General features: G+C 36.8%; 3 protein-coding genes across 3 annotated transcripts; 2 read left to right on the forward strand and 1 right to left on the reverse strand.

Annotated features, from left to right (window-relative positions):
* Positions 1 to 328: 328 nt before the first annotated feature.
* LOC131158135 (nuclear pore complex protein NUP96) lies at positions 329 to 50,817 on the forward strand. The gene is made up of 6 exons (XM_058112772.1): positions 329 to 557; positions 1,610 to 4,227; positions 6,967 to 7,090; positions 26,592 to 26,740; positions 35,524 to 35,621; positions 50,374 to 50,817. Exons 1-6 carry the CDS (start codon positions 527 to 529, stop codon positions 50,567 to 50,569), a joined length of 3,216 nt encoding a protein of 1,071 aa, XP_057968755.1. The 5' UTR covers positions 329 to 526; the 3' UTR covers positions 50,570 to 50,817.
* LOC131158136 (uncharacterized) lies at positions 40,380 to 43,294 on the forward strand. Its single transcript, XM_058112773.1, has 4 exons — positions 40,380 to 41,385; positions 41,475 to 42,284; positions 42,376 to 42,494; positions 42,598 to 43,294. Exons 1-4 carry the CDS (start codon positions 40,887 to 40,889, stop codon positions 43,099 to 43,101), a joined length of 1,932 nt encoding a protein of 643 aa, XP_057968756.1. The 5' UTR covers positions 40,380 to 40,886; the 3' UTR covers positions 43,102 to 43,294.
* Positions 50,818 to 70,676: 19,859 nt separating the features above from the next.
* Positions 70,677 to 71,438, reverse strand: LOC131158547 (uncharacterized). The gene is made up of 2 exons (XM_058113416.1): positions 71,058 to 71,438; positions 70,677 to 70,928 (listed from the first exon to the last, which is right to left on the reverse strand). The coding sequence occupies exons 1-2, from the start codon at positions 71,436 to 71,438 to the stop codon at positions 70,677 to 70,679; spliced, it is 633 nt and encodes a 210-aa protein (XP_057969399.1).
* Positions 71,439 to 72,089: the final 651 nt, after the last annotated feature.

Consider the following 72,089-nt stretch of genomic DNA (forward strand, 5'->3'; position numbering starts at 1 on the left):
TTAATAAATTCCCTAATTATTAATAATATAATGATTGAATTAATAACTTTTTAAATTATGATTGAAATACTTTATGAAATAATAAATAAAATAATTAATACCGTAAAATATTTGAAATATATAAGAATATGATACATTTTTTTTAAACTTTAATCTATATGATTAAGTTTTATGATTTAATATTCGGTATATTATTTATAATCTTATAATTTAATGATATTATTTAATAATAATTTCTGAAAGCATAGCCTGTGCTGTTTCCACTAGAACCAATTCACTAATCTTAACAAAATTGAATTTATAATAAATTTAAAATATTAACTGAACAATGGACTCAATGCTCCTTTAGTCCTTTCGCTTTCTGCGGACTCTTGTCCTTGTCTCTCTCTCTCTCTCTCACATCGACGCGCGCGCAATGGATTGGCACTGAATCCTCAAGATTTGAAGAGAAGTTGATTCTCGGTCAAAGCGAAAAACCCTAAACCTTTCACTCTCATTACCTCTTGTTGTAGTCAGCTCTTCCACTATGGTATCTCCTCCTCCCTGTCTAGTTCCAGGTAACTATTATAGCTCTCACGAACATTCTCAATGAACTGTGCTTTGTCATTTTTTTTTTTGGAATTATGTCTATAATGTTCTCTTTATCGTTTTTGGATTTTGGATATCGAATTCCATACCTTTGCGGGAATTGCTGCTCCCTTAGGGTTCAGTGGCTGTTTGCTTGTGAAAACTGAAAAATGCTTTTCTTGGTCTGAAGAGCCGAAAATCAAGCATTTTAAGCTACTGAAAGGCAAAATGTAGCTAGCTGAAAGATGTATGAATTTCCGTGTGTTTATTGCCTGGGTTTTTGGTTTTGACTTTTAGTTGATTTATAGCGTTTGGAACTCTATCACGGGGGTGTACAAGCATTTAGCTTCAAGGATTTGAACTTTAGTTGTTTCTTGGAGAAAGGTAATTGAAAGTATATGGGTTCATCTGGGCTATGAAATTTTAAACTGGTATAATTTGAATTATTTTAAGTTAAGATAGGACAAAAAAGGAAGTACTCGTGAATGGTGACCAACAAATATGAAAAAAATGCTATAGCACCGATTTTTTTTAAAAACAAAATAATAAATAGTTTAGAATTGGTTTTCTAGAAATATGGGGAGTGTCTTCATTTTTAAATGCTGTTTAATAGAAGGTGGCTGGGAACAAGTCTACAGAAAAATTACAACTCATTCTCTGAAGTGTTGAAATTTCCAGAATTATGAAATATGACCTGACAAATAGGTTTTGATTTCATCACCTGAACCAAACATGCTTTAGTCTTTCTTTTATGTGTCTTGTGGCCTGGGAAATGCCCTTTTTTGGTGACCAAAATATTTGTTGGGGTGGGTTGTGGCAATGGTAGGATAAAAGTGATTTTTGAGGTAATAGGGAATGAAATATGCAGGTTCTCAAATGCATTGATTTTCTTGAGTTGGTGAGTAAACATTTTCTTTGTTTACTAGGATGATAGGGTCAGAGGGGAAGTAATTGTTTGTCTGAGGAATTTGCATTCCTGTGTTTTCTTTTCATTTGATTTGAGTATTTTGATGAGAATCCATGCTACATTTTCTGTTATCAGGAACTTTCCCTGAACTTCGCAGTGCAATGAATGACATTTCATCTTGTAGTGCTTGTGGATTGGAATCTGATGCAAGAACTTATGGCTTGTTGAATACACCTCAATTCAAGAAGAGAAGGATTTCTGTGAATTCAGATCCTTCTTCTTCTCAGCTTTTGAGAGAGATTGAAGCTTCCTTGCCTACTTTACAATCACATGATTATTTTATGGAACCTTCTCTGAAGGACTTAACTGCTCTGGAACTGATGGATCCTGGTTATTGCAGCCGAGTTAAGGATTTAATGGTTGGAAGGTTTGGCTATGGATGTGTTAAGTTTCTTGGGGAGACTGATGTTAGATGGCTTGATTTGGATGGAATTGTCAAGTTTGGTAGGCATGAGGTAGTTGTATATCAAGAAGAAAGTGCCAAGCCTGTGGTTGGTCAGGGCCTTAACAAGGCTGCTGTGGTGACTCTATTACTACAAATAAAGTCATCAGATTTTAAAGAGCAGCAAGTAAATAATATTGTGAAGAAATTGAGGCTCAGCACCATGAGACAGGGAGCACGCTTCATATCATATGACCCATTGAGTGGTGAATGGAAATTCTCAGTTAACCATTTCAGCAGGTTTGGATTGAGTGAGGATGAAGAAGAAGATATTGCAATGGATGACATGAATGCTGTTCAACAGCCTTTGGAGGTGAATGGTTCTGGTGAGGTTTCTGATATTGATGAAGAAACCTCAGGCAATCCAAATGGACCTGTGCTTGCTCATTCTCTTCCTGCTCATCTTGGCCTTGATCCCATTAAGATGAGGGAAATGAGAATGTTGATGTTTCCTGTAGAGGAAGAAGAATCTGAGGATATCAATGGCATACCTCTGCAGCAAAAACTTTCCTCAGGTAAGGAACACATTAGACCTTTGCAATATTTTACTAAGAGGATGAACCATAGATCCAGTCCACCAGTTGTGAGAAAAACTCCACTAGCTCTGATTGAGTACAATCCTAGTAGTTTTGATTCTAGCTTGCCTGGAACTATTTTATTGACCCAACAAAATAAAGGAATGCCTCTAAAAGCAACCAAAGTTGAAGGTTTCAAGCTGGACCTGAAACATCAGACACCAATTACTGGAAGCCATTCTCGCAACATAGTAGATGCAGCTTTGTTCATGGGCAGGTCATTTCGTGTAGGGTGGGGACCAAATGGCATGCTTGTTCACACTGGTACTTGTGTAGGTAGTAACGATCCTCAGAAGATATTATCTTCTGTAATCAATTTGGAGAAGGTTGCGATCGATAATGTTGTGAGAGATGAAAATAACAAGGTGAGGGAGGAACTTGTTGATTTGTGTTTTGATTCTCCATTAAATCGTCACAAGGCTATAAATTATGAAACAAAAGAAGTTGAGGTTGGTTCCTTCAAACTCAGGCTTCAAAAACTTGTCACTGATCGTCTAATGCTCTCGGAGATTTGCCGAAGTTATATAGGAATTATTGAGAAGCAACTTGAGATTCCTGGTTTATCTTCCTCTGCTCGTGTGATTTTGATGCACCAGGTAATGGTCTGGGAATTAATTAAAGTTCTTTTTTCTGTTAGGGAGATCAGCGGGCATTCAAAATCTGTGGCAGCCGACAATGAAGAAGACATGATGCATGATAGGAAGGAATATTCTCCAGAAGTTGATATGGAAGCACTCCCCTTTATTCGGAGGGCAGAGTTCAGTTATTGGTTGCAAGAGAGTGTGTGCCACCGGGTACAGGATGAAGTAAGCTTATTAAATGAGTCTGGTGATTTAGAGCACATATTCTTACTCCTTACTGGACGACAGTTGGATGCTGCTGTTGAACTGGCTGCTTCTAGAGGAGATGTGAGATTGGCTTGTTTGTTGGGTCAGACTGGCGGGTCCACAGTTAATCGATCTGACGTTGCACAGCAACTTGATCTTTGGAAAACTAAAGGGCTGGACTTCAGTTTCATTGAGAAAGACAGGTTAAGAATTTATGAGTTGCTTGCTGGTAATATTCATGCAGCTTTGCATGATGTCAAAATTGACTGGAAAAGGTTTCTAGGGTCATTAATGTGGTATCAGCTGCCACCAGACACTTCATTGCCGGCTGTTTTCTGCACTTATCAACACCTGCTCGATGATGGGAAGGCCCCGTATCCTGTTCCGATCTATATTGATGAAGGCCTGGTGGAAGAGACCATGAATTGTAGTGCAGAAGAACGATTCGATCTTGCTTATTATCTTATGCTTCTCCATTCCAGTGAAGAGAGAGAAAATTTTAGCCTTTTAAAGACCATGTTCAGTGCCTTCGCGTCAACACATGATCCACTTGACTACCATATGATTTGGCATCAGCGTGCAGTGTTGGAAGCAATAGGTGCTTTCACTTCTAACGATCTTCATGTGCTTGACATGGGAATTATTTCCCAGCTGCTGTGTCTGGGCCAGTGCCATTGGGCCATCTATGTGGTTCTTCACATGCCCCTCCATGATGATTTTCCATACCTCCACACTTCTCTTATTAGGGAGATCTTGTTCCAGTATTGTGAATCTTGGAGTTTGCAAGATGTGCAGCGTCAGTTTATTGAGGATTTGGGTATTCCATTGGCATGGTTGCATGAGGCTATGGTAAGTCATTGGTTATTGTTTTAGATTAACTTTACATATTGTTATTCGTGTTAGTCAGATGCTGCAAAATAAGGATCTTATCAGTGCTGGCTGAGACACTTTTATCCTATTTCAATGGGGTAACCTGATCTTCCAGTTAGTGGTTGTAATTTTTTATATGACAAAAAGAAATTTCAATAAAGAAAAGGGGAGAGAATACAAGCTAAAGGAGGACCAGAACTCCAAATTTAAAAAGAAAATAAATTGAGCAGGAGAAATAAACTAGAACAACGTATCCAGGAAGCCCTTCTTCAAAGTTTTTCCATTATAATTTATAGAGCACTTTTGGCTATCTAACTCCTGCTCAAACTTTTATCTTCTCACTCATTGTGCCATCCAATCTAACTTAGCATAGTCTTACCAAAAGAATTTGTGCTGTGATATCTGTTGCACTAACCTCCTTCTGTGGATAAACATGAGTGGGTAAAATGCCATTGCCTTTGAGATCATCCTGACCATTAGGTGCGTTAAAAATGACGGTGCCCCTTCCGAATCAACTGTAGGAAGCTCTGATGCATGAAAATATCATGATTATTGTCTACATAATTTGAAGAATCTAAGTTGCGCCTTATTGTTTGCAATTTTGTTGAATAATAAATAGCCATCACATCTCAAACTCACTTTCAAACTCGTCGCTCTCATCTGACTCTATCACCACATTCCTTCTCCCCCCCATTAAAGATCTGTCTTCTCAACGCTTCTGCTCAGAGCCACTATATGTATCCATTGGTCTTTGAACAAGGGAAAATCTTTCAGCACTTTTCTTTTAAGAGGTCCAGTATTTTAGAAAGTAACTCAGGGTGAAGATGTTGCTCTGCATCCAGATGAAAATCCGAACCTTGAAAGGACCCTTTAGCCTTCCAAATGATGTGGCTCCAAGGGAAAAAGTGGGGGAATGAGATTTAAGGAGGTGAAGGAAGAAAGATTTAGCAGAATAGAGGCCTGAAGAATCATCCTCCTGAGCCCTCTCATCTCCCCTGTTGATCGGAACAAACTGGTCCAAGGGATAGTAAGATGGAAAGCACTTTGTGCTGCTGCCTGGCGTGGTTAGGGATTGGAAGACAGCATTATTGTAATTCTTGGTTTGTTTCTTTTGTCTACTTTTGTTCTTTGGAGGATATCTTGTTCTCCCCACCTATTGTACCCTTTTGGACAGCTGTTAATACATTTTTCCTTGTAAAAAATATAAGAGAGATCTCATGGCTCAACCCCAGACTGCATCTCTCCCATTTGAGAGGTTGCCTTGTGTGATCCCGCTGGCAACAACTGCTTGTCAGTGCTCATGCGAACATCTCTTGCATCTGATTTTCCTGATCCTTCCTATTTGTACCAGTTTAAGATTTAACCAACATATTGGGAAGGTCAGCCCCCCTTACCTGAGAAGACCATTGACATGAAGAGATCTGTAGCACATCTTCTTTCAGCTTGGAAGGTAGCTTCTGTGTTTCATGCCTCAGGTGATTAGTATTGTCACCTGCTCTTTGCTAATGAGAGTTTAGAGGGAACCTGCAGCACATTAAGATGATCAGTGACCCTTGCCGGAGTAGTAGCCTTCGGAACAAAATATCCCTGTTTCTTTGCTTGTTGCTGTTGAGTTGGGGGTGAATGCCACAATTTTTTTCTTGGTTGGCCGTTGAGCTATTTTTGTTGATGGACCAACAAACCATCTGAGTCATGGACTTGCTTAACAACCCATTACGTGTTATCCTCGGACTGACTCAAATTAATATGTTGGGTTTGAACTGCACTAAAATTCTGGTTTTGCAAACCTTTGTCTTGATTTAACTTTTCAGAGGGTTCATAGACATGCGTTAAGACTGGGCTAGGCTGAAGATTTTAAAAAGTCAAGGCCTGGCCCAAATCCAAAACTAATTGTAGACTGGGCCCATTCCTCAGGTGATGTTTTCCTTTTCCTGTGACTTTTTGCTAGCTTATACTGCAAACGTTAGCTAGTAAAATCCCATCTGCAGCTGGAGGGCTGTTGCTCTTGTTGGAGAAGGATCCCCAGCAAAAGCCATTTGGGCACCACATGAATTGCAGCATGAAACCCAACTCTCAGATTCGCTGCTCACAGCCATGTCTTTCCAACTTCTCTGAATCCTCTTCGAACCTGAGTGCACTATCGAATCTTTAAAACCCTCCTCTAATTTCAACGCCTGCATAGGGATGCCACTATTCTACATTTGTACCTCCAGGCTCAAAAATTGAATACCTTTTTTCCATTTAAACTCAGGCCACATCAAGAAACACTACTCTATTATTATGTTGCCTCCACACTCAATACAAAAATTTTGCTCATGATTGCTAATGTTAAACCTTAGAAATGCAGATGACAAACAATTGCACACCATTGGCTTCTTCTACTGGGATATTAGTCCATAGATTTCATGCCTCTCCTCTCTGTACCACATGCACCCCCATTGTTTATTTTCTCAAACTGCAGTTTGAAAGATTTTTCATCAATCTCAAACTGACATGATTTCTCCCTATACAGCATATGAAAGAAGCCATAGATGAGGCTAAGCAAAAGGGAGATTGTAGATTTGGTTGTTTTCTTTTGTTGGAATAAGAAAATTAAAGTTTCCGCTGTCAAATACTTCCCAACTGATGGAGCTTGGGAGATTGATTTGGAGCTCTGTTTCTCTTATTAGTATCTCATTTTTTCCCAAGCTAAATAAATAGTGTTCTGTGCCATTGCAGGCAGTTTATTACAATTATTATGGTGATCTACCGAAGGCCATGGAACATTTTCTTGAATGTGCAAATTGGCAGAAAGCTCACTCAATTTTTGTGACTTCAGTTGCACATTCATTGTTCTTATCAGGTAAATATCTAGTGTTACCAGTTAAATAATATTTATGTGCCTTACCTTGTTGATTACCTCTTGTTGTTGAGAACAATATGATGGCAATCATTTTATTTAGTGCTTTATGCTTTATAAAGGAACTTCTGCCAGAAAAAAAGACAATGATGCTCTTAGAGTTGAGTCACCTTAATATTGATATTTAATTATTTATTGACATGAATTAAATTAGAGAGCCTTGTTGGAACATTATAAGAATTGTCTTCGTAAAATTTCACATGAGTGTTTCTAATGAAGCCATATGTGGAAGATGGAGGACCATGAATTGATAAGTCATGTGCTTCTACAATTTGTGATGTTTGTGGCAAGAAGCAGGATATTTTTTCTATGATACTGTGGTATTTCTAACTTGGTAGGATTTAGCACTTAACTGTATTTTGATGAATTGTTTTATGGTTGATTTCATTTGAAACCTTTGTTGCTTTTTTAGAAGATCCAACTTTTCAATATCTAAATGTTTTTAGAAGGAGGTAAACTAGAACATATTAGCTCAAAAGGGGATACAGTACAAAATATCAACTCACAGAGCAAAGTACAACTCAAAACCTTCTAAATCTCCTTAGTCCAAAAATCCTACACTTCACATCCTCCACAATGCAAAAAAAAAAAAAGAGAGTAAAAAATAAAAATCCAGTGTCACAATTCAAAACAATATTTTCAAAAATTCTCTTGTTTCTACTCCTTCAGATATGGTAGACACTAGAAGCAAAGGAAATGAACCACAAATCAGAATAAGGCCCAGAACTTAGAGCAACAAGCCTTTCCAGTTCCTTCTCTCAGATGACAGCAGGCCTAGGAATATAAAGACACTCTGCCACTTCCCCATAAATCTCTTGTGAGTAGGTACAGTGAAAGAAAAGATGATTTCTTGATTCAAAATCAGTCTGGCCTAAAGGGCAGTGCTGTTTCCTTTCAGGAGCCCATTTAGCTACATTATCTGTGGCCTTTAGCTTATTCCAAACAGCTAGCCAAAGAATGAAAGCATGCCATGGGATACAATGCTTGAACAGGAGGACTTTGCACCAAGGGACAATAGGAATTTTTTTTCCCTCTTACGATGTCCCAGGCAGCCACCAATTTCAGAGGAGTTAGGACAATCTCCCCAGGATTATGTCTAAATCTGAAACCAAAGGATAAAAATCGAGAGCCTCCTTAATGGCTTGGACAGAAGTAGACATTCTCCTGGGTCAAGACCAATTCTCATTACTGAGATGCTACTTACCTTCGCTCCCATAGGAAGAAATAACTCCTTATGAATATTAGAGCCAAATCTTTCAACAAGGGGGCCAAATATAATCTAGATGTTATTTTGATTCAAAGCATAAGTTGGTCCCTATAATCTAGGTAAAAACTACTATGGTTCTGATATTTCCAATTGATCCATAAAAAACCTGTGCTTGTTGAGCAGATCCTATTTTCAACCTGTCTAAGGATAAAAACCAAAGGATAAAAATTGAGAGCCTCCTTAATGGCTTGGACAGAAGTAGACATTCTCCTGGGTCAAGACCAAGTCTTATTACTAATGATGCTACTTACCTTTGCTTCCATAGGAAGAAATAACTCCTTATGAATATTAGAGCCAAATCTTTCAACAAGGGGGCCAAATATAATCTAGGTGTTATTTTGATTCAAAGCATAAGTTGGTCCCTATAATCTAGGTAAAAACTACTAAGGTTCTGATATTTCCAATTGATCCATAAAAAACCTGTGCTTTTTGAGCAGATCCTATTTTCAACCTGTCAAAGTCTTGATCAGATCAAAATTAGCAAGTGAGAGACCCTAACTGTGTCAGTTGGAAGCATATGAAGCAAAATAGGTTTTACACTTTTACATAAAATTGTAGGGACTAATCTATGATTTCAATTATTTTTTACAAATGATGCATTTGTCAATTTCTACAACTGACTAGGGCTGGCGGTTTGAAATATGAGTATGAAGATTTTTTGGTTTTTCAAACAATAGAATTAATGATTATTTTAGTTGAGGTTGTAGGAGAGTGCATAGTTTGATTGTTGTTGGGATAGGTTATGATGACCTTGTTTTAAAGTAGTTGATTATAATATTGAGGATCAAGAGGAAACATATATTGAAGCTATAGGGTACATGAGCATCCAAATGGAAGAAGTAGCTTATGCTTTTGAGAAATCATGAAGTGTGCTTGGAGCAATCTAAAGTGAGGGTGCACATTTTAAAATAAAGCTGAAATTCATGCTTAATGAATTGCTTCAAATACTTGTATGGGAAGCATGCAATGTTCTTATTATTTTTTGATTCGAAAAAAAAGAGAAAGTACAAAAAAGGAGCATGAGGAATCTTCCTTAGAAAATAAAAGAATTAAAGAAGAAATATGTCAAACCATTGCTGTCGCCAATGACTCTGTAAGGGGGTGTTTGTTTGTGCAGAACCAGTTCACTGAATGGGCTTTTAATTATGAGACTTGTTATATTTGATTGGACATCTGAATCTTCTCTTAATCCCTCTCGTTTGTTCAGTGCCCATTCTATTGCTGAAAGGCATTCAAAGGCATATGAGAGCATCATGATTGCAGCTCTCATCAGTAATCTCATCTTCTGGGCCCACCGCTGTCCACCCATTGCCAGATTGCCTCCGCCATCTCCTCCCATGACAGCCTCTCATAATAGGCAAGGACACCTGCAGCCACCATTGCCCCTGCCATTGCCTCCCATCATAATAGATGGAATTTCTTTAATTGATTAGATTCATTTTTTTTAAAGTGATTTGATAAATCTGAATTTGGGGGAGATGTCATTTTAATGTATTTTTTTAATGAATTTATAATTTTAAAAAATTATATATTCAGATGTTTGGCATTTACTTTTAGTGTTAAGGGGTTCAATCAAGCTCTAATTTGGCCTGAAGTCTGAAAAATATTATTACCACCTCCGATATAGTTAGTATTCAATCACATGTGATTCTAAAGCAATGAAATTTTAATGGAAGTAATTTGTTTAATATGTGGGGTTGTGTTTAAATTGGATTTTGGAAAGGCTTATGATCAAGTCAATTGGAATTTCCTAGATAGGGTAATGGAGAGGAAGGATACTTGTCTAATGCTTCCTTTTCTATCATTATTTATGGAGAACTTAAGTCATGGTTTAGGGCCTTAAAGGGTGTTAAACAAAGGAGTCCACTTTCTGTGCTTGATTCATTGGGTAGATTGATTTATAGGGCTGTGGATGAAGGACTTGTAAGAGGAATTGGAATCTTGAGTGAGAGGGTTATGGTGCCTCACCTTCAATTTGCTTTGGTGGTGACTTTTTTTTTTTTCTTAGGGGATTATAAGGAGTCTTTTTTAAATGTGCTCACCATTATAACCTTTTGAGCTTGTCTAAAGTTTAAAATTAAATTTAAGGATGTGAGTTTCTAGATCTATGGAGTAGGCTTCTTTAGTTCATTGTGGTATCTTAGATTGGCATTTGACTTATTTAGTGTTTTCTTTGGGTTGAAATCTTAGGTTGGTTGTTTTTTGGGCTCCTGTGGTGGAGAAGGTGGCTAATTGCCTAGGTCGGTGGAAGCTTGGAAAAGTGGTCCTCTCAGGCTTGTCTCCTTGTGTCCCTCTTTATTTTGTCCATTTTTATAGGACTTGCAGGTGTGGCTAGGACTATTGAGGGGTGTCATTAGAGATTTTATTTGGTTTAGGGTTGGTAAAAGAAAGACATTTGGTAATTTGGGAGGCGGTATATATGTCAAAAAATTTGGGCTGGGGGGGGGGGGGGGGGGGGAAGGGTTGGGGCTTGGTAAGTTTGGTGTCCAAAAGCATTTTGCTTTGATGGGTAAATGCCTAAATGGTGATGGAGGTTCCCTTAGAGGTGAACTCCCTTTGGCAAAAAAATGATTAAAAGTAAATTTGGCATGCAAGTGAATGGGTGGGATGCAAGCGTGGGACTAGGATGTTCTTTTTTAGAGTTCTTGGAGGTGTAAATTACAGCTTTGCCCACCTTTTTATTCCTTTTTCCAAATAGGTGGTGTGTAATGGACTTCTCAATTGTTTTTGGGAAGAACCATGGGTGGGTGATTCAACAGTTCTCATTTCTTTTCCTAGCTTGTATTGTCTTTCTTAGTTGCAGAATGCGGTTATTTCTTCGTTCTTTTGTGGGATTTCCATTTTTGTAGGTCTCTTAATGATAGGGAGGTGGAGGAACTATCATCTTTGCTGTGTTTGTTGGACGGCTTCCCTGCTTCCAATAGGGAGGATGTGTGGAAGTGGATGCTGGATTCTTGGGAATATTTTTCTTGTAGATCTTTCTTTGAGTTTTTGTCCAGGAGAACATGACCTTTACACTTTATCATGGTATTTAGAAGGCCAACATTGCCTCTAAAATTAAGGATTTTACTTGGTTGATTTTTCTAAATAGAATTGACTCTAACAATTTGTTGCAGAGTAGTAGGCGTTTTAAAGCTTTATCTCTTGATGTGTCTTCTTTGTTTTCATAGTTCTGAATGCACTGCTCTTTCTCATGGAGGATATGGAACAAGTTACTTGGTGTTCTTAGGAAAAAATGGATTTATTCAGACTAGGAAACTGCATAGTAATTATGTTAGTGGACAGGTGTTGGGCATTTCAGCGTAGATTTCCCAATTTAATTTGAATCAAATCTAATAGAGGGTTCAATAAGTTAAAACACAGGATTCAGTGGAGGATTACTGAAGAACTTTATGGTGCTGTGCAGTTTTTGCAATTCTGTGGACGCTTTGGCTTGAGAAGAATGCTAGAACCTTCAAGGGTCAATCTAGCTCTCCTAGCTTACTATGGGATAGAGTGGTGTTTTTGGCATCTTTATGGCCTATTTCTTTCAGTTTTTTCTGGGAGCTGTCTTTGTCTGACCTTCATATAGATTAGGGGGCAGTTCTGGCTTAGTTTGTATTAGTTGCACTGCTCATGTTGTTTTTTGGAGGTAATCATTCTCATAATATCATTCTCTTTTTGTTAATAACATTTTCTCTTAATAAAAAAAAGGTATCATATCCTAATTTGAAATTCAAGGAATATTCTAGTGTATATCCAAAATTTTAAATCCCCTTCCAATTTCATTGGAGATAATAATTAAATGCAGATGGGTATGTTCTCAAAGTATTGCAATCCCATATTTATCTAAATGGATTCCAAATGAGAGATTAAAGCTAGGAAATATTTCGGTTGAAAATATCTTGAAATTTTGTATTGCTAGCTTGTATTTGCAACAAGTTATTTGTGTTGATTTTATTGAGCACAATCAGCAAAAGTGAATACAAAAGCCTGTTTCCACCACATATTTAATGTGAGGAGTAAATAAGGGATAGATTTGAGAAATAGATCACCATGGGCTCTCCAATGAACTTTGCTAACTAACATTGGTACCCCACCCATTCTCAACCAACCCATATGTCTAATCACTCTATGCCAAAGGAAATGATCTTCTAGGGGAAAGCGCTTTAACCGTTTAGCTAAGAGAGCGATGCTTTTAGACCCCAATTATCCATGACCCAGCCTTCCCTCCGATTTAGATCTGCAAACCTCTTCCCACCTTACTAAATGATATCTAAGACCTCTAGACCACAGGTCCACAAGAAATCTCCCCTAATTTTCTCAATCTTATTAGCAGTCCCAATGGACCTCTAAAAACAGGCAAGAAGCATAATGGGATACTCGATAGACAGGCTTGGATAAGGGTGATTCTACTCCCAAAGGAAAAAAGTGCTACCTTCCAACCGTCAAGCCTCTTGGCCACCCTCTCCACTACTGGATTCCAAAACTCCACACATCTAGTATTACCCCCCAAAGGGACTCGTAAATAAGTCAAAGGCCACTCCAAAAGACCACAACCCACAACAAAAGATTGCTTCCTAACTCTTTCAACCGGCACATTAATATTTGCTAAACCACTTTTCCCTTTATTTGTTTTAAGCCTCAATACCCTCTCAAAGACTTTGGGGATACCTAAAATACAACTGAATGAAGGGTTATGATCCTCTAAAAAGAAAATAGTATCATCTGCAAACTGAAGATGAGAGACCGCCACTCCCTCTCTTCCCACTTTAAACCCCTTCTCCAACCCCCTATTCCCTACCCTATCTACCATTCTACTCAACACATCAGCTACTAGAACAAACAGAGAGAGGGAAAGAGGATCAGCTTGTCTAATACTCATCGAAGCCCTAAACCAAGAATAAGGTACCTCATTCACTACTTCTGAGAACCACACATTAGACAAACAATCCCCTAACCACCTGTGCCAAGGCTCATCAACACCCTTGCTCACAAATATTTTATATAAAAAACTTGAACTAACTCTATTATAGGTCTTCTTAAAATCCAATTAAAAATGAATCCCCTGTTCTTCCTCCTACGAATATCCTCCATGACCTCATTAGCCACCAAAAGCACTCTGAGCTATCAAGCACTGACTCAACCTACTAGTTAGAGCTTTGGTGATGATCTTGTAAACACTAGAGACTAAACTAATAGGTTTGAAGTCCTCTACCTTAATGGATTTAGATTTCCTAGGCACGAGATTTATAGAAGTGGAATTACTGCTCTTGCTCAGGATCCTGTTTGTATAAAATTCAACAAAAACTTTAAGCAAGTCATCCTTAATAATATCCTAGCAATCTTGAAAAAGGTCAAATTAAAATCATCTGGACCGGGAGCCTTATCCCTCTACATCTTGAAAACTACCCCCCTCACCTCCTCATCAAAAAGTCTATCCACAACATTTGATCTCTAGAAATGGGATTCCACTGTAATGCCTCAACCATTGTCTATGATCCTCTTCCTCAGAATAAAATATTTTCAAAAAGATCAAAGATCTCGGAAGTAATCCTACTGGGACCTTTAATAATTCTCTCTCCTCCCCCCCCCCCCCCCCAAAAGTTTGTTAGAATCAAGATTCTAAGTGGGATTGTTGGAGGGGTCTGCAGGATTGAATTGTAGAATCGGATCGAGAATCGTAAGATTCTACTTTCAATGTAAAATAAATATTAAAAAATTATACATATGGAACTTTATGACAAGTCTGAAGACTAAAAACTTGGTCAGTAACTAGTATAAGAAGTTAAAAATACAATAAAAATTTCAAAAAATAAAAAGGAAAAAAACAAGAAGAGCAAGAAAAGAAGGAGGAGGAGGAAAATAGTGCTCACTGTTGAGTTGTTTCAAGAAGCAGATCTGTTTCGAAATATACCTCTGCAGCTCTGCTGGGCCTGCTGGCTTGGCTCTTTTCTTGGCTGCTGCTGATGAAACAAGAACTCTGTGCTGAAGAGGACTGAGGTGTTCTTGTCGAACACCAAAGTAGGAAGAGGACTGAGTACTACGTTCTTCTCGAACCCCAAGAACTCCGGTTGTTGAACACCAAAGAACTGCTGAACAAACAGCAAGACTGCTGGCTGGTGCTGATCAAACACCAGTCATCAGATGGCGGGCTCTCTGGTTGTTAAACAGGAGAGAGATTCAGGTGCTGGGTTGCTGAACTTCAATGGGGAGTCGAGGACTGAGGTGTCGAACTCCAGGGAAGTTAGGTGCAGATTCTGCTGAATCTGTTCATAGATGGGAGGCTGGGAGCTAGTTTGCCCCAGTTATTGAAGACTTTGGACCAACATAAACCTTTTGGGGCCTTTGGGCCAATAAAAACATGTATTGGGCAATATTATTGAAGCCCAAAAAAGGATTAAAAAAACCCAATCCAGGTAAAAAAGTAGGATCCATACAATTCTACTAACGATTCTATGATTCTACCAATTCTTTTATGATTCTACCACGATTCTACTTGATTCTGATTTTTGATTGTTTGGGTGAATCTGGATCATAGAATAATACGATTCTATGATCTGGATCGCGATTTTAATAACTGTACGCCCCCCACCTCCAACTTCCTAATCATATTTTTCCTCATCTTTCCATTGGCAAGGCTATGGAAGAATCCAGTATTGCAATCACCTTCTCTGACCCATTTAAATATAGTTCTTTGCTTGCAGCTCTTCAATTCCTTAAAAATCACCTCTTCCAGTTCATTCTTTAGAGAGATACTTCTTGCCTCCTCACTCTTCGAGAGATTAGTCTCCAATTCCTTTCTATCCAAAGATTCCAGTTCACCTAGGATGCTCTATTTTCTAACTCTAACATCACCAAACACCTTCTTATTCTAAGGTTTCAGCTTCTACTTCAGATGTTTCAACTTCCTCTTAAACCTAAAACCTTCCCAACCCCTCACTATGTCATCTTCCTAAGAGCTTCTCACTAATGACTTAAAAGAAGCATGATCTAACCACACATTTTCAAACCTAAAAGGAGTGGGACCTCAAGATACCCTGCTAGATTCCAGCAGAATAGGGAAGTGATTAAGAATTGTTTTGAGAGGTTAGAGAATCCATCCTCCCAATCACTTCAAAACAGGAATCTATCCAGTGTACTAGCTACTGTCATACCCCCACACCCCGACCTCCCAAGGAAGATCTCTCAAGCCATAGAAGATATTTTTTTTCATTCTTTGATTTTGCACTTTTTATTATAAGGACAAGGCTGTCGACCCTATTCTAAAGAAGAAAGCTTCCAGGTTCAGCATCATAAAGAAATGCTTTTCTCCTCCCAAAACCTTTCCACATTAAAATCACTGCTCCTTACTTAAGGGAACAAAACCCAAAGACGTAATAAAGCTCATCCCAAAAAGCACTCCTAAGAGTTGGTCTAGGAGGACCATACACTAAGGAAACCCACATTATAAGAACACCACCAGAAGCACCTCAAGATGGTAATAAGTCTTCTTCTTTACACCAACCACCCCAAACACTCTATCCCTCGCTCGATCATCTCCATTTTACTTTCTGAATCATGGCAATATCCAGGAAGTACTTAGACGAAATTTCCTTGATTTGACTCCTCTTTCTAACACCCCCTAAACCTCCCACGTTCCAGATGATAATCTTTATATCTTGACATGCTTACCACCCTTCCCAAGCTCTTTACGACCCTCATAGTTAATTGAAGAAACCAAATTTCTTAATTCTTTCTGAACTTTCTTTTTCTTTCTCTTGTATGCCCTGAATGAATGTAGGATCACACGATCCTACTAAGCCCACTGATCCTACTACATACCTGCCAATTAGCAATTCTATTTTGGATTAGGATCATTTTGGTAAAGTAGGATAGTAGGATTGATTATTATCCCGGTTGTGATTTTAATAACTGCGAAAGGGGGGGGGGGTGTCAATCTTAAGTCAAAAGAATCTTCCTACATTCAAAATGGAGAGAAAAAAAGCTCACTCACATTTAGACTTAAAACACAACAAAATAGGATTTTGACTGGCTCAAAAAACAATCCAAGATCATGCCAACTAAATAATTATATTAAAAACAAGATAATCTTAAACAAGAAACTTATCATAGTTATTCAATTCATGCAATAATACCAGATTCATAAACACATGGACAATAATTTTTTAAAGACCAATTATCTTATTGTATGGATATAAAAAATCAATTCATGAACTTCAAGACAAGCTTAGCAAAGTTTTGTTATTCGTCAAAATCAACCTAAATGGGTTAATAAATGATCAGATTAAAAAGGGAAATGACCCTAAAGGGGGTGGTAGTTTGCTCTTTGCAGAGGATGAAGTTGTCAGTTAAAAGGATATTGAGGCGCAAGATCTTTTAGGTGAGGAGGGACAGGGGTTGTCTCTTCCACAAGCGCCATAAATTAGGTCGGATTGTGTTAGGAGCAAGATGAAAAAAATTCAAGGAGAGTTAAACAATTCAAAGTTCTCTACAAAGTATAATGTGGAGGATTTGAAGAAGGATATGTTGCGACTTCCATTTTTTGTAGAAATCTAATGATAGAGAAGTGGTGGAGCTTTCTTGACTTCTCTTGTGTTGGACTCATTTCGTTGTTCTTGCTGTGGGGATATCAGGGTTCAGAATTTGGATTCTTCTTTTGTTTTTTCATGTAATTCTTTTTTTTCTCATCTGAATTAATCTTTGCATACTTTTCCTCATGTCAATCAGTTATAGAAAGCTAAGATTCCTTCTAAGGTTAAGGTTTCTATAATAGAGTTGACACAACAATCTGTTACTGACTAGAAGGCCTTATAAAGCTCTGTCTTATGATGTGTCTGTGATGTGTTATGCTAGTGGTGAGGCACCTGCTTAAGTTTTTCTTTGTTGTTCTTTCTGTCTGTTCAGACTTCAGAGAGTATCGGTTATGCTCTAGTTCTTTGTAGGATTTTCTGTTGACTGATTTCAGAGGATCTGGGAGAGACAAGGATGCGAGGGAACTTGGCTGGAGAGATGCTCATAATTTTAAAAATCATGGTTTATAGATTTGATTTGGGGTTAGATACCCACGCCCCCTGGGGTGCCCCCTATAGCTGTGGATCTTTTTTTCTGGTTGCTTTGGCGTGTGGGTTTTTCTGATGTATAACAAGAATGGTTGGCTCTGATTGCTTGGTTTTGCTTTTTGGTTCTTGTTTGTATTTGATTTATTTTTTTATTTTTGGTCTTGTGTTTTGTTTAGGTGGGTGTTGTATCCTCATTGTATGTTCTTTCTTCTCTTAATAAAGTTTTCTTTTCGATCAGAATATTTTTTTATTCTTTTTCTTTTGTAGCTTTGAGGATTTCTTGCGTGTATATTTTTTCTTTGTTCATAAATTGTCATTTGCTATAAAAAAGCTTCGTGTCCAGAATCAGGTTGCTCAAATTAATTTTCCAGCAGCATCAAATGAGATTGCTCATTTAAAAATTTCCTTCACTTTACTTTTACATCAGTTTTAGATGAGGGAAGTCTTAAATCTAAGTGCAACAAAAGTTGAATTGTCTCAAACATCGAAAGGCTTTTTCAATTTGTACAAATTTAAAATCCAACTTGTGTATTAATACATAAGAAGAGCCTTAAATCAGCCAGTCCACATGCTTTGCATGTTTTAAAATATCTTACCATTACAACATTCATGCAGAAATATTAGTACTTCCACAATGATGTTATCATCAAAACTTGTTATGAAACCTTGGGGCTAACATAGAGAATGTATTTTTACCATTGAATGTAGGATGATTTTTTAATAAAGACAGAACCACTAACTTGTCAATTAGCAGAAGGTAGAAAAATGCTCGACATTGTCTATACTGTATTTTTACCATTGAATGTAGGATGGTTATTTTTAATAAAGACAGAACCACTAACATGTCAATTAGCGGAAGGTAGAAAAAGCTCAACGTTGTCTATACTATCACTTTAGAGGAGTTTTTTCCCCCTTTTGGTGTTGTTTGATAGGGAGGGGTCAGTGGTGGCTTTCCATTAGTGTATGAGCCTTCTAGACCAACTCTTGGGAGTTTTTTTGGGTTGAAATTTACTCTGTTTGTGGATTCTGCGCTCCTAGGTGGATAGTGGGAGGGGACTTTAATGTGGTAAGATTTTTTTTTTTTTTTGTTGGGGGGGGGGGGTGGGTTAGGGTAATTAAGTATGCAGAATTTTGACTTGTTAATTAGGGACTGTGGTTTAAGAGACCTCCCATTGGGTAACGCTTCTTTTTCCTGGTCTATAAGGTGGGGCTAGAGCAGGTGTCAGTAGATTGGATATATTCCTATGTTGCAGGGAATGGGAAAATGGGTTTCTGAACCTCACTCAACTAGTCAATGTGCTCTCCTTAGGACCACAATTTATCACTTTCCTATCTTGTTGGAATCTAGTAGGGTGGTGTGGAGCCCCAACCCCTTTAGGTTTTAGAACATGTGGCTGGACCATGTGACTTTCAAGCCTTGGGTCAAGGATTTGGGGGGAGGATATTGAAAGGGTTTGGGAAGGTTTTAGTCTTTTAGATTCATGAAAAAATTGAAACACTTGAAGGGGAAGCTAAAAGTTTAGAATAAGGAGGTTTTTGGTGATGTTAGAATTAGAAAGGCTAGACTCTTGGGAGAGTTGGCTTTCCTAGATAGGAAGGAGGAGTCTATTCTCTCAAATAGTGAGGAGATTAGAAGAGTTTTTTTAAAGAACGAGTTGGAATTGGTGATTTTTTAGGATTTAAGGATTTTGAGGTATGACTAAATTCAAATGGGTTAATGAAGGTGATTGTAATTCTTCTTTCTTCACAGGTTAGTTAATGACAAAAGGAGTAAAAATTTGAAGAGGGAGATAAATGTGGGGGGAGGGGTAGTCACTAGTGATCAATGTCGGATCGCCTCCTATATTACCAACTTCTTCTAGAACTTGTATTCAGAGGAGGAATATTGTAGATTGATGTTTGAGGGGGGTTGGAGTGGAATCGTATTTATGTTGATAAGAAGAGTTGGTTTCTGGTATTTATGGAATCCTATTGAGAGACCCTTTGAAGAGGAGGAAGTGAAGGGGGTGGTTTCTGGTATGCATAGGGATAAGGCCCTCGACCTCGATGGAAACATAGCTTTTTTCCAAGATTGTTGGGAGATTGTTAAGGGTGATTTTTTGAGAGTTTTTACTGAATTCTTTGGGAATGAGATTTTGAGCAAAAACATCAACTTCTTTTTTATTGCTCTGATGCCTAAACAGTCTAGATCTATTAAGGTCATAGTAGTCAAAGGTGCTAGGCGCACTGATGCTCAAAGGGTATTTGAAGCCGAGGCGCTTCGCCTCGCATCTCACAAAGGTGAGGCACACAATTATTAAAATGGTGTAAAATGCCTATTTGGGGTAATTGATAAACGAACACATCTAGTAATATTAGAATTTAAAATGCCAAAATATTCAATACCAAAACTGGAAATTTAATAAAATTGCTATGCCGAAGGCCAAAAGCATCAACATAGTTCAACATCAAAAGAAAAGAGTACAATAAAAGATTTCAAAGTCTAAAATCTAAAAATCCTTCTCAATCATCAGTCATCACTCATCATCTCATCAAAATTTCCTTCTCCAGCATCTTTTTCCTCTTCTGTCTTCTCTGCACTATCCACTTGGATCTCATCCTCATCTACAAGTTCCAACATTGTGGTCCGGCCCCTAGCACTGTTAGATGAAACTCTTCCTCTAGAAGATGGTGACATATTTGCACTTATTCTTGATCTAGTGTGATGTGGGGGGTTATTTACTCTAGCAGCTCTAGCAACTGAACCCCAAGTCAAAAAATCATCTTCAAACACAAGTTCATCATCCTTATCGGAATTGCCATCCATCCTACCAATCAACCACTCATTGCTATCATCAATGTCTTTTAGAAGGATGGGACAATGGTGTCATGCTTGTTGTATCGACGCCTCAAAGTTCAATTATATTTCACAAATACCAAATCATTCAAGTGTTGCCGGGATAGCCTACTTCTCCTTTTGCTATGAAGTCGCAAAAATATAGTAAATAATGATTCTAAAAAGCAGTAGATTGATAGTTCATGTTCTTTAATCCACGATATACTAATGACTTACATGATGGAATATGCTCCAATTTCTTTAGCAGCTGGTAGCATTACTCGTGAGGCTAAGGATTTTCACAGCAAATTTTTGGAAGTTTGGAGCCGATGATCCAAATGAAATCCACTGTTGGGCTGTTATAAAATAAATTTTAAATGAATACCTACTAGCTAAATAGCAAAAATAATTTTATATAAAAAGAGATAGTAAAATGCCACTTTACTTGGTGCTTTTATCTTCCTTTGTATCATTGCCAAATCAATTCCAAAGAGGCCACTAGCGCTAGTGAAAATTTTCAACTCATGTAAAACTTTATCTTGCATTGCAAGGGTTGGCACTAACCATGCAATACAAACCCGCCATGATTTCTTCATCTTGCGAAATGTGGGGGTTTGAATAGAAAAGTTCCGGGTTCAAGTAGTGTGCAGCTGCATGCAAAGGTTGATGGAGTTGGCATCCCCACCTCGTATCAATAATTTCAAATGCCTCCTTGAATTTATGCTCTCTCTCACTGAAAGCCTTAGCTATGACTTCCTTAGCCCTATACATTGCTTCATAAGTGTATGCCATTGCAGGTTTCTTTTCCCCATCAACCAAACGGAGTACACGGACAAGTGGGTCTGTCAACTTAAGAGCATAGATAATGGTATTCCGAAAGGTAGGTATCAAAACAATACTAGTTGCTCTTTTGCCAGTTGCCTCTTTTGCCCATTTAGTAGTATTCCAATCTTCAGAAGTAAACATCTTCCTCAAGTTTTTCTTTTGAAGGTGGATTGAATGAAGAGTGATGAAGGCAGTTGCAAATCTCGTAACTGCAGGCCTTAGTAAATCCTTTCCTCTAGTGAATTGCCTCATCAAGTTCACCACACCAACATGGTTATAGACATAACCATTAAAAAATATTGCCCTTTTCAAAGTTATAAGAATTGAAGGCATCTTCCCAATATCCTCCAATATTAAATCGAGGCAATGGGCAGCACACGGTGTCCAATATAAATGTGGCCTCTTTGCTTCCAACAATCTACCTGTTCAAAAATCAAGGAGTGAAACCTTTAAAATATTAAAATAGACAATATATAAACTATAGAATGTAGTTCTAGAAATAAGTTCTTACCTGCTGCAACATAGTTTGAAGCATTATTAATTGCTACTTGAATCACATTTGATTCTCCAATTTCTTCCACCATCTCATTAAGTAATTTGTATATTCTATCTGCATTCTTGACAATATTAGAACCATTAATAGACTTGATGAACACTGATCCCCTTGGAGAGTTCACTAAGAAGTTTATTAGGTCTTTATTAGCAACCGAATCTCTCCTACCATCAGACATAATCGAGCATCCATATTTTGCCTATTCCTCCTTATAGACCTTCATCAATTCTTTCGTTTGACTAACTTCTTGCTTTAGGAAAGGAACTCTCACTTCATGATAGATAAGTGGCTTTATTCCAGGACCATATTGCCCAATTGATTCAAGTGCCACTGCAAAATCTGCCATTGACTTTTGTCTTAATTCTTTCTTGCCCGCCTCATTTATTGATGTTTGCTTCACCTTCCCTTCTTTCTTATCTTGAACCGCTTTCTATGGATCAGGAGTAAAAAACAAGTCTATAGGCCCCTTCTGTTTTGGTTTCTTCAAGGTGGATTGGTATGAACCTTGACTTTGACTTCCACCTCCACTACTAAGCACTCTCTTGCCACGAGAGTCAATTTCCTGAACTTCATCCTTTTCATCTTCACCATAACGATCTATGTCATTAAAGTCAGACAATAACTCATTTTCTTCCTTTATAGCTTTCTTCAACGTATACTCCCTAATCTCCTCACATACATGAGTAGGGCACTTAGAGCATTCTTTTACATTTCAAAATCCTCCGACAATATGTTGTCTTGCCCGAAATATTCCTCCCCTTGTGACTTTGCCACAAAAATTGCAAGTCAAATTATTTCTATTTTTTTTATCATCCAAATTTGCATATTTCCATGCAGGATCTTTCTTTGCAGAGGTAGAGTTTCCACTTCCAGAATCCATTTAAGATTTAAGACCTGGTATCCTAAATGCAAAAGCAATGTAGAATATATTTCAGAAAAATGTATAGTTTGTATATTGTATTTCCAATCAAATTACAAAACAGTAGCTAAATTCAGTAAAAAAAAAATTATATATTAGTTGTAAACTTATATTAGTTATATAAGAAGAAGCAGTAGGCAGCAGGTAGCAGAAGAACTGATGAAGAACTGAAGAAGAAGAAGAAGAAGAAGAAGAAGAAGAGAACTGAAAAAGTAGAAGAAAAAGAACTAAAAAAGTAGAAGCAGATGAACTGATGACTCACAAAGGCTCGAAGGTGAACTCACGAAGCTCCTGTTGGTTCAAAGGCTTGAAGACAAGCTCGCGAAGGGCACCTGCTGGTTCGAAGGGTCGAAGACGAGCTTGCAAAGGGCTCTTGCTTGTTTGAAGGCCCAAAGACGAACTCACGAAGCTCCTGTTTGTTTGAAGGCTCGAAGACGAACTCGCAAAGGGCTCCTGCTGGTGTCGTGCTGCTTCAAAGGGTTGAAGAAGAAGGGTTCCGGCTAGTTTCGTGCTGGCTCAAAGAGTTGCAGATGAATTCTATTGGTTCGAGTTGAACGAGGGCTACAACCCGTTCTAGCTATTTCTTTATTAATAGGCTAATAGCTTAAAAAATTTCAAGGCGCGACTCACGACACCTGGTGCATCAGTGGGCCTTCCTGCGCCTCTTAATGGTCGCCTCGCCTCACCAGTCATGAGGCGCTGGCCTCGTTGCCCCCCTGCACCTCACGCGTATGAGGCGCGATTTTGACTACTATGATTAAGGTTGAGGATTTTAGATCTATTACCATTGTTTCTAGTGTATACAAAATTATTACTACAACCTTAACAATTAGGATGGGTGAGGTGCTTGTTGATGCCATTTCTATTGCGAGAATGCATTCATAGGAGGGAGACAAGTAGTGAATGCTATATTTGTGGCCAATGAGGTGGTGGAGGATATTTGTAGGAATAAGAAAGGGGTTTTGTTTTAAATTAGATTATGAGAAAGCCTATGATTATTTGAGTTGGAGCTTTTCATGGATAAAGTCCTTGAGAGGAAGGGTTTTGGCAAAGCATTGGCGACGGTGGATTAGGGGTTGTTTGTCTAATGTGTAGTTCTTAGATTGTTAGTGGTGAGCCAAAATCTTGATTTTAGAGCTTCTAGGGGCATTAGACAAGGTGGCCTTCGGTCCCCCTTATTATTTGTCCTTACTATTGATGTGTTGAGCAGGATAGTGGATAGGGCTGTGGAGAGGGGGTTGGTTAAAGGTCTAGAAGAAGTTGGGAGAGAGGAAGTGGTGATTTCTCATCTTCAGTTTGCTGTTGACCCCATTTTCTTCCTTGATGATTATTGCCCTTTAGGAGAATTTTCGGTATTCTTCAAATGTTTAAGAGGTGTTGGGCCTTAAAATTAATATGGGGAAGAGTGGTTTAACAGCTTTGAATGTGCTTGTGGAGCAAGGGAAAGGGCCATTGAAGTGGGGTGTGGCATTCTGGATTGGCCTATGACCTTCTTAGGGGTCCCTTTGGGGGGTAATCCTACAACAATGGATTTTTGGAATCAGGTTGTGGAAAGGGTGACTAAGAGGTTAGACAGTTGGAAGGGGGCTTTTTCTCTTTAGGGGGTAGAATAACCTTGATCCATGCTTGTCTTCCAAGCATTCCATTATATTTTTTGTAACTCTGTATGTATTTAGGATTTCGATGGGGATTGCTAGTAAGCTTGAGAGAAATCATGAAAGACTTTCTATGGTCTAGTAGGGGGATCATAGGGACCACTAAGCTGGGGTGAGGTTTGTAGGTCAAAAAAAGAGGGAGGGTTGGGTCTAGGGAAGTTGGTATCTAAAAACACTGCTCTGTTAGCTAAATGGCTTTGGCGCTTTGCTCTAGAAGAATATACCCTTTGCCATAGAGTAATAAGAAGTAAGTTCGGGTTGGATGAGAATGGGTGGGATACCAATTTTAGTTCAGCATGTTCTTTGGGTAGTCCATGGAGGTCCAAATAGAGCTATATCTTTCTTTGTTGGGGATTTGAGTAGCCCATTGGTGTCCTACAATCTCCATTTTGGGAGACCTCTTAAAGATAGGGGTTGGTGGAGAGCTGTCCTCTTTGTTATCTTTATTGAATGGGAGTGATCTTTCTTCGGGGAGCGATGTTTGGTCTTGGTCTTTGGATCAGTCTGGAGTGTCTCCTTGTAAAGAGTTCTTGACTCACTACAAATTTTCTTTCCCACTCTTATCATTTCATCTGGAAGGCTAAGGCTCCTCCAACAATTAAGGTTTTCACTTGGTTGGTTGCCCTCAATAAAATTAAAACTGATAACTTGCTGCAAATTAGGAGACCTTTGAAGGTTCTCTCTCCCGAAGTGTGTGTGCTCTGTTACAAAAATTCTGAGATGGTTTCTCATCTTCTTTTGCACTTTGAATTCTTGGAGGATTTGGAATATGCTTTTTGGTATTTCTGGAGAGAGCTGGGTTTGCCTTTCTTCAGTTGATGAATTGTTGGCTATTTCTTTCGAAGGCTTTTGTAGGAGAAAGGATAAGGAAGTCCTATGGAAGTGTGGAATACTAGCAGTTTTATGGGGGGTTATGGTTGGAGTGTAATGCAAGGATATTCAATGGGAAGAAATTAAATTGCTTGCTGGTTTGGGATAAAATTTAGTACTTGGCCTCACTGTGGTGCACTGGTTTGGGTTTTTGCAGAGGAATTAGTTTCCACGAGTTGCATCAAGATTGGAGGAACATTTTGGAATGCTGATTTTTATTTTTTGGTATTTTTTAGATGTTTTTTTCCTGGATTGTTCCAGGCCCTTTCTGGGAGATGTCTTATTCTCCCTCCTGTAAATTCTCTTCCTATTAATGAAATATTCTTTTGCTATCAAAGAAAAAAAAAAATACTATCACATTTCAAAAAAAAAAAAAGAAGAAGTTAAAAGGCTTTTAGTGCAACAACTTACTTCAATAAGGAATTGTATGACACAAGCAATTTTATCAATGCAGTACAATCATTTCAACATTGGAAAAATTTCTCCATTTCTCTTTTATATTGTAGAGATAGCTTTTTCTTTTTTCCCCATAAGGGTAGCTATAAAATATACCATCCTCTTTTTCCTTTTTTTTTTTCCGGGGGGGGGGGGGGGCGGTGGGTATTAATTTGGTATTCTGAGGCATTAGATTACTGAAGTTATGTGCATAGGAAATTGGTTCTAAAAGCTATGAGACATATGTCATTGGCATCATGATTTGTTTCTTTTTCCTGCACTAAAAGATCTCCAAGAAAGTCAATAACAATGTTATGGAGTGAATATTTGTTTTCAATTGCACATAAAGGAAAGAAGATATGAGAATACAATTATCTAGGGTCTAAATCCATCTGACCTTTCATTCTTTGGTGAACCTTCTCTTTCTCTTTTATTTATTTATTTATTTTCTCAACAAAGAAGGTCGTGTTGTGACCATGAATAGACTTTTATTTTCCAGTATATTATTGTGTTCATTCTAGCACAAGTGGACAGAGGCTATCTCTGCAATCATCTCTTTGTATATTTGGATCTCATAGTTCTTTCTTATTAATAAAGGCGACAAGAGTTGCTGTATGACGTGTTTTCTAATTCTGTAGTGGGACACATCCAATTTGTATGCATTTGTTCTTAAATGACAAATGACATGTTCCTTTGAAGAAATTGGATTTGTACATTTAAGATTTTTGTTCTTAACATTCACTATCTTGATGTTGAGAATAACATCCTCTGGTGATTTGGTTCAATTTGCTATGCTTCTATTCCCTGAGAAATGCAAGATGACTTTGTTTTTGGGTTATATTAGATGATTTTAGAGATTGTTAATTAGCCCTTGAGGCCCAACTCAAGCGATAAAGAATTGAGGTGGGATTGGGAGATCCAGGGGTCCAAATTTTACCAATTACAGAAAAAAAAATCATACTGTTAATGTTTAAGTGGGGAGGCATACATCCACTGTTGTTCAATTGATTTGGTCGCTGAGGTTTTGATGTTATTACTTCTTGCCTTTTATTTTTATGATGCAGCCAAACACACCGAGATATGGAGACTGGCAACTTTCATGGAAGAACACAAATCAGAAATTGAAGATTGGGACTTGGGGGCTGGAATTTATATTTCATTCTATCTATTAAGAAATTCATTACAAGAAGATGATAACACCATGAGTGAACTGGTATGAAATCTGTTATAATATTGAGACTGAATTTGAGTATAGAGTATATTGCATTTGTGTTTTTCTTGAGATTAAGCTGTTGCAGCAGAATGAATGTTTTCAGATGTTAGATGTTGCTATTGATTGTGAGGCAGGATTGCCTTGCTTGTGGGTTGTGTCCATCTGCATTCAATCCTAGTGTCAAGGTGGCAAGTTGCCACAGATTGGGCATGTGGCGTTGCAGTGTGACCATGGAGAACTAGGTGTCTTTTTGGTATATGATTCTTGGAACATTTTGATACTCTCTTACGCAAGTAAAGTTGGCATAGAAATGCTCTTTATAGAGGGAGGCAAATGGCAAGCTTGGCCACCCCCAGTGCCCTGCACTTAGGTGCAAGCTTGGGATGTCCATGAGTGGTGTTCTAAGTCTCTATGGGTGCTTGGAGCTCCCTAGCTGGTGCAAAGGTCCATGAGGACTAGCATTTGCATGGCTTCTGGGGTGGAGGCTTTATGCGATTTGTATTAACTTCAATTTGTGTATGCTTGTTGTAGACATGCTTGTGGTGTTGCACACCTCTAGCCTACTCCAGTTGTGCTTAATGATCCAATGTGTACCTTTGTGTTGGCTTGCCTAAGTGCTATTATGATGTGACAATTCAAACTCATGGGCCTTGGTGACTAGGGAGCATCTCATAGGCGTCAGTGGCTAGAAACTGCATCAGTTGCTCAAAGTGTCTTCGATGTTCACAAGCATGGTTTTGAAACCTGGATTGGTGACTGACCCGGTGAAGTCATTGGGTTAGTCGAACTGTTGGGCTGAACTGGTGGGCAAATTGATAATTCAGTCTTACACAATTTATGTATGTATATTGCAAAAATAATATCATGCTAACCACCTATTCAATTAAATATTAAGCCATTAAGGCCAAAAAGAGTTGCTTATAGCCATAATAAGTTTTTATTCCCTTTTTTATTTTTTAAAAGCATTGTTAAATTTATTATTTATATTTGTGTGTTTAGAGATAATAAATGCCCCATTATACATCACAAAAGGAATATGGTGCATTAGCAAGCCTCCCCATACTCTCTCTCTTAAGTCCAGGGTTCAGTTCCACGCCTACTGATTTTTCACCATATTTTTTCCTTTTAAGCAGGAGCCGGGCTGACCCATCCTTGAACCTGGTTTGCCCCAGTTCAAATCGGGTTAGAGGCAGTTTGCAACATTTTTGGTTCTAGAACCTTGATTGGATGTCTGGTTCTGGTTGAACCTAGTCAGATTGGCTGGTCCAGTCTGGGTTTTAAAACCAGACACAAGAAACCTATTATTATTCTACAGTGCAGTTGTAGTGTGTTGTATGCAGGTGCAGCAATCACTTGTGACTTGTCCTTGTTGGTCACAAAAGCACATGTGCAAGCATTGGATAATACTCGAATGATTGGGCCCGCGTTGAATTAATGTAGTTGTGGTGCTGCATGGTCAGTTGCACAATGTTAAAAGACTGTGATACCTAGCCTAGCCAATAGGTTTGTCTTGAGCTTATCTTTTAAATTTGGATGGGAATTAAAAAAATGTTCATGATTGCATTTCATATAGAGTGTGTTGCCTTTGCAAAACTTTGGTCAACATGACGTGTATGCTATTAAAGCTAACCATACAATTGCTAGCTCCCTCCCTGCCCCCCGGTTTGACAAAGGGCAAGACAACCATTGAATGACATGATTGTCTTCATGCACACATTTGGGAATTAAAAGACTAATCAAAAGGATGTTAGTTTGATTAAATGAATAGGACCACTAAAGTATAAGTTAGTTATGGAAGGAGCAATGAATAGTATTGGAACTTGCAATGGTCCTCTTGGATTGCTCTCTTCACCATATCTTTCTTGTAGTCATGGATGTGACTTTAGAGATTCCTTGACCAATATCTGTTACTAGCTTCCTTTGATCCAAAACTCTTAGGTTTGAGCTATTGGGAACGAAATGGTGTGGGGGGCACTCCATAGTTAGGGTTCACTGAAAAGTTTTTAGCTTGGATCATCCCGATTCTTTTATATAGCCTCTCATATTTCATAGGAAGGTTTGTTTCCAAGAGGAATTCTTGCGGGTTTTGAGGTTGCTAGGTGTGCTCTGTGATGTTGGTCGAGGATCTGAAGTTGTGGGTCGAGGGGTTTGCTTCTTGAAGGATGAGGATGAGCTGGCATGAGTTTGCGTTTGAATGGGAGTATAGAGAAGGCCTTCGAATAATGGTAAAAACAAAATCTAAGAATTCCTAAGGGCGATTAGAGAGTAGGATAGTGATATTTCCTTGTGGCGATAATGGACCTTTCTATGGGGCATGAACTAGGTGTTGGCAACAAAAATCATAAGCTTAGATTGGGGTGGGGGACAAGGCGAGTGTGTTCTTGCGCTTGCCAACGTTGTCAGAGAAGCTTTGGTGACCTGGAGAAGGTTCTCGGTGGGGGGGTTGAAGATCACGATTGTAGGATATGTTTCCCTTATTGGCTTGCAAATCTTTAGCGTCTTGTTGGCTAAGAGGATCTCTTCCTTCAAAATTTAAATTCTTCAATGGCCTTCAAAGGTCAAGTGAAGTAGGGCTAGATATATGTGGGCTTTTTCAGAATGGATTGAGTAGGTTGGTTCATAAATGGATTTCGAAAACTAAAAGGGCCAATCCGCTATAGGAGGAAATACCGAGCCCTCCTTTGGAAAAAAAAAGGTGTTGGGCCTTGAAGGGAGTTCTTTACAAATATACTTGAGCGCTTCCAATTAAGAAGACTTGGGTTGCTTTAGTGGCGAGGGAACTAGGGCGTGGGGGTGGGGGGTGGGGTTTCAATTGTGCCTATTGCACTTAATGTAGAGGACAATATAAAGGAAGGTAGATCCATCATTTAGGATTTAGAAACCATTAAAGCAGAAGGAAGCATGATCTCTACTAAAGAAATTCATTTTAAACAACTTGGAGGAAAATAACTTTCCTATCAGCAACCCTTTATCTCCTCTACATTTTAATCTTAGGGAGGAACATAGGGTTTCAATATTAGGAGAATTAGAGGAGGATTCATCCCTTAAATTGGAAGATGAATTGAGAAACATTTGTGATCCTATGAAGGGCCTATTGATCAATTAGTTGGGAGCCAATTTTGATTTTTGAAAGGGAGGATGGCATGTCGTAGTTTTCTGAGGATGTTTTTGAAATTGAAATTGAGGAGTTACTGGGGTGGAATGATGATATCCCAAAGGAAACACAGCTGCCTAAGAAAGATTGTCTTAACTTGAGCTCTAAAATTGCGTAAGTAGGTGAAGATGATAATAAGCATGAGTCTAATGAGACGAAAGCTTTGATCTTTAAAGGGCTTTTGTCCTCTGAGCCTGAGCGTATTATCAATTTGATGGACATCCTGGGCATTTCTTCTTCTATTGGGAGGGATAATAATGAAGTGAGGGTTGTTCCAAAGGAGGATCCTAGTGTTTCTAAGTTCGGAAAAGATGTACTACCCTTTCCTTGTTCAATCCATTTTATTTTGATGTCCTATGCCAAGGGAGGGTCCCTCCAGGGAAGATGCCCAAGGAAAGGTGAGATATTATGGAGACTTGCGAAAGTCCTAGATGGCTTAGGTTGAAATTAATGAATCTTACAAGAATTGAGGTGAGGGTGGGTTTGTGTCATAGAAAGTGTGAGAGGAAAAAGAAGAAGTTTCAGAAATAACTGAAAAACCTAGCTTCGTCTATTAATTATGGGGGCTTAAGGGTGTTTAGAAGGGTGTTAAACAAGTTAAAGTATGAAGATTTGGAATGTGAGCGGCTTAGAGGATTTTAGGAAGAGGAGTCTTATTTGGGGTGTTTTGATTAGGCAACTCCTTGATATTGTACTCGTCTAGGAAACCAAACTTGAGCTTGTAGATTGGGGGGTGGGGGTTGTTAGGAGCATCTGGGGTGTGCGCTGTAAAGACTGGGTCTTTTCACGTTGGAGATTTGGCTGCCGGGAGAAAAAAGGGGGGGGGGGTTTCTTTTGATGTGGGAACTTGTTCTATTTCTTGGGTCAGCAGTTTGGTGGGGTATCTTTTCCCTTCCTGTCTTGGTTGAACAAAGAGGTAGGGTCAGTGGTGGGTCTAAAAGTGTACAGTCTGTCTAGACTAACTGTTAGGAGTTCTTTTTTGGGATGAGCTTTATTTTGTTTTTGTTTTTTATTCCCCTAGGTGGGTTGTGGGTGGTGATTTTAATGTGGTTAGGATTCTGAGGGAGAAAAAGGGGTGAAGGAGGGTTATAGTTGGCATGCTGCATTTTGCCTTTCTTATTAGTGAGTGTGGTTTGAGAGATCTCCCTTGTGTAATGGTACTTTTTTTTTTTTGGGGGGGGGGGGGGGGGGGGGGGGTGGTGGTAAGGGCAGTCACTAGTAGGCTTGGTAGGTTTTTGTTGTGCAGTGAGTGGGAGGACAAATTCTGCAATCTATCTCGAACTGTTTTTCCTAGGGCTATGTTTGATCACTTTCCTATTTTGCTGGAGTCTAGTAAGGTTTTTTGGGACCCTATTCCCTATAGGTTTGAAAATATGTGGCTGGATAATGATACCTTTCAATCGTTGGTGAGGAAGTCTTGGAGAGAGGAAGTGGAGAGGGGGTGGAAAGGGTTTAGGTTTATGAGGAAGGTAAAGCGGTTGAAAAAGAAGCTGGAAGAGTGGGATAGGGAGGTTATTTGAGATACTAGTAATAAAAAACCAGTATTTTAACTGAGTTTAATTTGTTAGATATGAAGGAAGAAGATGTTAGTCTCTCTTAGAGTGAGGAGATAACAAGTGTCTCTTTGAAGAATGAGGTGAAAGATTTGATTTCAGGGAAGTGAGAAGTTGGAGACGAGACCAAGTTAAAATGGGTTAGAAGATGGAGATTGCCATTCTAGATTTTTCCACAGGCTAGCAAATGGAGAAATGAGGAAGAATTTGATTAAGGAACTGGATGTGGAAAGGGAGGACATTATCTATGATAGGATTGCCTTCAAGATCACTGACTTCTATTCTAATTTGTATTCTGAGGAAGATGCTTATAGTTGATGATTGAGGGTTTTGAGTGGGATCCTGTTTTTGGAGATTAGATGTCCTGCTTGGGTAGACCTTTTGAGGAGGAGGAAGTGAGGGGTGCTATGTTTTGGATGGAGAGGGATAAGGCTCCGAGGCTAATATGGCCTTTTTCAATATTGTTGGGAAGTGATTAAGGGGAATTTCCTTAAGTTTTTTTAATGAATTCTGTTGGAATGGGATTTAGAGGAAGAATATTAATCCCACATTCATTGCTTTGGTGCTGAAGAAGCATAGATCTATCAAGATCATAGATTAATACCTATTATAGTTTGTAGTGGGTATAAGATTATGGTGTTTGGTTTGTTTGGAGTGAGCTGGGTTATGCTGCAATCTGTAGTGGGACTTCTAGCATGTTGGAAAGGCAGATTTGGTCGTTATTGAAATGGGTTTATATGGTTGATTTCCTCATTGTTTATTGTGGTGTCTTTGGAGGGAGAGAAATAGTAGGTGTTTTGAAGATAAGGAAGCATCCATTTTGGACCTGAAGCTGTTTTTCTTTACAACTTTGATGGATTGGTTGGCTGCTTTGTGAAACCAATCATTTTCTACTGTTCTTGATTTATTAGATTCTTGTAATTTCTGTTTTTGATTTGTTTACCCCATGTACACTCCTTGTGTACTTGGTGTTCTTTTTTGATATCAATAAACTTATTACTTATCAAAAAAAAAAAAAAAGATTATCACTAAAGTGTTAGCTAATAGGTTGAGTGCAGTTCTTGATAAGACTATTTCAAAGTGAGTTTGTGATGGGGTAGATTGATATTGGATGCCATTTTGGTAGCAAATGAGGTGGTAGAGGATATTCAGTGGAGAAAGAAGAAGGATTCATTTTTAAATTGGATTTTGAGGTAGCCTATGACTCATGGATCAATTTTTTATGAGGAAGGGTTTTGGTGAAAAATGACATTGGTGGCTGAGGGGTTGCATGTCTAATGTGTTCTTTTAGGTTATATTGAATGGTGAACCTAAATCTGAGGTTATTTCCTTGAGGGGTATTAGGCAAGGTGACCCTTTGTTTGTTTTAGTGGCTGATGTTTTGAGTAGGATGGTTGATAGGGCAGTGGATAGGGGATTGGTGAAAGGTCTGGAAGTGGGAAAAGAAGGGGTGGTGGTTTTGCACCTTCAGTTTTTTTATAACACCATATTCTTTTCAGATGATCATTGTCCATGTAGGAGTCGGGTCTTCTCCATGTTTTTGAGAGGATTTCTGGGCTTAAAAGTAATTTGGGGAAGAGTGGTTTAGCTACTATTAATGTGCTTGAGAGAGAGTGGTCCTATGCTGTGGGGTGTGGTTTGTTGAATTGGCTTTTGTCATATCTAGGATCTCTTTGCGGTGTTGGGGGAATCCTAGATCTGGGAACTTTTGGAATCCAGTAGCGGAAAAAGCGGCCAAGCATATAGATTGGGATGAGGCTCTTTTCCCTCTTGGGGGTGGAATCACTCTTGTCCAGTATGTCTTGTATCCCATTGTATTACTTGTCTATTTTTAAGATTCCTGTGGGGATTGCTGGTCAGATAGAGAAAATTACGAGAGATTGTTTTGGAGTCCAGGGTTCAGAGGTAATGAGGACCACTTGGTGAGCTGCGATGTTATGTGTAGGTCAAAACTGGAGGGTAGTTTGACTCTTGAAAATTTGGTGTCTAAAAACACTACTCTCCTAGCTGAATGGCTTTGGCAGTTCCCCCTAGAGGATTCCTCCCTTTAGCATAGAGTCATTAAAACCAAGTTTGGGCCGGATGAGAATGTGTGGGATATCAATCTGGGATTTAGATGTCCTTTAGAGAGCCTTAGAGGTTTACTTTCTCAAATTTATCTCCTCTTTATTTCCCAAGCTAAATATGTGGTGGGGAAGGGTTCTTGTATTTGTTTTTGGAAAAAAACTTTGGTTGGGGAATGTTGTTTTGTCCACCTCATTTCCTCATCTCTTCCATTTGAGCTCAGGGCAGAGCAGCGTTTTTTCTTATTTTGTTGTTGATTTGGGCGGTCCTTTGCCTTCTTGGGATTTTCATTTTCGTTGATCTAAATCATAGGGAGATGGGCGTGCTTTCCTCTTTGTTGATTTTATTGAACAGTTGTTGTATTTCTTTGGGACTGGATTCTTGTTCTAGTCCTTGATCCTTTCTAATTCTTCTTTCCTCTTTATAGTACTATTTGGAAGGCCAAAGTCCCCGAAAATCAAGGATTTTATCTGGTTGGTTATGCTTAGTAGAGTCAATACCATTAGCTTGTTGCAGATTAGGAGACCATTGAAGGCACATTCTCCAGATGTTTGTGTGCTTTGCCATAATAGTATAAAAACTGCATCTCTATTTTTTTCTGCATTTTCATTTGGCCTGGAGAGTGGAATAAGTTATTTGGTTAGTTGGAGAGTTTTGAGTTTGCCCAGAGCCAGTGGAGGACTTATTGGCAATTTCATTTGCAGGTTTTGGAAGGAGAAAGTGCAAGGCTGCATTATGGAAATATGATTTTTTGTTTTCTTTTTTGGCAGTGCTGCGGGGGATTATGGTTGGAACATAATGTATGCAACTTTTTGGGGAAGTAGTTGAGTCCTTTGCTGGTTTGGGAGAAGATTCATTACTCAGAATTGCTTTTGTATGGGGCTTACAGAGTTACTGGTACTTCAAAAGAGTGAGATTCTTGGATATAGTCAGTGAGATTGGTGAAATCTGTTGGCTTGAGTATGTGCTGAAGTAGTTTTATTTGTTTCGTTTTCCTTGTTTTGTTTTTTTTGTATGTTCTTTCTGGTTTGTCCTAAAGTTTTTATAGGGAGATGTCTTATTGTCCTTTTTGTATATTCTTAAACTGTTAATAAAATTTCTTTTTTGTGTTAAAAAAAAAAATGTCAAATATAGTGCAAGTATATATCAAAACCTACTACTAGATACAGCTTTAACCAAGTGGAGTAAAATACAAACTGTGAGAGCAAAATTGGGCAATCTCAAATTCTCCAACTAGAGGTTGATACAACTTCAACAAATTAGAATAAAATTCTGACAGTTAGGGCAGAATTGGCCAATGATATTGAAAGTTTGTACAATGAAGTGTTAAGCTCATACTAAAGAGAGAAATATATGGAGTATCCTAATAATGATTTGTATAGTAGGCTAGTAGCACTAATTCTTACTGTTATTACTAACAACAAAAATAGATGCTACTGCTACAACTGCTTGTTGGAAGACAGTCTGTTATTTTAGTAATTAGGTGGTGTGGGTGGGGGTAATTTTGTCTTCCATGTCCTATTTTTATTACTGTTATTAACATATAAATAGGGCAGACCAAGAGCTGCATGGAAGTTCCAGAAAACTGTTGACTGGATATTCTTCCTTTAATCTCTTCTTCTCTTCTTCTGTTCTCCCTCTCTAACTTGAATGCTGCATTTCCTTTGAAACTTTGATTTATTTCAGATTTGTAACAGCTATCAGAACTGAGGTTGTCAGGAGGTCCTAGGTACTTGGATTGTTGCCTGCACTTATTTTACTGTTGCAAAAATTTATCTCATTCCCTAAATTGGCTTGTATTATTGTCTGTTTATCTTGCCACGTGCAGTTGGACTGCATGTGTGGGGGAGTATTAAGGCTTAGTATACATTGTTGGCTGAGAACTTACAGCTTAAGCTTTTAAAATTTAAAGTCATAATCTAACATTATTATTATTATTGTTTTCCTGAGTAGAGTACACTGCTCTGTTATTGCATAGTGATAAATTGATGAGCATGTGTTACATCTTGCAGGTTTCTCTAGAGAGCAAAAATGGTGCTTGTAGGGAATTCTTTGGTTGCCTGAATGAGTCATTGGCAATTTTGGGTAGTAGATTACCCATTGATGCAAGGTATGTATATGAGTTCCTTTGCTTAAATCTTGTAAAGATGAATACTCAATTTTCACACCTAGTTTTGCATATGATTTCTTAATCTGCGTATTTCTTAATTTTTTGTTTCATTTTTATTGGATTTTGCACCAGAACAAATCTCTTAGATTTTTTGTTGTGCTTGTGAGACCTAAATAACTGATCTCTCTTTAGATGTATTTACCTTTTGTTAAATCACAGAAAATAGCTATGATCTTTTCTACCCTACCTTATGTTGGCCCAAGTGGCAACCCAAGAGGAGGGGTGGGGGTTAGATTTCCTTTAATGAAAATTAAAGTGTTTGGTACCAAATTTAAAGCAATTTAAACAAACCAAGCAACTACACAAATATAAAGCAATAAAATCAAAGAAGGGAAATTAAATTGTGCACTCTTTTTATATTGGTCCGGAAACTGGCCTACATCCACTCTCTTAAGGCTAACAAACTTGAGGCTTCACTATTTCCCTTGTTTTAATGGAGATCAAGGAAACCAATAGACCTCTTGTTTTTTGTAGACAAGGCAACCAATTTACAACCCATTGTTTTTTGGAGACAAGACAACCAATTTAGAAGAATGCTTACAACAAAAAATTTCCTCACAAGGAGGAATATACAATTTGAAGTTCAAGACTAATTCTAAAAGAATATTTGGAAGATGCATGTGATATCTCAAGAGTGAGCAAATTGAAGTACAAGAGATATTAAGATAGATTTGAAAGTTTGGGCACTTCGAAATTCATTATGAACATGTTCTTTAACATTCCTTATGCTTTAGAGGGCATATATATAGAGATTAGAACAAAAGTAGCCGTTTTCTGCTTGTTGGGGTCTAATACAGGTCAGGCCAGTCGACTGCTTAGAGAAGCTGGTCGATCTGGCACTAGCTGTTAGAGAAAATCATACTGTTGTAGCCAAATTTGGTGGACCGGTCAACCGCTCCCAACTATTGCCTAGACCGGTCTACTGCACCCCCTCAGCTGGGCAGCCTGGAATAGTTTCTTCATTTTTAATGCTTTTCCATGCTTATGTGCCTTAGTGCCATGACCATCATATTCATAGAGATATATAAGATAAAACACATTACAATTTGAGAGAAATGAGTAAAGAAAGTAATGTCTTCAAATCTTCTCCCAAATCTTCATTGTCAATGGCTTAATCCTATCACAAACAACTTAAGCTCAAAGTCACTAGTACCAAATAGTTTGTTATCATCAAAACTAGGTTAATGGAACCTTGGTGCTAACAACTTACACCTGAACTGGCCTGTATTTGATATAGATTTTGATGCCTGCCTTGTCAGCTGTGTTATTTTATTATGTAGGAAGTGATCCCCCCCCCTCCCTTCTTGCACCATTTAGCAAACATCTTAAAGGTTGAAAATCCTAACCATGCAGTTGCAATTTCAGGCCCTTTCCTCTTTTTTCCCCCCTTATTGCTTTCTTTGACTGCTTGGAATCCAAATCCTAGGTCTTTTTTATTATTTATTGATAAAAATTATTTATATAAATGATGCCCATATATTGGTTATCTACCCACTACCCAGCACAGAAAAAGGGTGATCTTTTGACCTGAGCATGCCTGCCTTGATTGTTCTGCCTGGATGAGTGGTTGGGCTTGGACAGCTGAAGGGGCTGGTGTGCTGTTTAAGTCCAGCTTGATCAACTTGACTAATATATAGGGTAGGCATATATATGTGCGTGTGTATTCATGTATGTATATTTAACTAGTATTTAATTTAAAAGGGCTCATAGGGGTTGCCAAGCCATATGTAGAAAGAATCATTTATAGCAGAAGTGTCAACAGAACAATTAAAATTTTTTATGAACTCATTGCTGTCATCAATAATATAAACAATTGATCCAACTACTTCTGATCTTCCTACAAGCTAAAACTTTGTATCCTTGAAAATTCTCGCATCTCTTTCCTTCTGAGCAGTTTAAAAAATGTACTTGGGGGGTGGTATTTGAGTAGAGTTGTGATGTAGGACAAGAAGCAGCTATTTGGATGGATCATTTGGACCCAATTAGGAGGCCTATGTCAAAGAATAGTATGAATGGTTTATTGAGACCCAAACCCAAATGTGGTTAGTTAGTTGTTTAATTATTTGTTTGTAGTTTGCTTGTATTAGGATTATTTATGTTGGGGACTTGTTTATTGTAATTGTGTTTGAGTAGAGTTGTGGTGTAGGACGAGAAGCGGCTATTTGGATGGATCATTTGGACCCAATTAGGAGGCCTATGTCAAAGAATAGGGTGAATGGTTTATTGAGTCTGAACCCCAAATGTAGTTGGTTAGTTGTTTAAGTATTTGTGTGTAGTTTGCTTGTATTAGGATTATTTATGTTGGGGACATGTTTGTAGTAATTGTGTATTCTAGGGGCGTGTTTGTAATGCAATGTAGTTTTAGGGGGTATATGTGTAATTTCATGTGTTTACAGGCGTTCTCATAAATATTGTGTGAAAGCCATGGCCCATGATGTAGGCAGTTGATGAATTTGAATTGGAATTGAACGTGAGTTTTCCCCTGGTATCTCTCTCCTGCCTTCCCTTTCCTCCTCTCTTCTATTTCTTCTAGTTTCTCCATGGCTGCTGAATCTTGATGCTGCCCCTGCATCAAGTTGGGTCAATGACAGTGGGATACGTAGACTTGACTAAAAAATTTGAAGCTTAGAGCTCAACTTGAAAATTGTAATCTGGAATATGATTGATGCTGTAAGTGTTTTAACTTGACTTGATCAAGCTTGTTTTGATTATAAAATGATACTGAAAATAAGTATAAAATTTATATATAGAACATGTATAAGATTTAAATATGTGTAAAATTGATGACATTTTATGTAAAAAATATGTAAAAATAGTAAAAGCTCCATTAGGCTTATGAGTTATATTATGAAACTTGAACTTGACTCATTAAGCTACTTGAGTTGGTCAAGCTTGACTTGTACTTGAATAGAGTTGAGGTAGGGAGTGAGCCTTGTTCAGGTAGCTTGCAAGCAAGTTTGACTTGCTAAAACTCTTAGCTGCCGCTCAAAAATGTCCAACACAAGTTTCATTTCAGTTTAACTTTAAATAAACTTAATGCATGAGGGGGGAGGGGGGGACCTTTTATGGGTTTACAATACTTGGAGGAGAAAAATAATTTTAGAAATCAAAATTATCTCTAATTCTACTTTCTAAATAACGGTATCCTAACATTTGACAATAAGTTTGTCATAATCTTTTTGTCATAATCTGGGAGACATCATTAATAAAATCTGTTCTGGTTATATTCGAAGTTACTAGGTGCCAGCTCTCTTTCTTCCTTCTTCCGTTAATTCCTGCCTAGAGCTAAAGATAAAAGCTCTTGTTTGGAATAGGATGACCTTAACACAAAGGGCTACAAGTTTAGTTGTGAGGTTCTTTCTAGACCTTCATCTGAAGGTGGTTTGGGTTGAAAAGCTTGAAGGATTCAAGTACGAGGGTTTTTGCAGCTAAGCTTCTTTGGATTGTTTGCACTTCCACTATCTTTTATTCAAGTGGGTTCATGCGCATAAGTTGGAGGACAGAAGTATTTGGTCAATCCATAGTAGTTAAAAGCGCGCCTGAGGCGTGCCTAGGCGCAAGGCGCAGTGAGGCGATGAGTCCGCCGCCTCATACCAGGTGGGGCGAGGCGACCTGCAAGAGGCGACCCCAGGCGAGACGAGGCGCAGTGAAGCGCGAGGCGCAGTGAGGCGCGCCTTGTGTATTTTTAAGCCATTTAAAGGAGACAAATAGCCCAAGCCAGACTCGTATCCCTTATTCGACTCAAACGAACAGAGCCCTAGCCCCTTTCGACCCTTTGAAGCCCTTCGTGAGTTCGTTTGCGAGCCTTTGAACCAGCCGGAAGCCTTCGCGACTTCGTCTTCGAGCTTCGACCAGGATCGTGAGTTCATCTTCGACATTTTGAAGAAGCACGACCTGCGCAACTTCGTTTCGAACCAGCCGGAGCCCTCGCGAGTTCGTCTGCCTGCCTTCGAAGCAGTCGTGAGTTCGTCTGACTGCCTTCGAGCACGACGTGAGTTCGTCACGTCGCCTTCAACACTTCGAACCTTTGTAAGTCTTCTTCTTCTTCTTCTTCTTCTGTTGCTGCTGCTGCTTGCGTCCCGCTGCCTACTGCTTCTCTTCTCTTCTTCTTCTTCTTCTTCTTCTGCTGCTGCTTCTCTTCTTCTTCTTCTTCTTCTTCTTCCTGCTGCATGCTTGCTGCGTGCTGCTGACTGCTGACTGCTGCCTGCTTTTTTTCTTCTTCTTCTTCTTCTTTATATGTAAGCTTACTGTTTTTTAATTTATAATATTTAGTTTAATTAATGTAAGCTTATAAATTATAACTAATAACATAATATTTATTTTTTTCACAGAAATTTAGCTACTGTTTTTTAATTTATAATATTAAGTTCAATTAATGTAAGCTTACAATTTATAACTAATACATAATATGTATATTTTTTTACAAAAATTTAGCTACTGTTTTTTAATTTATAATATTAAGTTTAATTAATGTAAGCTTACAAATTATAACTAATACATAATATTTATTTTTTTTACAGAAATTTAGCTACTGTTTTTTAATTTATAATATTTAGTTTAATTAATGTAAGTTTATAAATTATAACTAATACATAATATTTATTCTTTTTATTGAAATTTAGGTACTGTTTTTTAATTTGTTTGGAAATGCATTATGTAAGTCTTAAATTATAAATATATGATGCATTGTTTTTTCAGTTAGGATACGGGATACCAAGTCTAAAATCTTAAATGGATTCTAGTTCTGGATGTGAGGCCTCGTCAAAGAAAGATCCTGCATGGAAGTATGCACATTTGGAGGATCAAAAAAATAGAAATAATTTGACTTGCAATTTTTGTGCTAAAGTCACAAGGGGAGGAATATTTTGAGCAAAACAACACATTGTCGGAGGATTTCGAAATGTGAAAGAATGCTCTAAGTGCCCTACTCATGTACATGAGGAGATTAAAGAGTATATGTTGAAGAAAGATATGGAAAAGGAGGAAAATGAGTTATTGCCCGACTTTGATGATATAGATCATTACGGTGAAGATGAAGAAGATGAAGTTCAAGAAATTGACATTCGTGGCAAGAGAGTGTTTACTAGTGATGGAAGTAAAAGATCATACCAATCCAACTTGAAGAAACCAAAATAGAAGGGGCCTATAGACTTGTTTTTTACTCCCGATCCAAAGAAAGCGATTCAAGCTAGGAAAGAAGGGAAGATGAAGCAAACATCAATAAATGAAGCGTGCAAAAAAGAACTTAGAAAAAAGGCAATGGGAGATTTTGCTAGGTGGATGTATGATGCTGGGATACCATTTAATGCTGTACGTTTGAGCAGCTTTGCAGTGGCACTTGAATCGATTGGACAATATGGTCCTGGAATAAAGCCACTTAGCTATCATGAAGTGAGAGTTCCTTACCTAAAGGAGGAAGTCAGTCGAATGAAAGAGTTGTTGAAGGTCCATAAGGAGGAATGGACAAAATATGGCTGCTCAATTATGTCTGATGGTTGGAGAGATTCAGTTGCTAATAAGGACATAATCAACTTTTTAGTAAACTCTCCAAGGGGATCAGTATTCATCAAGTCTATTGATGCTTCTAATATTGTCAAGAATGCAGATAGAATGTATAGATTACTTGATGAGATGGTCGAAGAAATTGGAGAATCAAATGTGATTCAAGTGGTAACTGACAATGCGTCAAACTATGTTGCAGCAGGTAAGAACTTATTTTTAGAACTACTTTCTATAGTGTATATATTGTTTATTTTAATATTTTAATGGCTTCATTCCTTGATTTTTCAACAGGGAGATTGTTGGAAGCAAAGAGGCCACATTTATATTGGACACCGTGTGCTGCTCATTGCATTGATTTAATTTTGGAGGATATTGGGAAGATGCCTTCAATTCATGCAACTTTGAAAAGGGCAATTTTTTTGAATGGCTATATCTATAATCGTGTTGGCGTTGTCAACTTGATGAGACAATTCACTGGAGGAAAGGAGTTGCTAAGACCTGCAGTTACAAGATTTGCAACTGCCTTCATCACTCTTCGTTCAATCCATCTTCAAAAGAATAACTTGAGGAAGATGTTTACTTCTGAAGATTGGAATACTACTAAATGGGCAAAGGAGGCGGCTGGCAAAAGAGCAGCTACTATTGTTTTGATGCCTACTTTTTGGAGTACCATCGTCTATGCTCTTAAGTTAACAGGTCCACTTGTTCGTGTACTCCGTTTGGTTGATGGGGAAAAGAAGCCTGCAATGGGATATATTTATGAAGCAATGGATAGGGCTAAGGAAGCCATAACTAAGGCTTTTGGTGAGAGAGAGGATAAATTCAAGGAGGCATTTGAAATTATTGATACGAGGTGGGGATGCCAACTCCATCAACCGTTGCATGCAGCTGCACACTACTTGAATCCAGAATTTTTCTATTCAAACCCCAACATTTTGCAAGATGAAGAAATTATGACGGGTTTGTACAAATGTGTTGGAAGGTTAGTGCCAACTATTGAAATGCAAGATAAAGTTTCAAATGAGTTGGAAAAATACAATGCCGCTAGTGGTGTCTTTGGAATTAGTTTGGCAGTGAGACAAAGGAAGACAAAAGCACCAGGTAAAGTGGCATTTGTACTACCTCTTCATTTTTGAAAATTATTTTTGCTATTTACCTAGTAGTTATTCATTTAAAATTTATTTTATAACAGTGCAATGGTGGATGGCATATGGATCAACAACTCCAAACTTGCAAAAGTTTGCTGTGAAAATTCTTAGCCTCACATGTAGTGCTACCGGCTGCGAAAGAAATTGGAGCATATTCCAACATGTAAGTCATTAGTATATCATGGATTAATTATTAAAGAATAAGAACTACCAATCTACTGCTTTTTAGAATCATTATTAACCATATTACTTTAAACTTTTTGCAGCTTCATAGCAAAAGGAGAAATAGGCTATCCCAGCAACGCTTGAATGATTTGGTATTTGTGAAATATAATCGAACTTTGAGGCGTCGATACGACAAACGTGACACCATTGATCCCATCCTCCTGAAGGACATTGATGATAGTAATGAGTGGTTGATTGGTAGGATGGATGGTGATTCTGATGAGGATGATGAACTTGTGTTTGAAGATGATAATTTGACTTGGGATTCTGTTGCTAGAGCCGCTGGACTAAATAACCCCCCGCATCACACTAGATCAAGAATAAGTACAAATATGCCATCATCGTCTAAAGGAAGAGAAAGGGCTTCATCTAGTAGTGCAACCACTGCTAGGGGTCGGACCACAATGTTGGAACTTGTAGATGAGGATGAAATCCAAGTGGATAGTGTAGAGGAGACGGAAGAGGAAAAAGATGTTGGAGAAAACAGTTCTAATGATGAAGAGGAAGATGATGATATCTTCACCGACCTAGTTGATGATGAGTGATGAGTGATGATTGAGGAGGATTTTTAGATTTTATATTTTGAAATCTTTTATTGTACTCTTTTCTTTTGATGTTGAACTATGTTGAATTGTTGAGGCTTTTGGGCTTTGTCTTGGCAATTTTATTAAATTTCCAATTTTTTTATTGAATGTTTTGACATTTTAAATTCTAATATGACTAGATATTCATATGTTCATATATAAATTACCCCAAATAGATATTTTACACCATTTTAATAATTGTGCGCCTCACCTTCGTGAGGCGCGCGCCTTCGCCTCGCGCCTCGGCTTCAAAGACCCTTTGCGCCTCGGCTCGCCTCGCGCCTCTGACTACTATGGGTCAATCATTCCCTCTCCAAATAGATGAAGATCAGAAATTTAGTTTACTCTTCCTGAGCATTGTAGGTAAATGAGAGTTTTTTAATTTTTTTGATATCTGGCACCCAAAGCGTTCTTTATGGGTGGAACAATTATACACAGTTTTCCATCTACTCCAAATTCCAAGGTTTCTGCTACTATGAATGGTGAGAATTGGACTTGGCCTAGAAGATCATCTTGTGCAGTTTCTGAACCACCAATTTCTACTCTATTCTGGGGAAGGAAGACAGAACTATCAGGTCTGCATCCCCTCTTGGGGGTTTTAAGGTGGACAGCTTGGGGAATTTTGAGGAATAGAAATCCTGCTGTCACTTGGTATAAGGCTTCGTCTTTCAAAGATTTCAAGCATTCATCTCTTGGCTGGATATTTGGAATAGATTAAGCACTATACTCAGAGCTGCTAAATGAGGGAGATATCACCCAATCATTTGTTATTTTTGTCATCAGAGAAGAGCAAAGATCACTATTTTAACTGTTATGCTACAAAACAAATCTATCAAAAAGCTAACTCCTCGGTGAAGATTACTAGAAGATTCAACACTAGGCAAGATGAATGAATTACAAAGGATCTTCAAGCTGGGGAACAGTCCCTGTGAAACTGTATGCAAACTCACATGGGCTGCATGCACATTTAATGATTGGAAGTTCAGGAACTCTGTTATATTTGAAAAATCCCAATTCATCCCTGATGATTTTTTGAAGAATATTATAAGGGATGTCATAAGGAATGATTTTGTGTATATAAAAGATCTGTCAGATTCTAGAATCTCAGATGTCAGCTGTGCTGGCATTATTTATGGTTTGCCTTCTCTGTTTGTTTGAGTTCATATGTTCTGTTTGTTCCTGATTTGTTTGATTCCAGCTGTGGTGTTGTATGATGACTGTTTTGCATCCTTTTGTACCAATATTCTTCCTTACCTTTTTTAAAGAAATATACTGACATTTGAAAATATCCTAAGTGAATAAAATTTGTACTTTTCTAACGACAAAGTCTGTATCTAAAAGACATGATCAAATTAAATACCCTAAATAAAGAAAATGAAAATGCAATAGACTACAAAAATATAATAATTCTTCCTTATGTGTATGCATTCCCCCACGGGTCCCACCATCAGTGAAAGCTTGGCCTCAACTTTTAAAATGCCAGAGGATCAAGAACCTGAATCATGAGCAGACTTGGAAGATGCCAACAAAATAGGGCTGTATGATGGACTAGTCACCAGAGGCACACTTAACAAATTTACTCAGAATAATGAATTCAACATGTCTCGAGGATTCCAACTTTAACCTGTTCATTATTATTATTATTTGATGGACAAAGAAATTTTTTAGAGGAGAAAAATAATTCGACAGAAAGAAGAAAAAGAAACAGAAGGTGAATAAGATATCCTCCCAGAACACCAAAAAAAAAAAAAAAAAAAAAGAACAATACAAAAAAAAACTTAAAATACAAATAATTAGAAAACAGTTGTATGGGAGCAAAGCTACCCAATCCCCCCTTTAAATCTGCCACAGGTAAATGCTGAAAGAAACCATTCACCTAAATCCACAACGTTGAAGAAACATTACTCTACCCCAAAACAAATCAAGAGAAGTAGCCCCAACTTTAAAACTTCTGGTGTTTTTCTCCATCCAAATACCCGAAAGATAGCCATGATTGAGCATTGCCACAAGGTTCTCTTCTTTCCCAACCCCACACACAAAATACCTCCAAAGAGGAAGGACAAACCCAGTTCTCCCCAAGAATACCTGCTTCAAAGTTTCCTAGAGAAGTGAGAATGTAAGGACAAATATGAACAGTTTTCCTTACTCTTAAAGCAAAGGCACACGTATCAGACTATAAAGACTTACTACATCTTCATTTTTGAAACAAGTCATTAATGTTAATTTTTAAAGGAATTTTAACTTTCCAAATGAAAGTAGGGTGAAAGGAATAGTGTTGAGACCATAATCAAATGAGAAAAGAAACGTTTCCAAGAATTCCCTAGAAGAGTCTAAAACTCCAAACTCTTTTGTCATTCCCAACTGAAGCCTAAAAGAATGAACGTGGTCTTAAGTTTTTCGTGACCATGAAAATTTTGAATTTTCCATCGAAATTTATGCTTTTCATCACCCTCAAAATCAAAATGGCAATTGATTTCCATCTTACAAAAGATCCGTTGAAATTTTAATGTATCATCCTAAATTTTTTGAAATCTCAAAATTTTTTTGAAACTTGTCAAAATTTGAAGTATGAATGATATTTCCTTGAATTCAAATGTGAGAATTAAACCAAACTGAAAATCCTTTCATAATTTTTCCTTTTTTTTTTTTTTTTTCTAAATTGAGACCAAAAATTATTTCAAAGGCTTTTGAAAAATTTTACACTAACATATGAGCAACAGCATTTTATTTACCATTTATGTCTAAATTATCTTTCCTTGTATAATAAATAATATTTAACTGATGTAGGACTTTCATTTATATTAATTGAATATGTTTAATACAAGTATTATATTATAGCTACTGCACTTCATACATGTCATTCCTGTGGTTAATGGCAGCCCAGTGTACAAAGTCCCCACGTATGTAGGGTCCATGGAAGGGACGGACCACGATAGAGTCTATAATATGTAGCCTTACCTTATATTTGTGCAAGAGGATGTTTTGTAGGTCATATGGGGGCAACTCTATTGTTGTGCAAAGCTCCCCTTCATACCTGTCATTGATGTATTTAGTAGTTTTAATTCATAATACATTAGTTTTAAACCTAACATTATTATGTCTATTAATCATTTCTAAGATTTCATAACAGAATTCTAAGTTTTATTACTAGTTTCTGTAATTTTTAAAAATTGAAATTAAAATTGACATCAAAATTGACAACGCCATGCTTTTAAGGCTTTGAATTTTTTGTTAAAAATCGAAATTTAAGTCGTTCAGAATGAAGCACATTAATTATTGGGACAATCTTGTTGGTCTCTTTCACATTAAGGCTTCTCAGAAAATGAAAATCCCAAGAATAGCCTCGTTCATGTGGGAGGCTGAAGGCATTGATAAGGGGTATCATGAAAAGAGGATGAGCAAAAAGGACAAGGATACATAACAGACAAAGGAGCCTCCCTTATCCAATGATCCTCGCAAAAGCTGAGTCTCTTCCCATTTCCAACTCTAATTCAGACATTAGGGGGAAAAAAGGAAAAATCTGAGTCATTTTAAGGACTCGAGAAATATTAATAGCAACTTTAGCATCCCAAATTTTGTGGAAGACCAAATTTACTGCAGATTACCCTGTGCCAAAGAGAGAAAAATTCAAAAAGATGCACCATAACCGCTTCCCACTAGGAAATGTTTTTGGACACCAGATTACCTAAACCTGGACCACACTCCCTTTTAGAGTTTGGACCTACTCACAGTTGCCCAACCTACAAGATGATCTCTATGCTTAACTAACCACAAGAAATCCCTCATCAATTCTCTAATATCTGAGACACTCTCACAGGAATTTTAAAAACAAATAGTACAGGGGGATAGAAGAAAGACAAGCATGAATTAGAGAAATTCCACTCCCAAGGGTGAAGGAAAAAGCTCCTTTCCAGCCATCCAACCTTTTAGCCACTCTTTCAAAAATTGGATCCCAAAAAGAATTAGTGGTAGGTTACCATCTATGGGGCACCTAACAGGCCAACTGGAACACCACAACCTATTAACCTAGCAAAAGGACTCGAGTTAATCCCAATAACCACAATCCCCCTTTTAGAGAAGTTAATCCTAAGCCCAGGCACTCATTCAAACACCTGCAAATTGGTTAAAACGTTAAAGAATTAGAGAAAGTATCCCTATCTTCCAAAAGAAAAAGAATGGGGTCATGTGCAAGGTGCAGATGCAATATGGGCGGGTTCTTATGGCCTGCCAAAATCCCTTACACCATCTACTCAATGCATCAGCCTCAATGGTGTACAGGAAAGGGGATGGAGGATCTTCCTGTTATTTTCTAGGATCTTCAATTTCAATACTTGCTTCATCAACTACTTCCTCTGTTGCTGGCTCAAAGAAAGCCTCTCTAAATTACAATATTTTGTCAACCTATTCAGGCTTAATGATGGACACAAGAGTGCCAACCATAGGTTCAATAATGCTCATCTCTGAATTAGCCTTTTCCAATTTAGCTATTGAAGAAGCCCAGTTAATCATCCAATTCTCAATTATTTTCATTATCCCCATTAATTTTTAATGTGGCTGTGCATTTGAGTATTGTCTGCATTTCATTATGTGTGCCCCCATTTCATTCCTCTTTTAGAGATTAATCTTCCATATATCCTTACTGTGTACCTTCTATACAGCTGAGGGCCTGATCTAGGTCTATTTTGTTTTGTACTAGTCAAAGGTGTACCTGGGGCTTAGAAAAGTGAGAAGGCCAGTGCCTCGAGGGTGGTGAGGCACGGCAACCTGTGTGATGGACAACAACGTGCTTGTCGGCCCAAGAGTAGAGTCTAGAGGGGGGGGGGGTGAATGGACTCTTTTTCGTATTTAAACTTCTCCACAAAATATAATTCTTGGTAAGATCCAAGCAATTATATCACAATAAATAAAATGTAAACAATGCACAAGACTTAAATTAAAGAGTGTGGGGAAGAGAAGCTTAACAACGATGTTTAACATGGTTCGGCCTCTTGCCTACGTCCACACCTTGAGACACACTCAAGGATTCCGCAATTCACTATAAACTCCTTCACCGGCGGAGAAACCTTTACAACCGAGAACAAATCCCTTTCGCTCACCAAGAGCCATAAGGTTCACCAAGAATCCTTGCACTTCGGTTCACTAAGAACCTTCAATCACGGTTCAACCCTTTGCGATCTGGTTCACCAAGAACCTTTTACAACTTGAAGTTGAAATACAAAACAAATACTCCTTGAATGAGCTGATAATTAATACAACCAAAACCTCACACAACTCTCTCAAAGTAATGATTCAAAACAAAGTTAAGGAGCAAGAGAGAAGTTGAGCACTTGAAAAATGAACTAAAATGTGGTGTGCTTGGGAATGATATATGAACTACTAAATCAATCTTTAAAACAAGTCTTTAGACTTATATTTATAGGTAAAATAGGTTACTAGCCGTTTTATGGCTGTTGGGATGATATATTATATGTTTAGTTTGAAAACTAGCCGTTTATAGCCGTTGGGGATTGAATCCTGACGCAAACCGTCTATTGGTTAACCCAATTAGTTGATTGATTCAGCATATTTAGCTACTGCCCCAATTAGTCGACTGATTGCCCCGATTAGTCGACTGATTGCAACAATTAGTCAACTGATTGCCCCTCAACTGAGAAAGTCTTCAACATGAAAGTTGTGAGATTTTTTCTTAGCTTTCCGTAGATACCAAGATCGTCCTTTTTGAAGTTTTATAATAAAAGTTATGCTCCAAACACTGAAGGGTGTTTAGGAAATTTGAGAGGTGCATAAATGAGGTATGTGGTTTTAAACCCAATCAGGACCAAGCTTTTAAAAGATTATAACACTAATATAGTTTAAAACTTGTCCCATATAAAAATACATTTGAGTATAGGATATTTTCACAAAACTTTTATTTTGTACCTTGAAAATTCATAAGTATGAAACTTATGATCTGGGGAAATCCTATATACTCTTTAAATTAGTAGTTTATGCAATTGCTCAACTCTTTGTTTTTGTCTTTGAAAAACTCAAAGAGTAAAACTGTATGCTTTATAGACTAGTATGCATATGCAATTGCTCAACTCTAGCTCAGTAATCTTATGTGAAATAATATTGCAAGAGTTATAGTAGTTCCTACCTCAAACACTCCTTATTACATATGATTTTACACTTGCTTCATTCAGATCTGTTTGAGTTCTTCCGAGTGAGTGTCCACCTTGATCTTTCCTACTTGAACGTCCACTCGATCTGATTTTTGCCTTTGATCCAATATCTTCATGTATTTGTCACTTGAACCTGTACTAACTTGATTTGCAAAGACAGGTTACACTTGGAACTACAAATGGGTTAATATTATCAAAACACATTAAATATGATTATGTAGCCACTAAGGCTAACAGTGCTGAGAGGTGCAGCTAGGCGAGAGGCTACTTTGAGGCCTACTTCATGAATGTTTATTAATTACACTTTCTTTTCCCTAAAATATCTTCTACTTGGTGCTCTAGGCGGTGTGAAGGACTGGAGGCTGGGGGCTTCTTCTTTGAACTAGATTCTTTTCTTCTTCCAAGATATCAATTAAGTCTTCTTCTTTGTAGAGTCTTGATCTTGACTAGGTCGAACATTCGGAGCTGTTACAGTTCTTCTCAACTTTGCTTCTTTCTTCCTCCAGTTCTTGACTAAATCAGACCAGCTTCTTTCTTCTTCTCTCATCTTCTTCGTGTTCTTCCTCTATTTTTCTTCTGCCTTGTAAAGTAACTGAGTGCTGAACTTCTGCTCTCCAATATAGCATCTATGCACCTGTTTCTCTGTGTCTGAGCTGTATTTTTTGCATGTCCTTCCTTTTCCATAGTTGCAGCTGCATCTTTCTGCCTGGATGCCTGCTGTTTATTTGTTTTTTGTTTCTTGCTGGCTGCTGCTTAGTTCTGCTGTCATTATGAAATTTACAGCATAAATGTGCACCTCACCTTTGTGAAGTACGCACCTTCACCTCATACCCTGTGCCTGGGCTCCAAGTACCCCTTTGAACATAAAAGAAGGATCCTCTAGTTGTCGTGTCAGATGTGCCAAATAGGTTTTCTAGCGCTGGTAATTTGATTAACCATATGTGTTCCAAATTTGTCATGGTTTGCTTAGTCTGATCAATCTTATGTAAACAAGTTGGAGGTATCATTTGCTTTGTTGCATATTTTTAATTTTTAAGCATTTGATTCACTAAATTATGGATTTGTGCTGCAGAGTGGCATATTCAAAGATGGCAGAGGAAATCTGTAGTTTGCTTCTATATGATAGCGGCGAAGATGCAACGCGGGAGGTTCAGTTAAGCTGCTTTGACACCCTTTTTACTGCTCCTGTCCCAGAAGACCTCCGATCTTGTCATTTACAGAACGCAGTCTCATTATTTACCTGTTTTCTTTCAGAAGCATCTTCATAGTTTTATTTTTTGTGTTTTGATTTTTTTTCCATCCCCTTTTGTTGTGGGCATAATTTTCCTCAATTTTTTCCCTCTGAAATAAATGCAATGTATTACATGAAAAGTCTGCCGTATCCCATGGTCTCCTTTCAAGTTCTGCAAAACATTCTTTGGGACCTAACATGACTTCAAAATTGTTTGCATATATATGGTCTAGCTAGTATTAATAAAATTATTATTATCTGTTGCCTTCTTAGCTCACTTAAAAACCATCAGAAAAAGAAAATTTGTATGGATAAAGTATATATTTTTTGGTTTCTTAATCTATATCACAGAGTTTCTTGTTCTGCTATCCTGAACAGCCAAGAGTTCTTTCCTCAAACCTGTCAAACACACAGTCCTGGGGAATGCTACCTATTAAGTTGTTAGTTCAGTAAATAAATTTGCCTCCAAAAGTGGGATCTGCACATAATTCTCTCTTCTTAATGGTTAAATGCTCAGCTGGTCATGGAACTTCTGAAATATTCTCTTCTGGTTATTGTAAAAGAAAATTTTTAAATTCATTGTTTGGCTTCTTGATTTGTAGAAACTAACCAACTTGTGAGTCATTTTTTAATTTTGCTTTTAAAAAAAATTAAAAATGTCATTTAAAAAAGTTTCTTTGCAGAATAAAAAAAATTAAAATAAGCTTATATTTTTAACATGTTTCAGAAAATTATGAAAAATGAAAATGATGTTTACAATTAAACAAGTCCTATATTTCATTGGGTAAAATATTGAGTTGGTAATTGACTTTTGAAGTCAATTAAATATTTTTAAAGAAAGATTTAAAGATGTGTGCGTGTATGCGCAAAGAACGTACACAAATTGTGTAAATTATTTTGTAGATGAAAATATTTGTACTAATTTTTTTTTAAAATAACTATAAATTAATGTTGAAAAAAAATATTATTATTATTATTGAAAACAAATATCTATAAAACCAATACTCCTAAAAAGAGAAATTTTGCTCTCATTTTATTGGTGAAAAAAAATATGATGTTCTTTTGAAAGTAAGATAAAATATTTTTTAAAATAAAATTTAATTTTATACGTAGAAAGTAAATTTACTGAATATAGATAAATTTACATTTAGAATGTCTAATAGTTATTGTTCAATCTTTAATATAATAAATTAATAAAGATATGAATAAAGTAAAGTAAAACAATATGCAGCAAAAATATTCCTTTATTTTAAAAGCAATACAAAACATTCTTAAAAGAAGATAAATTTAACCTAAAATTACCCTAATAAAATCTATATTAAATATATTAAATTTGAATTTAAAGAAGAAACTCTGCTTAGCCAAAAAATAACAAAATATGTGTGTGTATTTCATGTATAAAAGTAAAAAATTATGTAAAGGAACATGTATAAAAATATTATTATCTTTTGGAAATAGGATAGTATTTTGAAAAAAAAGTAAATAAATTCAATAACATTAGATAATTATATATTTAAAATTTTATTTTAATTAGGTCAAGATTTGGAGCTGAAAAAATCCATTATAAATGTTAAGCAAAATGCGCATTTCAGTTTAATAAGTAAATTCCTTTAATGTTTTCTAAATTTTTTGTGAACTATCTAACATCATTTAGAAAAATAATACTAAAATTTTTTAAAAATAAATTTTGTAAATGAATTTATAGACCTAAAAATACCCTTCAAATAATAAAAATTTAATTTATTTAAAATTTAAAAAGTTCATTAATTTACCATTAAGTAAACAAAAATAGCAATAATGAGAGTTTAGGTAGCAAATTGGAAATTGTAATAAAGTTATTAATATTCCCATGGTAAGAAGTCATATATTGACATTTTCATGAAATAAAAAATAATATAAAATATACTTATTAATTTTTTATCTGTTATGTTATATGTAAGTATTAAAATTCAATATTTCACATAATTTTAATTAGGATATTTGTTTCATATCATATCTTATAATTTTAAATATTTTTTCATATATCTTTATAAATGGTGTCATAGTAGTATCTCATGTCAATTTTATAATTTTAAATTAAATATTAATTCTTATAAATAACTTTGAATATTCATACTTTGATATTTATGAAATAAATTATAATAATATATTATTAATTTTTAAAATTCATTAAAAATTGCAAAAAAAAAAAAAATATTTTGCAATATTATTCACATATAATCATGTGCAATGAATGTGATATATTTACCGATCCAATGCCTATATCAATGACGTTGTGTTCACTCTATGTGTGTGTGTGTGCGCGTTTGCATTATTTCCTCTTTAAGATTTCATATTTGATGTTTTGTTGTTCATGTTTTGTAATGTCGTGGATATTCTGTGTTTCATAATTTTGAGCTTATTTTATTATATGAAGTGCTATGTGAACCGAGCTTCAATTATACAAATCTAAAACGGGACATCAACTTTAAGTATCTCAATTTGGGTGATGATGACAATAATGATTTTCTTGGGGTGAAGGAACCAATCATATCCCGTGTACATTCTATTTCTTGAAACATTAATATTTATCAAGTTTTTAATTATATAGATTTATATTGATATTCGGATTAATAATTTTCTATTGTATTGATTATGGCTCATATTGTCGTTGCATTGCTTGGGGCGAACAAGTCAACTACCAACCTAGCACTCGTTAATTAACTGCACCCTTAATCTCTTCTTAATTATTTATTCCGCATTGCACCTATGTTACATAAATGTGAGGTAGCTTATCTTCTATTTTATACTTCTTTTCACTCTTTTAATATTCAAGCCCGTGACTTCTATTATGAATGCCCCAACTTTTAACTGTTGGGATTGATATCTTAAAGAGCGGTCCTATATTTAATTTTCACTTAGATCTTAATTTGCTTAATGATAATTATGGTGCGCTACACCTTATGCTATTGGGGAAAATTGTGTAGACTAATCTCTAAGTATTTATTGTGAATGTGTGTGTGTCTATGTAAAGGATTTTTTATTTTGGAATCGATTATTTTTCTAAAAAATATTGTTTTGAGAGGTTATTCACTTGAAATCAATTAATAAGTGGGAGGTATCATGCATAGGGGGCTCATAAGCTCCATGCATGAAACCACCTTAATAGGAAAGGCCTAACTCTGTGTTGGGGATGTAGGGCACAAACACTCTCTCAATGCGGTATGGTATTGAATTAGGGCGTAGAGTCATTATATTGTCATTTGAGGATATATTTTTTATTTTCTTATGGAGGATATGTATTAGAAATGGTGTAGTCCCAAGAAGGGGGGATGAATTGGGTGTTTAAAAACTTTAATCAAATACTTAAACAAATATCAACTCAGTTTAAAGCTTGTGTTCTAAATATGTAAAACCAATCTCAATATATAATTGTAAAAGTGCGGAATTTAAAGAGTATAGGGAAAGAGAGAACAACACCGGAATTTTATAAAATTTGGCTATACCCGCCTACATCCTTGCCTCAAGAAAACCATTTGAGGATTTCACTATCCACATTTTTAATAGGCGGAGCCACCGCTCTCCTTCACTCGGCAGAGACGCCTTTACAATCCCTCCTTAATTAGGTGGAGATGCCTTTACAATCCCTCCTTAACCAGGCGAAGATGCCTTTACAATCCCTCTTTAACTAAGTGGGGATGCCTCTTCAAGCAATATACCCATGTTTGACATGATTTACACTTGAACCATCGTTGTAGAATGAAGAATCAAAAGTGTACAATGAGTACTCCTTAATTGAGCGAATAAGTTCAATTAGAATGTCACACTAATACACTCTCAAAAGATTATGAATGTAGCTCAAAGGAGAATCTAGAAGGTGAGCACTTGAAAGATAACCAAGGAATTTGTGAAGTGTTTGAAAAGATTTTTCAAGTAAGGTTAAAAAACTTTGGATGTTTGTAATAGATGTATATCCCTTTCCTTTTCTTGCTAAAACAAGTTAAAGGCCTTGTATTTATAGGTAAGATGGTCTACTAGCCGTTTTATGACTGTTGGACTTTGAAAATAATTGATTATTTGAAAACTAGCCATTTTATGGCCGTTATGATGCTTTTCCCAAGAGATTCGGTTGCCCGGATTGAGGATTGGTCACCTAGATAATCTAGATTTATGGGCAAATAATTCGCGAACACTCTTCAATATTTTGGGCATAACTTTTGTTAAAGAACTCTAAATAGGGCGATCTTGGTATCAAAAGAAAGTTAAGAAAATATCCCACAACTTTGTTGTTAAACATATTTTAAGATGGGAAGGGCTTGATAAAGAAAATTGCACATCAATGCGGAGGTAGAAAAATGAAGGGGATTTGGAAATTCTGGTTTTGGGGATTTTCATTCCAAAAATGATTTTAACACTTTGAAATAATTTTTACACATTTTAAAAATATTTTTCAATGAAATATAGAGTGCCTAGGGTCGAACTAAGGTCACCTATGAGTTTTTTCACATAATCAATGAAAGTGTACTTACATAGGTCCTATTTGCAAAATACATGAAATAAGTTCTTTAAATTCTTCAAGTTTGGACTTCATGAGCCCCACAAATATCTTCATAGTCTTCAAGCTTGGTCTTAATATGCTTCATGTTTATAGCCAGATATCATCGCAGATATCATCGTCTTGTACGCTTCATGGCTTTCCAATTTGCTTCTATTATTGTGCTTAATACCTTAATACATGTGTACACACTCAGTGGCACAATTAAATGCCTTGGTTTGTCATTATCAAAATGGGAGGAAACTTAGAAAGGCCATGCACACAAAGACACACACTTGTAGCCAAGAGTTGAAACTCAAAGATAGTTTGTGGAGATTTTGCATAAGCTTATGGACGTATGCACATTGTATAATCACATAAATTAATGCTTTTTTTTTTCTTTTTTTTTTCCTTTCAATTTAGTGTGTTTGTGCTCGTAATCTTAGAATGTGCTTCACCACTATCGACACCACATTTTTTCTAAAGGTGTCGATTAATGGGAGTTGCTTGGCGATCCCCAAACAAGAAACCTAAAGGAAAACAAAGACTCTATTCACAAGACATGAATGACTAGTGGAGTCACCACTTTTATTTAAAAAAAAAAAGAAAACAAAGGAAAAAACCTAAGAGATCTACGAAATAGATAAAAGGATTCAGGAGTACACTTGTGTATAGAGAAGGTGATTGATTAACCATTTTAAGGGAGATCAGTCAACCAACACCCCTATCGACACCCATTCTAAGAGCAGTTATCCCTAAGTATGTGTGTGTGTGCATCTCAAACAAAAAAAGAAGGAGAAAGAATTCTTTTTTTGATCATTCCATGAAATATCTTCGTACAAAAGATGCAAAAACAAGGTTAAGAACCATGATATGCTCTTATTTTGAAAAAGGGTTGGCATTAGAAAAACCCTAAAGTTTTAATTTTTTTTTTTATAAAAAAGGAAAAAATGTAAAAAGAGTGAAAAAAAAGTTTGATTGATTGCAATCCATGAGTTAAAAAATGGCTAGATTTCAAAATAAAATTATTTAAAAAATACAAAATGAAGAATTTTGGTTTGCCATCAAATTCAATATGAGATTTGACTTGATTGTAGAAGATGATTGAATTTTAAAACTTGCCTTTTTGGAAATATGGATGTGATGGAATTTGATTGGCAATCAAGTAAAAGGGTTTGATTTGATTTGAATTCAGGGATTCATGGTGATTGGAATTGAAATCCTTTGATAAAAATCAAGGATTGAATGATTTATATGAAAATCCATTAATTGGAGTAAGTGATTAATGGTGATTGAGATTTAAGATCCATTGATCGATATCAAGGATTAGGGATGATTGATATTGAAAATCCATTGATTGGAATTAAGGATTAATAATGATTGAGATTTGAAATCTTTGATTGAAATCAAGGGTTAAATGATGATTAAATAAGCTATTTGAGATCAACGATTTAATGATGATTAGGAGTAAATCCACTAATTGAAATCAACGATTTAATGATGATTAAGATAATGATTTGCTTATTGAAATCAATGATTTAATAGGGATTGGGAGTGAATCCCCTAAATGAAAACAATGATTTAACGATGATTGAAATCAATGATTTAATGATGAATGAGAGGTGATCTACAGATTGAAATCCGTTATTTGATGATAATTGGAATGAATTTCGATTTGCAATCAATCAAGGAGAGGATGGATTGAGATTGAAGATATTTGATTGGATGCATGATCCAAGAGTGGAATGTTTTACTTTTAAAATAAGAATATTTGAAAAAAAAGAGTTTTTTTTTTTTTTTTATGACAATTCTACTAGGGTTTTATCACTAGCCTTAAAAGGAAATAATTTAAAATCATATTGAAGAGTCATCTTTAGAAATGAATATTTCAAGTTTTCCCTTCATATCTAAACTTGTGGTGCAAGTATCTACTCCCGTTAACTTATATGGGCTTAAGGAAGAGTACTCGTATCATGCTTAGGAAAGGAAAAGAGAAAGGCACCATACGGTGGAATTTTCTCTCCCGTTCTAATTTCTAAGATGAGCCCAAACACACATTTAGAGTTTCCCAATTTACATGTATAAAATAAGTAAGCATGCTAACATTTGTAAATTAAGCTATCAAACATGCAAATTAATCTACACTAAGTGCAAGTCAATGCTCCCTTTTGCTTTCAAAAATAAATCCTAGCATTCATAATTTTTTGTTTTTTTGTTTTTGTTTTTTTTTTTAATTTTTTTTAGAATTTAATAATTAAATAATAATACAATAACTAATAATAGTGGCAGTACAATGTTAATATTCTATTTGAATAATAATAATAATAATAATAATTGTTGTAGTAGTAGTAGTACATAGTACATAATAATGGTGATAGTAAATAGCAATAAATATAATAAACATAATATACATAATAGATTATTCTAAAAATAACATAAGTATAATTAATAGCAATGTAAAGGAGTAATAAATAATAATAGCATTATTAATAATAAGAATATATTGTAATAATAACAATAAATGACTCTAATATGCATACTAGCTAATAATAGTAACAATAATAAAACCAAATTATTTACATGGCTTGAAAAAAAAAAAAAAAAAAACCCCCATTTCTGACCACCACTGGATCCAAATCCAACCATCATATCAAACAACCACAACTTCGATTGAAGCTCCAAAAAAGAAGCCATTCCTCTCTCTTCACCTCACAATAATAATATCACATCAAGGATTCAAGCATGCTTGCATAAGATTCAAGATAATCACATATACATGACATCCCTTGAGTTGTAAACATAAGAGAGCAAGACAATGGCTTTGAATCAAATGTAAAAGATGAGAGAAAAGGGAGAAAAGCCAACCTTGAGTGTGTTCCTTGATGAATTAATTAAGAGAAAAATAATGAAACTTTAATAAGTAATATACAGAGAGTGACCCAAAAAATTAATGGATGAAGAAAATTTGATGAGTCCAAGAAGGATCAAAGAACATATGCAAGATCTCTCTTTCTTGTGCATCTTCTTCCTTCCAAAGATGAAGTATACGCTCTCCTTCTCTTTGTCCCTTTTCTCAAATGTTTTTTTTTTATACCCAAGCAAGCTCTCTCTCCTTCAAGCCTCTCTCCAATATTCAAGTGGGAATACTCCCTTCTCTCCCTTAAAAAATGTGTGTGCTCCTCACCCTAATCTCCTATTATAGACAAGAGATTGGGGGTAAAAATAAAATAATTCCAAGAGTACCCTTAGGAGCAAGGAAAACTACTTCCTTGCCCCTCAGAGTGCTTGGAAATACTAAAGAGGCTAAATTAAACTAAGAATAGTCAATCCAATTAGGAAAATGCCTTAAAATATTAAATTGATGCTCCAAAAAGCTTAAAAAAATGCAATTAAAGTTGGACAAAACACCAAAATGGCCTCCAAGCCCCCTTTATGTCTATTGAGCAAAGGGAACAAGACCCAGTCAAAATGGGTGTCGATAGCTACCCCTTTTTGGCTAATATCTTCGTATGAAATTAGTCAAAGAAAGAGATGTTGATTTTGACTGGATGATAGAAGGACCTACAATCAACAAAGTTGGGTCATTCGTAGGGGCAAGCATTGTAACGACCTGCTATTTAACTGGATTTTTATTTTATTTTATTTTATTTTATACTATGATAATTAACATGCTCTGATACCATACTGGATTGAACCCAATCATTAACCTAAGCAGCAAGAAGCGAAAATAAAAAAAACATATCCATGTAATTATATACAATACCAGAGTGCTAATAGGTTTCCCAAAATACATATATTTAACTGTTCCCCCAATATCCTCAACCGGTGAGGGCTATACAAAAATACTCCCAAAAATATACTCACTCTCTCTCTGACAGGGTAGTACTGAAGCCCCTCTATCTGCGAGCCTGGTCTGCTCGCCTACCCGGATCACCTGAAAAATAATTCAACATTGGGATGAGCCAAAGCTCAGTAAGACGAAATATGCTATTACTAGTGTGTGGCAAATGAGCTATAGTACTATGAAAATCTATTTTCATATAATCATGTATAACTGGATACGTAAGTACATTACAAGTAATAAAATACACCACCCTTTCCGTGTTGCTTAACATAACAATATTGTAGGTTACTATTCAAAATACTTCTAGTGTACATAAATATGTTCCCTGTTTCTGTAAATCTGTACATACGTAATAGTAACTGAAAACTTTCCCTGTGGATAACTGTGTGTCATGATTTAACCCCTCATGACAGGGTTGTGCGGCTCGTAGGCGGGATCTAAACTGGCTGGCCGATTAGGGTAAATCACTATACTCCATCGGTTTGATTTGCCCACCTCAACCCATATCTGATGGGGAGCCTGTTCATGTCAAGGGCCTAGGTGATTGACCTACTACCACGTAATATCTAAATAGGTGGTTGCACTCATAACATAACATAATATCTATAGCAATGGTATCGTGCTCTGTAACTACATAGTCCAGCAGGGTCTGATACTATATAATATATTTCTATATACAACTATTTGATTTACCATGATTATGAAATAACCGTAATTACCATGATATTGAATAAACTGTAACTGTAATCCATATGTCATAGTACTGAGAACTGTATATTCATAACACTGAGAACTGCATAATCATAATACTGAAATTCGTATAATCATGGTGCTGAGATTCGTATAATCATGGTACTGAAATTCATTAAATCTTGATACTGAAGTTCGTAAAACATATCTCCGTACTATACTCATATTCTCAAGCCACACCATACTTTAATACATAATATTCATAATTTAATAAACTGTATAATATTTTATAAATACCTAGCATAACATATTTCCCTTACCTGACTACTGGAAAGCCCCTATGGTATACTGGCCTAATACCCGTAGGGCCTCCTACATAACACCCTGAAAACAAAGTTTGCTAGAACAAAATATTAGTATTTCTTTGCCTATATCATTTCCTATAACTGTCATAAGGCCAAAAACGGACTAAAAGGTCTTACCCTGAATTTGAGATGAAATCCAACTTCGTTTTACCAACGATCCGCTCCGGCAGACTTGCAGAGAACTTCGCCAGGAGCGTCCTGGTGGCTTCAGATCGTCGATCCGGTGACTAACGGGGCCAGAATCGAAGAGAGAAGGGAGATGGTTCGTAGAAGAGAGAGAGAAGAGAGAAAGAAGACTGAAATTTGAATAAAAATCCAAGTTTGCTTTATTTATAGGGCCAGATTCGTTGACGAGACACATCACCTCGTCGAAGAGTCCTTCAGTAAATTCGTCGATGAACCCTACCCTTCGTCGATGAAATTCAGAGTAGCCCAAATCTGTCTCATTATTTTCTCGTCAATGAAATCTTGCCTTCGTTGACGAGGTCTTGAAGACCTTCGTCGACGAAATCTTGCCTTCGTCGACGAGTTCTTGAAGACCTTCGTCGACGAAACCTTGTATTCGTCGACGAATTTCCTTATGCACTCATCGATGAACCCCTGTATTCATCGACGAGTCCTAGAAATTCCTTGAAATTATTATTATTATTATTCTTATCTCCAAAATGCGATGTCGTTGATGAACGCTTCGCGTTCGTCGATGAAGTCTACTGCCTCTTTTTGTTCCTATTTCCATTTTCCTCCCTCTTTATTATTAAAATAATATTATTCTTCGGGTCACTACAAGCATCCTATCTCGAATGAGACCAAAGCATAAGCTGATAAAGAAACCCTTAAAGAGAGGCTGAGACATTCATAGAGATTTTTCATTCACCCTACCTTGGGTATGAACCAAACTAGATCATGTATAGGGATTTCACACCTACCCTCCCTCATATGAGAAAAAAAGTGGATTATTTGTAGGGATCTCGCACTTACCCTACCTCGAATGAGAATAAACTATATCATCCATAGGGATTTTGCACTTACCCTACCTTGGATGAGAAAAACATGGACCATCCGTTGGGATTTCATACTTACCTTACCTTGGATAAGAAAAAATTGGATCATCCATAGGGATCTCACACTAACCCTACCTTAGATGAGAATAAATAGGATCATCCATAGGGAGTTCAAACTTTCCTTGCCTTGGATAAGAACAAACTGAACCATCCGTAGACATTTTGCACTTACTTTACCTCGGATGAGAATAAATTAGATTATCCGTAGCGGTTTTGCACTTACCCAACCTTAGATGAGAACAAAAATTGATCATCCATAGGGATTTTGCACTTACCTTGCATAGGATAAGGACAAAACTAGATCATCCATCGTGATCTCACAGTTACCCTACCTCAGATGAGAACAAAATTGGATCATCCATAGGAATTTGCACTTACCCTACCTTAGATGAAAACAAATTGGAACATCTATAGGGATTTCACACTTACCCTACCTCAAATTAGGATAAAATGGAACATCCATAGGGATTTTGCACTTACCCTACCTTAGATGAGAACAAACTAGATAATTTGTAGGGACTTCACACTTACCCTACCTCAGATGAGAATAAATTAGATCATCCATAGGGATTTTGCACTTATCTTGCCTCGGATAAGTATGAACTAGAACGTATGTAGGTATTTTGCACTTACCCTACCTCAGATGAGAATGAGCTGAAGCATTTATAGGGATTTTACATTTCACCCTACCTTGGATGGAAATAAACTTGAATGTTCATAGGGATTTCACACTTATCCTACCTCGGATAAGAGTAGACTGGAACATTCATAGGGATTTTGTACTTAGATGAAAATAAATTGGATTATCCGTAGGGATTTCACACTTACCCTACATCGGATGAGAATAAACTGGATCACTTGTAGGGATTTTGCACTTACCCTACCTCGGATGAGGATAAGTTGGACCATATGTAGGGATTTTGTACTTACCCTACCTCGAATAAGAAAAAGTTTGGTCATACATAGCGATTTCACACTTGCCTTACCTTGGATGAAAATAGATTGGATCATCCATAGGGGTTTCATAATTACCCTACCAAACCAAGTTGGATCATTCGTAGGGATTTCGTACTTACCTAACCTCGAATGGAAACAAGGTTATATCATATGTAGGGATTTCCCACTTAGCCTACCTTGGATGAGAATAGAATGGATCATCCATAAGGATTTCATAATTACCCTACCTAGAATGGAAACAAAACTGGTAATTTGTAGGGATTTCACATTTACCCTACCTCAAATGGATTCCAAAAGCAAAGAATGGATGGTCTGGATATGGTACGTGAAGAAGATTTACATGCATGTGCACAACCTAGTCTAAAGCGTGAAAGGATTTGATGTCCTAGAACTGATTTGTCCTTAAGGGTTTGACAACCTTGTATTGACTTGTCCTCAAGGGTTTGTTGACCTTAAACTGATTTTTCCTCGAGAGTTTGGTGACCTCGAGTTGACTTGTCCTTAATAGTTTGACAACTTTGAACTAACTTGCCGTCAAAGGTTTGATGACCTTGAACTAACTTGTTCTTAAGGGGTTGACAACCTCGAACTAACTTTTCCACATAAAAGATGAAAGACCTCAAAGATTTAAACTAACTTTTTCAAGAAATATAAAAGAAAATACGTTAGATATTTAATTACTCTGAATTGAATTTACCAATAAAGGGAAAGGATAGACCTTTAGGATTTGATGACCGAGAACTAACATATCCCTTAAAGGAAGGTGACAGATCTCAGAAGTTGAATGACTCTGAATCGACTAGCCTCTAAAACAATAGGATTTGGTGACCTCGAATTGACTTAAAATAACATAAGCAATGTCCAGTGTAAATAATAGAAAAAACAAAATGTTAAAACAAAATGGTGTAATGCTTACCCAAGAAAGCCATCAACCATTTCTGGAAACCTCATCGTTACCCATGCTTATGAATTGTCGATGCCTTTAGTTATGCTAAATTCTGAGAGCTTAGTAAAACCCCCTAATTGGACATGTCAAAGATTGATTTTCTTACTAATGCTTTTATATGTCTAAAAACCCCAATCCTTTGGATACTAAATGGCCATTGTCTAAGTTAAAACCTAAAACCAATTGCCCCGTTATACCATTAGGTAAGTGTCAACTGTGAACTTTAATTTAGTCAAAAATCAGAATTTTTTCTTTTCAAAACAAAATGATATAATATGACATGGAAATTGGTTTAGAAAATATGTCAAGCTTGCTGTTTGGGATAAACCTATGTGCAAAGGGGGTTAGGGGTACCCAGAGTTAAACATTGTATTGTAATAATATCACCCTTTCACAATTCTATAGTAAGGAGGGAAAGTAGTTAGAAATTGCTGCCCTAGTATCTATATTGTTGGTCCTTAACAGCAGTTGTTCTAGAGTGATGAATTTCAGCTATGGTTGAGTTTATTCAATCAACCTTAAAATAAAATTGCCCTAGTGTCATGGTACAAATTGTTCCTCTTGTTTTTTTTTTCATCTTGAATGCCCATATTCCCTCTTAGTGCCATTTTTGGTTTTCACCAAGAGTTAGCTTGTGCCTGCATGATACTCTAAGATTCTAAAAGTTGATTTTATAACAAGCATGCTGAATTTATTACATAAAAACATGAATCTCTGGACAAACTTTGAGTAGGTCAAAACATGGCCAAGGGCTACAAAACTCTCAAAAAATGAATGATGATAAGCCCAAAAACTCACTAATGTTCATATGCTCCAATGCTCTTACATAGTGATAGTTTGGACTAAACTTGTTATTATATAGTAGGTTGTCTACGTACCAATTGTGGGATCAAGTCCTAATGTAATTCGTTCAAGATTTAACTGGAAAAGATGATGAATCCAATCCAGGAGGACTTCGTTTTTTTTTTTTTTGTTGTTGTAATGAGACTAGGGTTTGAGGTGGAACAAGAAAAGGTATTGTCGTATCATAGTGAAATTTGGGGGTTGCTAAAATGGTCAGGATCACTTTTTGCTTTCACTTCCTCAACCTTGTTCATTTGGCATATTTTCTCATGCAACCACCTTTTAACCTTTGGTTATTCTTTTGTTTTTGATCAATTCTTTCATAGTCCCTTTTTTTTCAATTCCTTTTTTCTTTTTTTTTTAATATTTATTTTCATCAAAATAAAAATTGTCTTAATGTTGGGAAGCTTTTGCATAAAATGCCCCAATTTGGGGTGATCATTAGACCAGGTTTTCATGAAAGGATACTTTAAGCTCAAAAAGGGAAAGCAATGGGATGTTTGAATGCACAAATAGTAGAAAAAAAGTATTATCTTGGATTTTATCCTTTTTCTGTCAAAAATTGAAGCACATGCAAAAAAAAAAAAAAAAAAACTAATCTTGAGATGATAATGAAACAATTATTTTAAAGACTCAATTGGCTAGCAAAGGATAACACATTTTGAGGAGGTAGATGTAGGATGATTTAGTCACCAAGCATGGTTATTTATCATAGATTCACATCTTAAAGCAATGAAATCAACAAGTTCATCAATTAGATTTGGACTTCTTTAAAATCTTTGAATACACTTGAGTAAAAATGGACGTGACATTAATGAGACACCCCCTTTCCTTCTTCCAACCAAGTTAAGGAGGTCTACTAGAAATTCAACTTCTTCTCTCCCACTATACATGATTTTATTATTGTAATCAATATAATATCATAGGGTGCAAGGTGACAATCAAGTAGAAAAAAGGACTAAAAAGGCATTCATGCTAAAGAAAAGAATAATAACATGACATCATTCCACAAGATAGAAAAATAGATAACAATAGAGACACTCTTGGATTCTAGTGGGAAGGAAAAAATAGCTGGCTCGTTCAATGTTAAAAAGAAAGAGAAAAAATATTTCTACTTAGTAAAAAAAAATTCACTGAGGGCCACTGACTAAGCCACTACTAACAAAAATAGTTCACAATTGAACAACCACATAAATGTGTAACATAGAAAAGGTAACTGGATTAGACATTCTTCCATTGAAACAACTATGCCATCTCCAAACTATTTATAGAAGGGTCCCCATGATTAGGTTGCAAATTAATATTTACATTTGGATTTTATCCTTCTTTAGTTTTGGATTAGGTATTGATGTAGTCACGTGCAATGGACTTGTTAGCCCTGGTGGTTACATAATCATGTTTTATATGTTTTGATGATATTAACCTATTTATTGTTCTCAGTATATTCTATCTTTGCATATCATGTTAAGTACAAGTACAAGTGACAAATACATAATATATTGGATCAAAGGCAAAGATTGAACCGAGTTGACGTCGAGAAGGAAAGATCAAAAGGATACTCACTCAGAAAGAACCCAAGCACAACCAAAGGAAGCTTAATGTAGAATTATTTGTAATAGGGAGTGTTTGAGGTAATATTTATTGTAACTCTTGTGCTTTTGTTTTTTGTATGATTTATGAGCAAGAGTTGGTCCCGGTTTTGATAAAACATGTTTTATGTCCTAAAGACTCAAGAAAGTCAAGTATATTTTCATAAAGGACATAATAGTATATAAGATATCAACATGAACTTTTAAATGTGTTTTCATGAACAAGATATCTTATATTCAAATGGAATTTCATAAGGGCAAGTTTTAAATTATATTAGTATTATAATCTTTTGCAAACTTGGTCATGGTTGGGTTTAAAACCTCAGTTATGCACCTCTCAAATTTCTTGAACACCATTCAGTATTTGGGGCATAACTTTTTCTAGAAAAGTCCAAAAAGGATGATATTGGTGTCTATGGGAAGCTAAGAAAAAATCCCACAGCTTTCATGTTTATGGATTTTTTTTTATTTGGGGTACTCGTCGATGATTAGGTGCCATTCGTTGACGACTTCAGGTAGAATGTTAATGATCTCAGGCAGAATGTTAATAGTTGACGAATGGGGGCCAATAGTCTACGGATGGGGTCCGTTAGTCAACAATTGGCATCGGGATTTAGTCCCCAATGGCTAGTTTTTAATTAACCATATAATATATCTCCCCTATTGGAATTGGTGTATTCCCAAGAGGGGGAGGGGTGAATTAGAAATTTAAAAACTTCTTCCTAGGTTTAACCAGATATCAGTAATACACAACCTTGGGTCTTTCTAATCATATACCAATTGTGTAGATAATGAAATGCGGAAATTAAATCATGCGCAACATTCACAATATATTATATATAACATACATGTGCAAGAATATAAAGTGCTAGAAATTAAAGTAGACACACAATATGTTATCGGGGTTCGGACAGTACTACCTATGTTCCCGCCTCAGCTTGCAATTATGAGGATTCCACTAATGCTCACTTAACGGGTGGAGCGACACCGTATACAACTAGGTCAAATTACCAAGGTTGACCTCAACCTTTACAACTTGATCCTTATGGGCTAGATCAACACCCCCTTAGGTCACGCTTGGAATACAACAAATAATCAATACAACTTTTGTGTATAAAAATACGTGCTTCTCCAATAAGCAAATTTGTACCAGTATAACCAATGCACTTCAAAATGATAAGATCTATAAGCTCAGTGAAGATATGTAAATCTACAACTCTCAAGATAATGTCAATAGGCAATCAGAGTGTGAGAGTGTGATATAATAATATCTTTGAAACAATATATATATATATATATATATATATATATATATATATATATCAACCACAAATACGGTTTCAAAGATTTCAAAGTATAATCAAATATCTCAATTTTTTTTTTTCAGAAACTCAAGCACAAGAGATATTTGCAAAGCAAACTTGTCAAAAAATATTTTCTACAAAAACACTTGACAAGCTCAAGCGTCCAGCAATAAGAGTGCAAAGACTCACAAGCTTACAAAATTTCCCCACAAAGTAATTTATGGATTAAATCAAGGGGGAAAACTTTTGGGGTTAACTCTCAATAAAAACAACAAGCAATCACAACCAAGAGAGTATAAGCTTGTATAGGAAGTGTGGGTGATCTCAAAGATACTCTCACTCAATAAGATTTTGCAAGGGAGTGAGTATATGTGACGTATATAGGCTTGAAGGCTCAAGGAATTTTAGAGAGAAAATTTTTTAATCTAATCTCTAATCACCACCTAATCTTTGCAAATGAACTCATATATATAGTTTCTTACAAAAATATGGCTGTTAGGACACATAGGGAATTCTTAAAATTATTTAATGAATTTTAAAACCAATTTACCCTTAATTAACTCGAGTTACCACGGTTAAAAAATTGAGCAACCCAAGAGTTTTGGTCGCTCGGACCTTAGGTTCAGTCGCTCGAATAGACACATACAGAAATGTTGATTTTTGGGTTTGGGTGCCTAGTGAGCGGTTTGGGTGGCCGAGTCTAAGCGGTTTCCAAACTGTCACTTTATTTATCTCTCTCTAGTCAATACACATCCTCATTGTCCCATCTTTCTTCTTTACAAATAGAACTGGTGTTCCCAAGGGTGACACATTGGGCCCGATAAACCCTTTATCTAGTAATTCCTACAACTGCTCCTTTAATTCTTTTAATTAAGCTGGAGCCATTCTATAAGGAGCTTTAGATATCGGTGTCATCCTTGGAAGTAAGTGAATGGAAAATTCAATTTCACGATCAAGAGGCAATCTAGGTAAATATTCTGAAAAGATATCTAAGAACTCCTTTACTATTGGAATATCTGCTAGCTTTAATTCTCCCCCTGGTATTCCTTTACACAAGCTATGTACCCCTGGCATCCTTCTAGGAGTAGCCTCCTCACTTGAATAATTGACAATAATTGTGGTGAGGAGCGTACGCACGATCCCAAAAATCTATACGCCTGTTCCCTAGGAGGTCAGAATACCACCTGTTTCTGATAACAATCGATATTGGCATAACTAGCAACTAGCCAATCTATCCCTAGAATCATGTCAAACATATGCATATCTAATACTACGAGATGGGCTAGTAACACTCTCCCTTAAATATACACTAGATAGCCTTTGAGAACCCTTCTACACATCACTACTGATCCTGTCGGTGTGGCTACTGATAATTCGGTGTCTAAAAATTGAGGTTCTATCCGACATAGTTTAATATACCCCCGAGAAACAAACGAGTGTGTTGCCTTTGAATCAAATAAAACAATAGCTTTAGTTGAAAACATAGTAATAGTACCTGTCACCACATCGTCAGCCGCCTTTACGTCTCCTGGTGTTAGGGCATAAACTTGTGCCTGGGCGGTGTTCCTTTGTTGTCTACCCCGGGGTGCCTGGTTGTTTCCTTTGAATTGTCTTGGAGCTGGAGCACCACTCAGTAATGCACGAAAGTCTCATGCTATATAACTAGTTCTACCACACCATTAGCAGGCACTCCTTCCCGTTCAACACTCTCCCACGTGCCTTTTGTTACATGTAACGACCCAGAAAATATTGATATTCAAATATAAAAGAGAGAGGAAATGGATATAGAAACAGAAGGAAGCTGTAGACTTCATCGACGAACGCTCCGTGTTTGTCGACGACATTGCATTTTGGAGAATAAAATAAATTCAAGAAATTTAAGAAATTACAAGGACTCGTCGACGAATACAGGGATTCATCGACGAGTGGTTTAAAAATTTCGTCGATGAACACAGGGCTTCGTCGACGAGAAAATACCGAGAGGGGTTCTGAGGCAGCTTGAATTTCATCAACGAATAAAGGGTCTCATCGACAAAATCCCCTGTTCTATAAATAGTTGAAATCCGGGAATTTTATCATTTTCCTCCGAGCTCTCTCTCTCTACGACTCTCTCTCCCTTCTCTCTTCATTTCCGGTCCCACCAGTCGCCAGATCAACGATCCAAAGCTACCACAACGCTCCTGGCGGAGTTCTCCACAAATCTGCCGGAGCAGATTGTCGAGAAAATGAAGTTGGATTTCATCCCAAATTCTGGGTAAGGTCTTTTATTGAGTTTTTGACTTCCTGACAGTTATAGAAAATGATGTAGACTATGAAATACTATTGTTTTTTTCTGGGTGATTGCGTTTTCAGGATGTCGGGTTAGGAATCCTGCGGGTATATAGCCAGATTTTTATAGGGGCTTTTCAAAGTTGAGGTAAGGGAAATATGCTATGCTAGGAGTTTTGTAATAATATTAGAGATTTTATAAATGCATAACTACACCATTTTGCTATACAGAATTTTCAGAATATGAGTTTGAAATAGTATTAGTTTTAGAATATGAGCTTAAATGTTTGTGTGGCCTAAATAGATTTTTTTTTTATGAGATAAAGAAATTCATACAGTTATTATAATATATCATATTATACTGAATTGAGGGATGGCGGTATGTAAGAGATTATACAGATGAGGATATACATGTACAGAGAAATTTACTTGCATATACAGTTTTTATATAAGTAGTTTCGTGATCAGATATTTATATATATATATATATACACATACATGTATACAGATACCCAGATCAATATTTTACATTATAGTTTATTACAGAACGGTATATACATATATACAGTGTTATAACATGCCATGTTTTTCCTATTACCATAACATACAGAACACAGACAGAGTATATATACAGAATACACAGATAGATATACAGAGGTAGCATCAAGATGCTACAGATATAGTGTTTACAGTATAGAAAGACAGAGTTATGGTAATTTTGGAAACATAATGAAAACAGTAAAAGAGTATATATATATATATATATATATATATATATATATGTATATGTATATATAGTATCAGATCCCTGAGGAAAGTTACACAGACAGATACAGATTACAGAGCACGGTACCGTTGCTAGATACAGATAGAGTTCAACCACATATCTCAGATAGTATGTGGGTACCGTCAGCCGTGCTCGGAGAGTATGTAGCTCCCTAGTACACTGGGTTGAGGGGGCTGGTTTGACGAGGTAGTAGCCAGTCCCGAGCTTAGGAGAGGATGCAGTTTGGCCGGGCTGAGGTAGTGTAGAGTGTGATGACCTATCTGGAGGGCCGACCAGATAGAGTCCCGCCTACGGGCCGCACAATCCTGTCATGAGGGGTTAAATCATGACGTACAGAGTCCCAGGGATAAAAGCACAGTTATATAGTTACAGTTTTACAGTATAGTATGATATTCCCAGTATGAAAAGTAGAAAAATAGATGATACAATATGTTTTAAATTGTGAAAGAAAGATATGTTTTAACAAATTTGCATTACAATTCAGTTGCTATATTTTAAAGTACCTTTAACTTAGTTGCCACACACTAGTGATAGCATATTTCCACTTACTGAGCGTCGACTCACCCTATTACTCTAACATTTTTCAGGTGAGCCAGTGAGGCAAGCAGATCAGGCTCACGAATAGAGTGTTGCTCAGATCACCCTAGTTATAGGGTGAGTTTTTGTTAGAATAGTGTATGTTTTTGGATAGATGACACTGGAGGGATATTTTGTATGTTCTGTATATTCTGGATTCTGGTATTATACAATTTATGTATAAATGGTTTTATGATTTGTGTTTCCGCTACGTAGGAATGTTTATTGTGTATATATATATATATATATATATATATATATATATTAAAAAAAGATGATAAGAATTTTGAGGTCATTACATTACATCTAAGGCAAATAGGATGAGTCCAATCACCCTGATACTCATGGCTTCCTACCTCCCGTCTTTGCGCCCCACTATGTTTGTCTCTTCTTTATGGGTCTCAGTTGGTTCCTGCTCGAAATTTAGGGGGCGTGGGCCTCTTCCTCTGACTCTGCACCCTAGCACCTCTCTGTAGGCTAGTCTCTATCACCGTGGCTTTATTAACTGGCTCTAAGAAGGTCTGGACCTGGAATTCCCCCACCTGCTCATAGATACTCTGTCTCAGGGCTTCCTCAAAATTTCTCACCTTCTTCTCCTCATCCGGTACCATGTATGGGGCGAATTGGGATAACTCCACAAATCTAGCTACATACTACTGAACCATCAGATGCCCCAAGGTAAAATTCAGAAATTCTGCTACTTTCGCATTCCTAGTAGTAGCGGGGAAGTACTATTTGAAGGACATCTCCTTGAAGTGGCTCCAGGTCAAAGCTATAGGCACCGACCTCTGCTCCTCTAGCAACCTCACTGACTTCCACCTGCGTTTAGCCTCCCCTGTTATCTTAAAGGTGGCAAATGATACTTTCTGTTCCTCAGTGCAAGGGAGAACTGCAAATGTCTCCTCAATCTCTTGGACCCAGTTCTCTGCCACGAACGGGTCGACTCCTCCTGAGAACGATGGGGGATTCATACGAGTGATCTGCTTGATCGAGCAGCCTTGGTGAGCTGGTGAGCAGCAATGTTCCCCTGAATTTCTTGCTATCTTTGCCATTACTTGCTGGGCGACACTGCAAAATACCACATCAAAATCACCACCGCCCAAATTGGAAGGCTCTGCATCATTACTACCACCAGTGTGTGCATCACTATTCCCAGGGTCCATCCTAAAAATAGAACAAAAATAGTCTGAGAACCCTAACTTCATAACATAACAAGTACATTTATCTAACTAAGAACCGTAAAATATCCTTTTACCACCAATCGACTTAACATCCTTATTTCCAATTTAAGGTTTAGTCTTACCACTCAGAAAAAAAAATCAACGATAGTTTACTATGCCTTTCCTGAAATCATCATTCCAGGAAATCACAGAAACTGTCACAAAATTCCTACCTCCAAGCTGTAAGACTAAACTAATAGCTTTACGGTGATCCCAAGAGGGGGGTGAATTAGTACTTTTAAAATTGAAGCCCTAGGTAAGTATCCTAACAACAATATATTCACAACCCTATGGTCAATCTAGTGCAAGTAATGTAAATCAGTTATAATATGTACTAGAAATTTAATAGAGCAATCTAACAACACATGCACTAGAAAGCAGTAAAGGAGAGTGACATGCAAAAGTGTTATCGAGGTTCGGCAAATTGCCTACGTCCCCGCCTTGGCTAACAAGCACAAGGATTACCACTATACTTGCTCACTTAAACGGGTGGAGCGGCACCTAAACAAACCAGGTCAATTAGCACAGGGCTGACCTCAACCTTTACAACCAATCCTTATCGGGTTAGATTATCGCCCCTTCAGGCCACGCCTA

This window comes from Malania oleifera, chromosome 6, assembly GCF_029873635.1.
Source record: "Malania oleifera isolate guangnan ecotype guangnan chromosome 6, ASM2987363v1, whole genome shotgun sequence".
Classification (NCBI taxonomy): domain Eukaryota; kingdom Viridiplantae; phylum Streptophyta; class Magnoliopsida; order Santalales; family Ximeniaceae; genus Malania; species Malania oleifera.

What these genes read in the sequence shown, in the direction of transcription:
- LOC131158135 (XM_058112772.1), top strand. Translation starts at nt 527, where the DNA reads ATGGTATCTCCTCCTCCCTGTCTAGTTCCAG. An exon ending in ACATTCATTGTTCTTATCAG is followed by an intron (nt 7,091 to 26,591) that starts GTAAATATCTAG and finishes TTTATGATGCAG; the next exon opens with CCAAACACACCGAGATATGG. An exon ending in ATAACACCATGAGTGAACTG is followed by an intron (nt 26,741 to 35,523) that starts GTATGAAATCTG and finishes TACATCTTGCAG; the next exon opens with GTTTCTCTAGAGAGCAAAAA.
- LOC131158136 (XM_058112773.1), top strand. Translation starts at nt 40,887, where the DNA reads ATGAAGCAAACATCAATAAATGAAGCGTGCAAAAAAGAACTTAGAAAA. An exon ending in GTCAAACTATGTTGCAGCAG is followed by an intron (nt 41,386 to 41,474) that starts GTAAGAACTTAT and finishes ATTTTTCAACAG; the next exon opens with GGAGATTGTTGGAAGCAAAG. An exon ending in AAGGAAGACAAAAGCACCAG is followed by an intron (nt 42,285 to 42,375) that starts GTAAAGTGGCAT and finishes ATTTTATAACAG; the next exon opens with TGCAATGGTGGATGGCATAT.
- LOC131158547 (XM_058113416.1), bottom strand. Translation starts at nt 71,438, where the DNA reads ATGGACCCTGGGAATAGTGATGCACACACTGGTGGTAGTAATGATGCA. An exon ending in TGCTAGAGGAGCAGAGGTCG is followed by an intron (nt 70,929 to 71,057) that starts GTGCCTATAGCT and finishes ATGGTTCAGTAG; the next exon opens with TATGTAGCTAGATTTGTGGA.